This window comes from Humulus lupulus, chromosome 2 (genome assembly GCF_963169125.1).
Source record: "Humulus lupulus chromosome 2, drHumLupu1.1, whole genome shotgun sequence".
In the NCBI taxonomy this organism is placed as follows: Eukaryota; Viridiplantae; Streptophyta; class Magnoliopsida; order Rosales; family Cannabaceae; genus Humulus; species Humulus lupulus.
Genome location: NC_084794.1, coordinates 237,799,286 through 237,871,374, shown reverse-complemented (window position 1 = coordinate 237,871,374; position 72,089 = coordinate 237,799,286). Strand labels below are relative to the sequence as shown.

The 72,089-nt window shown below is 42.6% G+C and overlaps 1 protein-coding gene, 1 long non-coding RNA gene and 1 other non-coding gene across 3 annotated transcripts; all 3 read left to right on the top strand.

Annotated features, from left to right (window-relative positions):
- Positions 1-19,943: 19,943 nt before the first annotated feature.
- Positions 19,944-51,656, top strand: LOC133815281 (uncharacterized). Its single transcript, XM_062248137.1, has 5 exons — positions 19,944-20,234; positions 21,518-21,967; positions 22,022-22,166; positions 22,269-23,097; positions 51,371-51,656. Exons 1-5 carry the CDS (start codon positions 19,944-19,946, stop codon positions 51,654-51,656), a joined length of 2,001 nt encoding a protein of 666 aa, XP_062104121.1.
- On the top strand, positions 43,475-43,581 carry LOC133820209 (small nucleolar RNA R71). The gene has a single exon (XR_009886635.1). It is a non-coding gene; the product is annotated as a small nucleolar RNA R71 (small nucleolar RNA).
- A 5,920-nt stretch (positions 51,657-57,576) lies between the features above and the next one.
- On the top strand, positions 57,577-59,926 carry LOC133816589 (uncharacterized). The gene is made up of 2 exons (XR_009885353.1): positions 57,577-57,735; positions 59,569-59,926. It is a non-coding gene; the product is annotated as an uncharacterized LOC133816589 (long non-coding RNA).
- The last annotated feature ends 12,163 nt before the right edge of the window (positions 59,927-72,089 follow it).

Below are 72,089 nucleotides of genomic sequence, written 5' to 3'. Positions count from 1 at the left end.
TGAGAATTATTACTTAACTAGAAAACATAACCGCGCTTCGCGCAGTCTTTTGTAATTATTACAAAATATACATATTTTAAAATACTTTTAGGAGATTGTTACGATATGGATTTTTTTTCACCCTACTCGTACAACATGTTCTTTATATGGACACGTGAGGGCATATTGACCACAATTTTTTTTCATAATGGTGTCCATTGTATATCAAACCTCTTGCAAGTTTTTGAAAAATTCTGAATAATTAAAATACCGAAAACAAAGTTCAAAAAATTTGTTGTACATGTGCTTTTATTTTTTTTTATTATTATTATACGCTTTATGTAATTTTTTTTATAAACAATCTAAATTATGTATATGGAAATTTATGTTTTGTATAAGACTTATTTTGGGTAATTACCCGTTTGAACCCTTTAGTTTTAAAAATTAACTTTTAGAACTCGTGTTTTGTCAAAATGTTAAATATAGGATTGGATATATCGATTATTTGAACATTGTATTTTGGCCGATTACCCGTTTTGACCCTTTATTTTTATAATTTAACATTTGGACCATATATTTATTCAAAAGGTTAAAAATTATTTATAAAAATTAAATTATATATAATTTATGTTTTTTGTAAGGGTTCACATCATTTTGAACCTTGTATTTTAGCCGATTACCCGTTAGGACTTTTATTTTTAAAAATTAACTTGTGGACCTCAAGTTTTGTCAAAATGTTAAAAATAGGAATAGATAGATCGGTTATCTGAACACAATATTTTGGCCGATTACTCGTTTTAACTCTTTATTTTTAAAAATTAACCTTTGGACTATGTATTTATTCAAAGTGTTAAAAATTCTTTATAGAAAGTAAATTATATAAATATATATAATTTATGTTTTACTTAAGGGTTCACGCCATTTTGAACTTTGTATTTTAGCCGATTACCCGTTTAGACCCTTTATTTTTTAAAATTAACTCGTAGACCTTGTGTTTACTCGTTTGGATAATTTATTGTTAAAAATTGACATTTGGATCTCGTATTTTGTCAACAGGTTATAAATAAAAATAGATAGATTATTTATTTATTTATTATTATATATAGATATAAATATTATAATTTGAATTTATACATTTTGTAATTCAACTATATATATTTAACGTAATTTTATATTTGTTTATATGATATATACATAAACTAACAATTTTAGATATACAATTTATATATATACACATATATTCATATATATATAGAGAGAGAGAGTGAGAGAGAGATTGAATACCTTGAAACTTGAATTATTGATTATTGCTCACTTGACTAATTGAGAGCCAAATCATGAAGCTAAATAAATTCTTAAGCAAATTAATATTATGTTTATATGTATTGATATTTTTAATTGTTTAGATATTTTGGTTTTGAATTTGAAATTTGTTACGTTTTAACAGCTCTTTAAATAAAATTTTAATCAAATTAATATCATGTGTATATATATTGATGTGTATATTTATTGATATTTTTAATTGTTAATATATTTTGGTTTGGAATTTGAAATTTTACCTTTTTGTTTTTTATTTTTTTAAAAAATTAGATATTTAAGTATTAATTAATAGCTCTTTATGTTTTTTTTTTCTCTATAGATATATGCTATTTTTAAACTACATTTTTTAAAACACATATATCTAAAATAAAACAATATTTACGTAAAATACATTACTTCATTAATTTATAAAATATATTTTTTTGAATGTATTAATTTATATATAGGCGTAGTTAGTAGTTACGTTTTTTTTATTACTATATTTTTTAAATGTGTAAAGGAGAAAATAAATAGAGTGCTTTGGAGCAATTTTAGTATTTTAAACGATTAAAATATATAGAGTAAACAGTAATATCTTGTAAAATTTTACACTCCCACATTATCTCATTGAAGTTCTCCATTATATAATATACAAGTAATGTTAGATATACATTCTAATTGCACACGCTTTTTGATGTATATTCAATTTTAGCCATAGATATTCTTAAGTGGGGACGCATCACTTTTGATTATGTGGTTGAGATTAAATACATATCATTGTGTGTAAAAATTGTGTGCAATTTAAGTGTGTTCCAATCATTACTCATAATATATAGATATAGATTAACATAATAGAGTGTCTATGTTTTTTCCAAACTAACTATATATCACCACACCATATGATTTTTTATATACTGCTTCAAATTTTTTATTTTATTAGTATATTATGTAGTTTTTTTATTATTTTAATTTTTGTTAGTTTATGTTGATGCTCAAAATCTCATCAAGGGAAAACACGCAGTTTACAAGGTGTGGATGCTAAGATGTCATAGCCTTGCACGGCCCCGCTCAGGTGCTTAGGCGCGAGGCGACATGGCCTCGCTTGGCCTCGCGAGTTGCCTAGGCCAAACCTCCCAAGTGGCCTCGCGAGAAGGTCTCGGCCACACCACCAAAGTGGCCTCGCGAGAAGCCTAGGCCACGCCACCCAAAGGGCCTCGCGAGATGCCTAGGCCACACCTCCCAAGTGGCCTCGCGAGATGCCTAGGCCACGCCACCCAAAGGGCCTCGCGAGATGCCTAGGCCACACCTCCCAAGTGGCCTCGCGAGATGCGTCCATAGTTTCGCCCATGACCCCGCCCCTGGCCTCTCCCATGGCTTCGCCCACGGCCTCGCCAACGGCCTCGCCCACGGCCTCGCCCACGGCCTCGCCCAAGGCCTCGTCCATGGCCCATGGCCTCGTCCATGGCCTCGCCCATGGCCTCGTCCATGGCCTCGTCCATGGCCTCGCCCATGGCCTCGTCCACGGCCTCGCCCACGGCCTCGCCCACGGCCTCGCCCACGGCCTCGCCCACGGCCTCGCCCACGGCCTCGCCCACGGCCTCGCCCACGGCCTCGCCCACGGCCTCGCCCACGGCCTCGCCCACGGCCTCGCCCACGGCCTCGCCCACGGCCTCGCCCACGGCCTCGCCCACGGCCTCGCCCACGGCCTCGCCCACGGCCTCGTCCATGGCCCATGGACTCGCCCATGGCCTTGCCCAAGGCCTCGTCCGTGGCCCATGGCCTCGTCCATGGCCTCGCCCACGGCCTCGTCCATGGCCTCGCCCACGGCCTCGCCCACGGCCTCGCCCACGGCCTCGCCCACGGCCTCGCCCACGGCCTCGCCCACGGCCTCGCCCACGGCCTCGCCCACGGCCTCGCCCACGGCCTCGCCCACGGCCTCGCCCACGGCCTCGCTCACAGCCTCGCCCACGGCCGCGCCCACGGCCTCGCCCACGGCCTCGTCCTTGGCCTCGCCCATGGCCTCGTCCATGGCCTCGCCCTTGGACTCGCCCATGGCCTCGCCCATGCCCTCGCCCAAGGCCTCGTCCATGGCCTCGTCCATGGCCCATGGCCTCGCCCATGGCCTCGTCCATGGCCTCTCCCATGGCCCATGGCCTCGCCCATGGCCTCGTCCATGGCCCATGGCCTCGTCCATGGCCCATGGCCTCGCCCATGGCCTCTCCCATGGCCTCGCCCATGGCCTCGTCCATGGCTTCGTCCATGGCCTCGCCCATGGCCTCGCCCATGGCCTCGTCCATGGCCTCGTCCATGGCCTCGTCCATGGCCTCGCCCATGGCCTCGCCCATGGCCTCGCCCATGGCCTCGTCCATGGCCCATGGCCTCGCCCATGGCCTCATCCATGGCCTCGTCCATGGCCTCGCCCATGGCCTCGCCCATGGCCTCGCCCATGGCCTCGTCCAAGGCCTCGTCCATGGCCCATGGCCTCGCCCATGGCCTCGTCCATGGCCCATGGCCTCGTCCATGGCTTCGTCCTTGGCCTCGCCCATGGCCTCGTCCATGGCTTCGTCCATGGCCTCGTCCATAGCCTCGTCCATGGCCCATGGCCTCGCCCATGGCCTCGCCCATGGCCTCGCACATGGCCTCGCCCATGGCCTCGCCCATGGCCTCGCCCATGGCCTCGTCCATGGCCCATGGCCTCGCGCATGGCCTCGTCCATGGCCTCGTCTATGGCCTCGCCAATGGCCTCGCGAGATGCCTAGGCCACACCTCCCAAGTGGCCTCGCGAGATGCCTAGGCCACGCCACCCAAAGGGCCTCGCGAGATGCCTAGGCCACACCTCCCAAGTGGCCTCGCGAGATGCGTCCATAGTTTCGCCCATGACCCCGCCCCTGGCCTCTCCCATGGCTTCGCCCACGGCCTCGCCAACGGCCTCGCCCACGGCCTCGCCCACGGCCTCGCCCAAGGCCTCGTCCATGGCCCATGGCCTCGTCCATGGCCTCGCCCATGGCCTCGTCCATGGCCTCGTCCATGGCCTCGCCCATGGCCTCGTCCATGGCCTCGTCCGTGGCCTCGTCCACGGCCTCGCCCACGGCCTCGCCCACGGCCTCGCCCACGGCCTCGCCCACGGCCTCGCCCACGGCCTCGCCCACGGCCTCGCCCACGGCCTCGCCCACGGCCTCGCCCACGGCCTCGCCCACGGCCTCGCCCACGGCCTCGCCCACGGCCTCGCCCACGGCCTCGCCCACGGCCTCGCCCACGGCCTCGCCCACGGCCTCGCCCACGGCCTCGCCCACGGCCTCGCCCACGGCCTCGCCCACGGCCTCGCCCACGGCCTCGCCCACGGCCTCGTCCATGGCCCATGGACTCGCCCATGGCCTCGCCCAAGGCCTCGTCCGTGGCCCATGGCCTCGTCCATGGCCTCGCCCACGGCCTCGTCCATGGCCTCGCCCACGGCCTCGCCCACGGCCTCGCCCATGGCCTCGCCCACGGCCTCGCCCACGGCCTCGCCCACGGCCTCGCCCACGGCCTCGCCCACGGCCTCGCCCACGGCCTCGCCCACGGCCTCGCCCACGGCCTCGCTCACAGCCTCGCCCACGGCCGCGCCCACGGCCTCGCCCACGGCCTCGTCCTTGGCCTCGCCCATGGCCTCGTCCATGGCCTCGCCCTTGGACTCGCCCATGGCCTCGCCCATGCCCTCGCCCAAGGCCTCGTCCATGGCCTCGTCCATGGCCCATGGCCTCGCCCATGGCCTCGTCCATGGCCTCTCCCATGGCCCATGGCCTCGCCCATGGCCTCGTCCATGGCCCATGGCCTCGTCCATGGCCCATGGCCTCGCCCATGGCCTCTCCCATGGCCTCGCCCATGGCCTCGTCCATGGCTTCGTCCATGGCCTCGCCCATGGCCTCGCCCATGGCCTCGTCCATGGCCTCGCCCATGGCCTCGTCCATGGCTTCGTCCATGGCGTCGCCCATGGCCTCGCCCATGGCCTCGTCCATGGCCTCGCCCATGGCCTCGCCCATGGCCTCGCCCATGGCCTCGCCCATGGCCTCGCCCATGGCCTCGCCCATGGCCTCGCCCATGGCCTCGCCCATGGCCTCGCCCATGGCCTCGCCCATGGCCTCGCCCATGGCCTCGCCCATGGCCTCGTCCATGGCCCATGGCCTCGCCCATGGCCTCATCCATGGCCTCGTCCATGGCCTCGCCCATGGCCTCGCCCATGGCCTCGTCCATGGCCCATGGCCTCGTCCATGGCTTCGTCCTTGGCCTCGCCCATGGCCTCGCCCATGGCCTCGCCCATGGCCTCGCCCATGGCCTCGCCCATGGCCTCGTCCAAGGCCTCGTCCATGGCCCATGGCCTCGCCCATGGCCTCGTCCATGGCCCATGGCCTCGCCCATGGCCTCGTCCATGGCTTCGTCCTTGGCCTCGCCCATGGCCTCGTCCATGGCTTCGTCCATGGCCTCGTCCATAGCCTCGTCCATGGCCCATGGCCAATGGCCTTGCCCATGGCCTCGCCCATGGCCTCGCCCATGGCCTCGCCCATGGCCTCGCCCATGGCCTCGCCCATGGCCTCGCCCATGGCCTCGCCCATGGCCTCGCCCATGGCCTCGTCCATGGCCCATGGCCTCGCGCATGGCCTCGACCATGGCCTCGTCCATGGCCTCGCCCTTGGCCTCCCCCATGGCCTCGCCCATGGCCTCGTCCAAGGCCTCGTTTATGGCCCATGGCCTCGTCCATGGTCTCGTCCATGGCCTCGCCCATGGCCTCGCCCATGGCCTCGTCCATGGCCTCGTCCATGGCTTCGTCCATGGCCTCGTCCATGGCTTCGTCCATGGCCTCGCCCATGGCCTCGTCCATGGCCTCGTCCATGGCTTCGTCCATGGCCTCGCCCATGGCCTCGTCCTTGGCTTCGTCCATGGCCTCGCCCATGGCCTCGCCCATGGCCTCGCCCATGGCCTCGCCCATGGCCTCGTCCATGGCCTCGCCCATGGCCTTGCCCATGGCCTCGTCCATGGCCTCGCCCATGGCCTTGTCCATGGCTTCGTCCATGGCCTCGCCCATGGCCTCGTCCATGGCTTCGCCCATGGCCTCGTCCATGGCCTCGTCCATGGCCTCGTCCATGGCCCATGGCCTCGCCCACGGCCTCGGCCATGGCCCATGGCCTCGCCCATGGCCTCGTCCATGGCTTCGTTCATGGCCTCGCCCATGGCCTCGTCCATGGCCTCGCCCATGGCCTCGCCCATGGCCTCGTCCGTGGCCTCGTCCATGGCCCATGGCCTCGCCCATGGCCTCGTCCATGGCCCATGGCCTCGCCCATGGGCTTGTCCATGGCTTCGTCCATGGCCTCGCCAATGGCCTCGCCCATGGCCTCGTCCATGGCCCATGGCCTCGTCCATGGCCTCGTCCATGGCCTCGCCCATGGCCTCGCCCATGGCCTCGCCCATGGCCTCGCCGATGGCCTCGCCCATGCCCTCGCCCAATGCCTCGTCCATGGCCTCGTCCATGGCCCATGGCCTCGCCCATGGCCTCTCCCATGGCCTCACCCATGGCCTCGTCCATGGCTTCGTCCATGGCCTCGCCCATGGCCTCGCCCATGGCCTCGTCCATGGCCTCGCCCATGGCCTCGCCCATGGCCTCGCCCATGGCCTCGCCCATGGCCTCGCCCATGGCCTCGCCCATGGCCTCGCCCATGGCCTCGCCCATGGCCTCGTCCATGGCCCATGGCCTCGCCCATGGCCTCATCCATGGCCTCGTCCATGGCCTCGCCCATGGCCTCGCCCATGGCCTCGCCCATGGCCTCGCCCATGGCCTCGCCCATGGCCTCGTCCAAGGCCTCGTCCATGGCCCATGGCCTCGCCCATGGCCTCGTCCATGGCCCATGGCCTCGCCCATGGCCTCGTCCATGGCCCATGGCCTCGTCCATGGCTTCGTCCTTGGCCTCGCCCATGGCCTCGTCCATGGCTTCGTCCATGGCCTCGTCCATAGCCTCGTCCATGGCCCATGGCCTCGCCCACGGCCTCGGCCATGGCCCATGGCCTCGCCCATGGCCTCGTCCATGGCTTCGTTCATGGCCTCGCCCATGGCCTCGTCCATGGCCTCGCCCATGGCCTCGCCCATGGCCTCGTCCGTGGCCTCGTCCATGGCCCATGGCCTCGCCCATGGCCTCTTCCTCGTCCATGGCCTCGCCCATGGGCTTGTCCATGGCTTCGTCCATGGCCTCGCCCATGGCCTCGCCCATGGCCTCGTCCATGGCCCATGGCCTCGTCCATGGCCTCGTCCATGGCCTCGCCCATGGCCTCGCCGATGGCCTCGCCCATGCCCTCGCCCAAGGCCTCGTCCATGGCCTCGTCCATGGCCCATGGCCTCGCCCATGGCCTCGTCCATGGCCTCGCCCATGGCCCATGGCCTCGCCCATGGCCTCGTCCATGGCCCATGGCCTCGCCCATGGCCTCTCCCATGGCCTCACCCGTGGCCTCGCCCATGGCCTCGCCCATGGCCTCGTCCATGGCCCATGGCCTCGCCCATGGCCTCATCCATGGCCTCGTCCATGGCCTCGCCCATGGCCTCGCCCATGGCCTCGCCCATGGCCTCGCCCATGGCCTCGTCCAAGGCCTCGTCCATGGCCCATGGCCTCGCCCATGGCATCGTCCATGGCCCATGGCCTCGCCCATGGCCTCGTCCATGGCCCATGGCCTCGTCCATGGCTTCGTCCTTGGCCTCGCCCATGGCCTCGTCCATGGCTTCGTCCATGGCCTCGTCCATAGCCTCGTCCATGGCCCATGGCCCATGGCCTCGCCCATGGCCTCGTCCATGGCCCATGGCCTCGCGCATGGCCTCGTCCATGGCCTCGTCCATGGCCTCGCCCATGGCCTCCCCCATGGCCTCGCCCATGGCCTCGTCCAAGGCCTCGTTTATGGCCCATGGCCTCGTCCATGGCCTCGTCCATGGCCTCGCCCATGGCCTCGCCCATGGCCTCGTCCATGGCCCATGGCCTCGCCCATGGCCTCGCCCATGGCCTTGCCCATGGCCTCGCCCATGGCCTCGCCCATGGCCTCGCCCATGGCCTCGCCCATGGCCTCGCCCATGGCCTCGTCCATGGCCTTGCCCATGGCCTCGCCCATGGCCTTGCCCATGGCCTCGTCCATGGCCTCGCCCATGGCCTCGTCCATGGCTACGTCCATGGCCTCGTCCAAGGCCTCGTTTATGGCCCATGGCCTCGTCCATGGCCTCGTCCATGGCCTCGCCCATGGCCTCGCCCATGGCCTCGTCCATGGCCTCGTCCATGGCTTCGTCCATGAACTCGCCCATGGCCTCGTCCATGGCCTCGTCCATGGCTTCGTCCATGGCCTCGCCCATGGCCTCGTCCATGGCCTCGTCCATGGCTTCGTCCATGGCCTCGCCCATGGCCTCGTCCTTGGCTTCGTCCATGGCCTCGCCCATGGCCTCGCCCATGGCCTCGTCCATGGCTTCGTCCATGGCCTCGTCCATAGCCTCGTCCATGGCCCATGGCCTCGCCCACGGCCTCGGCCATGGCCCATGGCCTCGCCCATGGCCTCGTCCATGGCTTCGTTCATGGCCTCGCCCATGGCCTCGTCCATGGCCTCGCCCATGGCCTCGCCCATGGCCTCGTCCGTGGCCTCGTCCATGGCCCATGGCCTCGCCCATGGCCTCTTCCTCGTCCATGGCCTCGCCCATGGGCTTGTCCATGGCTTCGTCCATGGCCTCGCCCATGGCCTCGCCCATGGCCTCGTCCATGGCCCATGGCCTCGTCCATGGCCTCGTCCATGGCCTCGCCCATGGCCTCGCCGATGGCCTCGCCCATGCCCTCGCCCAAGGCCTCGTCCATGGCCTCGTCCATGGCCCATGGCCTCGCCCATGGCCTCGTCCATGGCCTCGCCCATGGCCCATGGCCTCGCCCATGGCCTCGTCCATGGCCCATGGCCTCGCCCATGGCCTCTCCCATGGCCTCACCCGTGGCCTCGCCCATGGCCTCGCCCATGGCCTCGTCCATGGCCCATGGCCTCGCCCATGGCCTCATCCATGGCCTCGTCCATGGCCTCGCCCATGGCCTCGCCCATGGCCTCGCCCATGGCCTCGCCCATGGCCTCGTCCAAGGCCTCGTCCATGGCCCATGGCCTCGCCCATGGCATCGTCCATGGCCCATGGCCTCGCCCATGGCCTCGTCCATGGCCCATGGCCTCGTCCATGGCTTCGTCCTTGGCCTCGCCCATGGCCTCGTCCATGGCTTCGTCCATGGCCTCGTCCATAGCCTCGTCCATGGCCCATGGCCCATGGCCTCGCCCATGGCCTCGTCCATGGCCCATGGCCTCGCGCATGGCCTCGTCCATGGCCTCGTCCATGGCCTCGCCCATGGCCTCCCCCATGGCCTCGCCCATGGCCTCGTCCAAGGCCTCGTTTATGGCCCATGGCCTCGTCCATGGCCTCGTCCATGGCCTCGCCCATGGCCTCGCCCATGGCCTCGTCCATGGCCCATGGCCTCGCCCATGGCCTCGCCCATGGCCTTGCCCATGGCCTCGCCCATGGCCTCGCCCATGGCCTCGCCCATGGCCTCGCCCATGGCCTCGCCCATGGCCTCGTCCATGGCCTTGCCCATGGCCTCGCCCATGGCCTTGCCCATGGCCTCGTCCATGGCCTCGCCCATGGCCTCGTCCATGGCTACGTCCATGGCCTCGTCCAAGGCCTCGTTTATGGCCCATGGCCTCGTCCATGGCCTCGTCCATGGCCTCGCCCATGGCCTCGCCCATGGCCTCGTCCATGGCCTCGTCCATGGCTTCGTCCATGAACTCGCCCATGGCCTCGTCCATGGCCTCGTCCATGGCTTCGTCCATGGCCTCGCCCATGGCCTCGTCCATGGCCTCGTCCATGGCTTCGTCCATGGCCTCGCCCATGGCCTCGTCCTTGGCTTCGTCCATGGCCTCGCCCATGGCCTCGCCCATGGCCTCGCCCATGGCCTCGCCCATGGCCTCGTCCATGGCCTCGCCCATGGCCTTGCCCATGGCCTCGTCCATGGCCTCGCCCATGGCCTTGTCCATGGCTTCGTCCATGGCCTCGCCCATGGCCTCGTCCATGGCTTCGCCCATGGCCTCGTCCATGGCCTCGTCCATGGCCTCGTCCATGGCCCATGGCCTCGCCCACGGCCTCGGCCATGGCCCATGGCCTCGCCCATGGCCTCGTCCATGGCTTCGTTCATGGCCTCGCCCATGGCCTCGTCCATGGCCTCGCCCATGGCCTCGCCAATGGCCTCGTCCGTGGCCTCGTCCATGGCCCATGGCCTCGCCCATGGCCTCTTCCTCGTCCATGGCCTCGCCCATGGGCTTGTCCATGGCTTCGTCCATGGCCTCGCCCATGGCCTCGCCCATGGCCTCGTCCATGGCCCATGGCCTCGTCCATGGCCTCGTCCATGGCCTCGCCCATGGCCTCGCCCATGGCCTCGCCCATGGCCTCGCCGATGGCCTCGCCCATGCCCTCGCCCAAGGCCTCGTCCATGGCCTCGTCCATGGCCCATGGCCTCGCCCATGGCCTCGTCCATGGCCTCGCCCATGGCCCATGGCCTCGCCCATGGCCTCGTCCATGGCCCATGGCCTCGCCCATGGCCTCTCCCATGGCCTCACCCATGGCCTCACCCATGGCCTCGTCCATGGCCTCGCCCATGGCCTCGCCCATGGCCTCGTCCATGGCCTCTCCCATGGCCTCTCCCATGGCCTCGCCCATGGCCTCGTCCATGGCCTCGCCCATGGCCTCGTCCATGGCCTCGCCCATGGCCTCGCCCATGGCCTCGCCCATGGCCTCGCCCATGGCCTCGCCCATGGCCTCGCCCATGGCCTCATCCATGGCCTCGCCCATGGCCTCGCCCATGGCCTCGCCCATGGCCTCGCCCATGGCCTCGCCCATGGCCTCGTCCAAGGCCTCGTCCATGGCCCATGGCCTCGCCCATGGCCTCGTCCATGGCCCATGGCCTCGCCCATGGCCTCGTCCATGGCCCATGGCCTCGTCCATGGCTTCGTCCTTGGCCTCGCCCATGGCCTCGTCCATGGCTTCGTCCATGGCCTCGTCCATAGCCTCGTCCATGGCCCATGGCCCATGGCCTCGCCCATGGCCTCGTCCATGGCCCATGGCCTCGCGCATGGCCTCGTCCATGGCCTCGTCCATGGCCTCGCCCATGGCCTCCCCCATGGCCTCGCCCATGGCCTCGTCCAAGGCCTCGTTTATGGCCCATGGCCTCGTCCATGGCCTCGTCCATGGCCTCGCCCATGGCCTCGCCCATGGCCTCGTCCATGGCCCATGGCCTCGCCCATGGCCTCGCCCATGGCCTCGCCCATGGCCTCGCCCATGGCCTCGCCCATGGCCTCGTCTATGGCCTTGCCCATGGCCTCGCCCATGGCCTCGTCCATGGCCTCGTCCATGGCCTCGTCCATGGCTTCGTCCATGGCCTCGCCCATGGCCTCGTCCTTGGCTTCGTCCATGGCCTCGCCCATGGCCTCGCCCATGGCCTCGCCCATGGCCTCGCCCATGGCCTCGCCCATGGCCTCGCCCATGGCCTCGTCCATGGCCTCGCCCATGGCCTTGCCCATGGCCTCGTCCATGGCCTCGCCCATGGCCTTGTCCATGGCTTCGTCCATGGCCTTGCCCATGGCCTCGTCCATGGCTTCGTTCATGGCCTCGCCCATGGCCTCGTCCATGGCCTCGCCCATGGCCTCGCCCATGGCCTCGTCCGTGGCCTCGTCCATGGCCCATGGCCTCGCCCATGGCCTCGTCCATGGCCCATGGCCTTGCCCATGGCCTCGTCCATGGCTTCGTTCATGGCCTCGCCCATGGCCTCGTCCATGGCCTCGCCCATGGCCTCGCCCATGGCCTCGTCCGTGGCCTCGTCCATGGCCCATGGCCTCGCCCATGGCCTCGTCCATGGCCCATGGCCTCGCCCATGGGCTTGTCCATGGCTTCGTCCATGGCCTCGCCCATGGCCTCGCCCATGGCCTCGTCCATGGCCTCGTCCATGGCCTCGCCCATGGCCTCGTCCATGCCCTCGTCCAAGGCCTCGTCCATGGCCCATGGCCTCGCCCATGGCCTCGTCCATGGCCTCATCCATGGCCTCGCCCATGGCCTCGCCCATGGCCTCGCCCATGGCCTCGTCCATGGCCTCGTCCATGGCCCATGGCCTCGCCCACGGCCTCGTCCATGGCTTCATCCATGGCCTCGCCCATGGCCTCGCCCATGGCCTCGCCCATGGCCTCGTCCGTGGCCTCGTCCATGGCCCATGGCCTCGTCCATGGCCCATGGCCTCGCGCATGGGCTTGTCCATGGCTTCGCCCATGGCCTCGTCCATGGCCCATGGCCTCGCCCATGGCCTCGCCCATGGCCTCGCCCATGGCCTCGCCCATGGCCTCGTCCATGGCCCATGGCCTCGCCCATGGCCTCGTCCATGGCCTCGTCCATGGCCTCGCCCATGGCCTCGCCCAAGCCCTCGTCCAAGGCCTCGTCCATGGCCCATGGCCTCGCCCATGGCCTCGTCCATGGCCTCATCCATGGCCTCGCCCATGGCCTCGCCCATGGCCTCGCCCATGGCCTCGCCCATGGCCTCGCCCATGGCCTCGTCCATGGCTTCGTCCATGGCTTCGCCCATGGCCTCGTCCATGGCCTCGTCCATGGCCTTGTCCATGGCCCATGGCCTCGTCCATGGCTTCGTCCATGGCCTCGCCCATGGCCTCGCCCATGGCCTCGCCCATGGCCTCGCCCATGGCCTCGCCCATGGCCTCGTCCATGGCTTCGTTCATGGCCTCGCCCATGGCCTCGTCCATGGCCTCGCCCATGGCCTGGCCCATGGCCTCGCCCATGGCCTCGTCCGTGGCCTCGTCCATGGCCCATGGCCTCGCCCATGGCCTCGTCCATGGCCCATGGCCTCGTCCATGGCCTCGTCCATGGCTTCGTCCATGGCCTCGCCCATGGCCTCGCCCATGGCCTCGCCCATGGCCTCGTCCGTGGCCTCGTCCATGGCCCATGGCCTCATCCATGGCCTCGCCCATGGCCTCGCCCATGGCCTCGTCCATGGCCCATGGCCTCGCCCATGGCCTCGCCCATGGCCTCGTCCGTGGCCTCGTCCATGGCCCATGGCCTCGTCCATGGCCCATGGCCTCGCCCATGGCCTCGTCCATGGCTTCGTCCATGGCCTCGCCCATGGCCTCACCCATGGCCTCGCCCATGGCCCATGGCCTCGCCCTTGGCCTCGTCCATGGCCCATGGCCTCATCCATGGCCTCGTCCATGGCTTCGTCCATGGCCTCGCCCATGGCCTCGCCCATGGCCTCGCCCATGGCCTCGTCCATGGCCTCGTCCATGGCCCATGGCCTCGCCCACGGCCTCGTCCATGGCCCATGGCCTCGCCCACGGCCTCGTCCATGGCTTCGTCCATGGCCTCGCCCATGGCCTCGCCCATGGCCTCGCCCATGGCCTCGTCCGTGGCCTCGTCCATGGCCCATGGCCTCGCCCATGGCCTCGCCCATGGGCTTGTCCATGGCCCATGGCCTCGCCCACGGCCTCGTCCATGGCTTCGTCCATGGCCTCGCCCATGGCCTCGCCCATGGCCTCGCCCATGGCCTCGTCCGTGGCCTCGTCCATGGCCCATGGCCTCGCCCATGGCCTCGCCCATGGGCTTGTCCATGGCTTCGTCCATGGCCTCGCCCATGGCCTCGCCCATGGCCTCGTCCATGGGCCATGGCCTCGTCCATGGCCCATGGCCTCGCCCATGGCCTCGCCCATGGCCTCGCCGATGGCCTCGCCCATGGCCTCGTCCATGGCCCATGGCCTCGCCCATGGCCTCGTCCATGGCCTCGTCCATGGCCTCGCCCATGGCCTCGCCCATGCCCTCGTCCAAGGCCTCGTCCATGGCCCATGGCCTCGCCCATGGCCTCGTCCATGGCCTCGCCCATGGCCTCGCCCATGGCCTCGCCCATGGCCTCGCCCATGGCCTCGTCCGTGGCCTCGTCCATGGCCCATGGCCTCGCCCATGGCCTCGTCCATGGCCCATGGCCTCGTCCATGGCCTCGTCTATGGCTTCGTCCATGGCCTCGCCCATGGCCTCGCCCATGGCCTCGTCCATGGTCCATGGCCTCGCCCATGGCCTCGCCCATGGCCTCGCCCATGGCCTCGCCCATGGCCTCGTCCGTGGCCTCGTCCATGGCCCATGGCCTCATCCATGGCCTCGCCCATGGCCTCGCCCATGGCCTCGTCCATGGCCCATGGCCTCGCCCATGGCCTCGCCCATGGCCTCGTCCGTGGCCTCGTCCATGGCCCATGGCCTCGTCCATGGCCCATGGCCTCGTCCATGGCTTCGTCCATGGCCTCGCCCATGGCCTCGCCCATGGCCTCGCCCATGGCCTCGCCCATGGCCTCGCCCATGGCCTCGCCAATGGCCCATGGCCTCGTCCTTGGCCTCGTCCATGGCCCATGGCCTCATCCATGGCCTCGTCCATGGCCCATGGCCTCGTCCATGGCCTCGCCCATGGCCTCGCCCATGGCCTCGCCCATGGCCTCGTCGATGGCCTCGTCCATGGCCCATGGCCTCGCCCATGGCCTCGTCCATGGCCCATGGCCTCGCCCATGGGCTCGTCCATGGCCCATGGCCTCGCCCATGGGCTCGTCCATGGCTTCGTTCGCTTTCCACTTCTGTCTGGAAGTAGTCCAACATACCACTCGTGAACTTGAAGGGGGCTTGTCCACACCATTCTTGTATTCTGTGCTTGAAGAACTTACCTGTGTTGCTGAAGCTTGAACCAGTTTAGAACCCTTTTTACCAATTTCCTCACACCCTACTCAGTACAAGTAGCAATTCCTTAAATGTTTCTTTCCTTGATCACCAGCTGGTTATAACGATATCATAGATCCATTCCTGGAGACATTGTCCCGTCTTGTACCCAACATTAAAACTTTTCATTCTTAACCGACGATACCAACAAGTCCCGCAATACAATGCTCCATCTGATTCAAGATCAAACTTCTTCGACTGCTTAAGTAATTCTTCCTGTCAAGTTATTACCATCTTCCATAATGTTTCTAATATCAAACTTGTTTGTAGTCCAGTCCTGTAGTATACCCATTCCTTCTTTGTACCCATCTGAATGCCTACTGGTCGCCTTTGCTTCCACTCAGTCAAACTAATATTTTCCAGGTGATATCCCCTACAATCCATGGTTATCTCTTAACAGATTAACTCTCTCACTCTAACTCATGTTGAAGCTTCCGTACAACGAGCTTTATTGTTCTCACTACAAATCTCTTGATTACTTGTATCCCAAATCCTCTGCCAGAAGTTTCCAATTCCTCCTCAGTAAAATACTACTTTCTTCAGCCTCCCGCGTCATACCCTTGAGGCACACTCTCTCTATGTCTGAATCTTTCTTGAAAGATACTCAACACTGAACTCCTCCAACTTGTTGTGTAGCCAAAATCACAAACCATCCAACCAACTGATTGATTCCGTGGAGCTAGCCCTGAGCTTCAGATGTAACCAGACATTCCAGTCTTCCGTTTCCTTCACCATGGAAAATCCATCCCAACATATTAAATTATTTCATGTAGAGGTCATGCCCTCTCCTGACATCCTCTCAGGTGGCATCCTCTGCCTCAGGTGCATACCAAATAACCTCACTGGTTCCCGTCACCATTTTGAAAACTACCTTTGCAATCAGAACCCCTTTTTCAATCACAAACTAGGTGCCCAAGCACTATCTGGGGTCCTTCTACCTCAATAATCGAGAATCTGTCCTTACTGAATTCTACCAATAGAAGTACAATCTTCTGCATCCCTTGCTCTGCAACATTCATGCTCTATATCTCATTCCACAGATCTCAAATAACATGGCCCTCTCTACTACTTAAATGCAACCGAAGATCTAAAACATTGGAGCGACCCTGACACCCTAGACCATTCCATAATTTAACCTTTACATGGGCCATTATTCCCAACTACCACCGCTTGTATAAATGTCCAAAATGAAGTATCCAACTCTTAACACTCATTAACACATGTTGTCTCTGTCTTATCATTTCAAATCAAGCTCATAGATTTATTAATCTCCGCAGCTCATACTGTGTCCTTATAACTTCTTTTATCGAATCCCCACTTAGGTTCTTTCCAACCCATCATGCCAATATCTCAATCTGAACATCATTTCCTAGCATCCTCCTGCCACAAGTACTTAGCACAATCCCCTAGTTATGACCTCTCACCTTTATATAACCAAGAATAAAATTAGCTTTGCCCATCCACTAAGTAATTCTTAAGCAAACCCAAACCTTCCTCTTCAAACCAGAGGATAACGCCTTTTAGGCCTTCCGTTTAATATCCTTTATCCGTCTGTATCCCTATACTGAACCAACACCATTATTCATACACTAACAAACATCTCTGCAACTTTCAGGGTAGATGGAGGTTTCCAACCCTAGTCATCATCTGCAACCCTCCTGTATTACGATGCCAAGTCTACTAAACCATCCTGAATGCAAACAATCTGAGTTCATCCGCCACTGCTGACTAAACTTCTCAACCCTGAGGTTCACACTCCGAACCAAACCACATCCAGGTCCAGGTAATCACAATATTCACACACACATAGAACATAATAGACATTAATTCACATTTCTATGCACTTAGCTACCAAACTTATTGCTGCCACGTTTATTCACACCTTCTCATGCTTCCTATAAATCAATAGACAAGCATAGCATATAAATTCAGCTTGGGCAATCACCCACAAGCAACCAAGATGCAATCCCTCATTCCAATATTCATTCACATGCAACAGCAATGCTAATTAGCACGCCTCCATCACATCATGCAATAGTCAAGGGCCAGACCCTATCAGTTCTCATGCTCCCTATAGTCATACAGCATAATACATTCATATTTTAATCAAAAGCTTAAGCATATAGTCTTAAATATTCAATCAAAGAACCCTGAGTCGAGCTTGTCTTCAGCGGCAAGTGTACATGTCCAGCCTATCTCCAGGAACCCTTAAACCTAGGACGCTCTGATACCAAGTTGTAACGCCCTGGATAACCAAGACCGTTACACCGTGTGTTTGGAATAGTGCAAGACTTGCTAATCAAGTCATTTAACTCAAAATGTGTTTCTAATGACACAAGCAGATTAGGTTTCAAAGAATTTTGGTTATAAATGATTAAACTTTATTAAAAATAGATGTTTAAGACATGGGATCCCAAATTAGGGTTTAATAACGTAAATACAAAATTCTTAATTACAAGTAGATAACCGAGCCACTCTAATGGAAAAATAGACATTTTAGGTTCCCGTTCCTGTACAAATCCTCGACCGTGGTGGCCAAGCAGTTGACAATGTACACCTCGCCCCCAGAGCTCTCCAACCCATGGTCAACTTGACTTACCTGGACCATGTAGCACCCATGAGCCGAGGCCGAGCAAGAAAACATAACATCATAATATAACAGTTGTAGCAGCTAAACAATTTGTTGGGCATAATCCAAATAATCACAAGGTACTAATCAGTTACCAGCACACCATAAAATACATTCAAGGCAGCACACTGGCCAATAACCAATAATTCAACTCCAGGTACTCATCAAGTCATACACCATAATCAATAATAGAACCTATACCAAGCAATATCTAGGGTTAACGACCGCAGGCCGCACCCTCTGTTTAATTCACTGTCTTTGGATCGCTTAGGCCAATCTCAGTGATATACCCACTGACTCCGGCCAGCTTAACCGAGCTCAGTGATTAATAAGCTGTCCTCGGATACCAGTGTCCGAGCCGCGCCATGTGCGCAAATATTGATTTCGGCACCCTTAGGCCGCTTATCTCTTGTCCCCGTGGCATGATACCACCTCATGACATTTATACAATTATAGGGAACTCTTAGTCCCAACATATTCACATAACAATACATTCAAATATAGGGAACACATAGTCCCATCCTATCCACCTACACAGGTGCAGTTTTCTTACCTTTAGTCTGTGCAGTTATTGAATTACGAGCAACGCCTCTCAAGCACGATCCGTTCCCGAGCCTAAGCCTTTATCACCTAGTCACAGCCAAAGTATAGGGTTCCATTAATACTCCAATATAGGTTTCTAGTTGCAAAACTAACTCCCGGGATACCAAATTCCACCAAGCATGGTGGTGAAACCAAACCCGAGCACACTAGACCACTTTCCCGTGCCTAAAACCCTAAAAAAATCATGTGTCCAACCAAGGGCTGCGGCCCCCGAAGCCTAGCCGTGACCCTAACCTCAAAACAGAACCACATCCATGCTGAACCACACATGCGCCGTGGCCCTTGCTTTGGGCGCCGCGGCGCCCTCCCTTGGCCGAGACTTCTTGGCCTTTTTACATCTTAGGGTCGCAGCGCTCTAGAACAGAGCTGCGGCCCTTCCCTTCGAGCCCAGAATTTCCACCTTTCACAACCTCTAAACCTTACCCAAAATCACCCCAAAGCTCTCTATTTCATTATCAATCATTCCCAACACTCTTAGCATAATTTAAACAACACAATTCAACAGAATTATAGCCCAACAACCTACTAGAACCCCATCTCCAACTTCTGAAACTCAAGAACCTCAAACACTCAAACTAACCATTCAAACTCAGATTAAAACCACTAAACCATGAATTGAAACTTACCTCTTCTGCTGAACCACTTCACCAAGCCAAAACCAAGCTAATTTCCAAGCTTTCCTCCTTAATTCTGTCTTTAAACATCAAAACCATGTTTACCTCAAAACCAAACCAAAACCCAGAATTTATAATCACAGAAAAGAAGATTCAATGCTTACCTTAGTGTTGATTCTATTCCTTGGATGATTCTTGATCTAAGCCCCAAAGATCCAGCCTCAATTTCCAGAAATTCTCAGCTTGTTTCCCTTTAGATTTCTGTGTTTTCCAATTGTTTTGCTTAAGAGAGAATAGAGAGATAAGGCTGAGAAAATAAGGTCATTTTATGTTTTCTAAAGACTTCCTTATGTCTATCTTACTCGTTAGGTTAATCCCGAGGCTCGAGGTGCCGGAACCGTCCCCGAGGCCAAAATGGTAAAATCCCCCAATATTCCTGCCTAGACATCCTAACCTCAAATATATCTCCACATATTTATTTTCATGACCCGATAGTCCAAATCGCTACCCGCTATCTAAAAATACCCCCGACTTATCCAAAGTCATATCTTAAGTCCCCGTTGTGACTTCTCCCGCTATCTGACCCTAGAATCGTCTCGAGTCGTGCTCCGCGAACTTGTCCACATAATAATGTGGTTCTCACATATATCACATATTTATTCCATATCACGTTACCACATAATATCATCAATTATCATATAAACATTACTAAACATATAATTACTCATTTAAATCATAATTATTTCATTAATGCCCTCCTGGCACACTAATCAAGGCCCCTAAGCCTTATTAGTGATTTTGGGTCGTTACAGGTTCTTTATTGTCAGAAGTTGGGAAAAACCCACAATTCACTCAGTTATATATGTATGATACAAAAAATGAGATAGGAAATAGATTGTATGTAGTGCGCAAACTGGGGAGGAAGACAGAAATAGAACATGAAATTGTTCAGGAATTATAAAAAATGTTGGATCAACATAATAATTTGGTCAAATCATTTAGAATGGCAAGGGATAAATTCAAAGCACAACCAGACTCCTCCTTTCGTTTACAACTCCTAAGTACCAGGACAACAGATGGTCGTCAATACAATATCCCAACAGTTTATGAAGTAGCATGCTTAATAGTTGGCGATTTCAGTGAAGGGAACTTTGAATGCGATGTTATTGTAGAACACCAAACAAAAGGGCTTCAGAGAATCATAGATTTGCATCCAAGTTTCATGCCTATGACGTACCCATTACTACACCCTTATGGTGAAGATGGATATAGACTGGGTATACCTTTGAGAAACGTAAGTGAGTCTCCTTCTAAAAGAAAAAACTTGACAATGAGGCAACACTATTGCTTTAGATTGCAACAAAGATTAAGTGAGGGACACACTCTTCTTCAAGGTGGTAGACTACTACAACAGTATATAGTTGATTGTTACATGGAAATTGAAGAAGAAAGATTTCGCTAGATACGAAATAATAAAAAAAAAGCTTAGATCTGTCCTTTTCTCTGGTTTAGTGGATGTTGTTCATCGAGTCGATTCTGATTCTTCAAAAGTGGGAAAATCAATTATTTTGCCTTCATCACACAATGGGGGCCCACGATATAGAGTGCAAAATTATCAAGATGCTATGACCATTTGTAAATGGGCAGGATATCCTGATTTGTTTCTTAGTTTGACTAGCAACCCAAAATGGTCAGAAATAAATGGCATGCTCCATTTAATTGGCTGAAAAGATGATAGCAATCGGGTTGATATCATATGCAGAGTCTTAGATTAACTTATTTCAACTAATGCAAGATTTGAAAAAAGAACAACCATTTGGAAAAATAATTGCATGTAAGTTCTCTTCCCATTTGTATCGACATTCAAATTCAGCCTATTTGTTAGTTAAAATTGTTGGCAACAATAATTATTTCACAATTCATGCCAAAATTTCCACATATTAAATTCACTTTCTGTTGTCGCAGGTCTATATACAATTGAGTTCCAAAAAAGAGGCTTGCCACATGCACGCATACTACTTTTCTTACACTCGACAATGAAAAATCCTTCAGCAAATCACATTGATAAATATAATAAGTGCAGAGATCCTAGATTTAAACATTGATCCTGACGGTTATAATGTAGTCAACAAATTCATGATTCACGGACCGTGTGGAAAACTCAATCCAAATTCTCCATGTATGATACAAGATAGGTGCACAAAACATTTTCCTAAAAAAATCAATGCTCAAACGACAGTCGACACAAAGGGCTTTCCAATTTATGAAAGGAGAAATACAACCATTCATCTCGAAAAGAAAGGTGTCCCCTTAGATAATCGTTATGTGGTCCCTTATAATAGGAATTTGATTGTCAAGTTTTATGCACATATCAATGTTGAGATTTGCAATTACTCAAGATCAGTCAAATATCTATTCAAGTATGTTCATAAAGGGTCTGATAGAGCAACTGTAACAATGGAATCTATTGATACTGTCGAAGAAAGAGACGAGATCAAAACATATTTGGACTACAGATATATATCAACGACTGAAGCTTTTTGGAGAATCTTCCAATTTGACATCCATTATAGATAGCCAGCGGTTGAAAGATTGTTGTTCCATTTACCCGGAGAACATACAGTAATATTCGAAGAAAACAAGTCTGTTGAAAATGCACTTTGCATACAAGGAGTGGACAAAACAAAGTTCACTGAATGGTTGGAGGCAAATAAGAATTATGAGTGTGCACGGGAGCTAACTTATAATGATTTCCCTACTTGTTGGGTTTGGAATTCAAAAGACAAAACATGGACTACGAGAAAAAATGACATATCAATTGGAAGAATTTACTTCGCACATCCTTCAACTGGAGAACGCTTCTATATGAGAATGTTGCTTAATTTTGTGATAGGAAGCACTTCCTTTCAAAGTATAAGAACGATAAATGGAGTAACATATCCTACTTTCAAAACTGCATGCTATGCTTTGGGATTATTAGACGATGATAAAGAGTGGATCGATTGCTTGACTGAAGCTGCAATATGGGCAACTGGAAAAGAATTAAGAAATCTTTTTGTGACGATACTCATTCATTGTTAGGTTTCTGATGCAACCCAACTTTGGAAATGTAATTATACTACATTGTCTGAAGATATAACTACATTGCAAAAGAAAAAATTCAAAAACAAGGATCTTCACTTAACGGAACAACAAGTTGAAGCATACACATTATTTGAAATTGAAAGTATCATGCTAAAGATGGGAAAACGTTTGAGAGACATAGAGGGAATGCCCCTGCCTAATTCTTCTTTGATAAGAGATTAAAGTAATAGATTGATCAATGAAGAGCTTGATTATGACCATGATCAATTAAAGCCATTGCATGATAAATCTTTCGCTGCTCTAAATCCTTGCCAGAAATCAACTTATGAAGCAATAGTACATTCTGTTGAGAATGAAGAAGGCAATTTGTTTTTTATTAATGGACATGGTGGTGCTAGTAAAACATTTTTGTGGAATACAATTATTTCAAAACTAAGATCAGAATCCAAAATTGTCTTGCCTGTTGCAACTTCAGGCATGGCGGCTTTGTTATTGCCTAATGGGAGGACAACTCATTCACGATTTCATATTCCCTTGGATGTTACAGCAGAGTCAACTTGTGAAATCCGACAAGACACCCTATTAGCTGGGCTTCTTATGAAAACTTCTTTGATCATTTGGGAAGAAGCACCTATGGCAAACAAGTTCTGCTTTGAAGCTTTGGATAAGACATTAAGAGATATTCTAAGAACAAGGTATGAAAAAAACGTTAACAAACCTTTTGGAGGACTTACAATAGTTTGTGGCGGGGATTTTCGTCAAATATTGCCAGTTGTACCAAAGGGTAGAAGAGCTGACATTGTTGATGCTTCTTTGAACTCATCCTACTTGTGGCCATTTTTTAAAATATATGAGCTCGATCAAAATATGAGGCTCTATAATGGAAGCGTGAGTGGTGTCGATGCTACTAAAATAACTTCTTTTGATAAATGGTTGTTGCAAATTGGAGATGGTTCATTCTATGATGATATTGATGAAGAATTAATAAAAATTCCTCATGATATCTCAAAATACCCATCTGAAGACCCAATGAAATCTATTGTCCAAGCTATCTCCCCATCACTTTTGCATAAGTAACATGATCCTGTGTATTTGAAAGAAAGTGCAATATTAACACCAAAAAATGAAATGGTGCATGAATTGAACGAGATGATTATGAATATAGTACCTGGTGAAGGGAGAACTTATTTCAGCTCGGATAGTATATGAAAAGCAAGTGCAAAGACAAATGATGAAGATCTTTTGTATCCAACTGAATTTTTACATAGTTTGAAATTTAATGGCATTCCTAATCATGACATACGACTTAAAGAAGGTGCTCCCGTAATGCTCCTCAGAAATATAAATCAGACAAAAGGTCTATGCAATGGTACAGATTGATTGTCACACGTCTTGGTAAATGGTCCATTAGAGGTGACATCATCTCCGTCACAAATATTGGTCAAAACGTCACATTTCCAAGAATAATCATGTCTCCGAATGAATCAAGACAACCATTCAAGCTTAATAGACGACAACTTCCTTTGGCACCATGTTTTTCCATGACAATCAATAAAAGCCAAGGAGAATCACTTAAACATGTCGGGTTGTATCTCCCGAAGTAAGTATTCACCCATGGTCAATTATATGTCGTTGTGTCTTGAGTTACTACGAGAGAAGAATTGACCATACTAAACGCTGATGACGAGGTGGAAAACCAATCCTTCATAAAAAATATTGTCTACAAAGAAGTATTTCAGAACATTCATTCAACACTACCCTACACAAACTAGGTATCACATTTTCAGATTAATTTCTAAACTTATAATAATACATTGCAACCTCATTCTAAAATGATGATTTCCATTATGCATTTCACTCATTCAACAGGAAAATCAATAAATCAAACAACCTGATTATTTTGGATTGTGATCGTCTGCTCAATCATGTTCTCACTCCTCATTCTTATTTCATAAGGTACAAGTTTTACAATCCCACAATTTATTAATAACAAATTCTTAGTTATCACTATCGAATAGAGATTAATTCCATTTCTAACAAATTCATCCAATATTTTCTTGCAGATTGCATTTGTTTATGTTGTATAAGTCTACCATGCATGTCAAGGTTTTTGGGCTTCTTTTTTATTTTTTTTAAAGAATCCTACCATGTCAAGTTGGCTACAAAAATATAGTATTAAATACAAAAATGAGGAATCTTTCATAGTTTCAACCTTATTTCTTAACCTATTTGTTTTCTTATGCATCAAATACATAATTTAAGTGGTCAACTCATATATGTATGTATATATATAGAGAATTTAAAGAAAAATCACATCATTAAACAAAAATATAGGAATTCAAAATGCATATTTTCTTCACTAAAATTATTATTTTTAAAAAAAAAATCACAAAACAAATAAAAACACAAAATTTCTTTAAACATATGTAATTTTTTATTATTACATAACCGCGCGAAGCGCGACTACATTTCCTAGTTATTAAATTAAAACAAGTAAACTCAAATTTTAACTAGTATTTAAACTAGTAACTTTCTTATCAATAAGTTAAACTACTAAAATTTCATTTACTAAACCATAATTACAAAATTAGTGATAAGTTAATAATAAATTCAGATTCCTATAATAATTAACAAAAATTAACTTATAAAGTCTTTTAAAAATTAATATATGTTTCAATAATAAAAAACACACTCATAATCAATATTAACAATATTAAAAAACATATACATCGTGCAAATAATATAAAAAATACAAAAAATCTGAAATATTGAAAAAACAAAGTCAAGTTAAAGTGATCTTTACTAGTTTTGAAGGTTGAAAATGTCTTCTAATCCTCCACAAACATTCAAAAAATGTAAAAAATCAACCTATAAAACATATATTAAAACTCATTAAACCCTGCTACAATCTTTTAATTTTTGCCCTAAAACTTTAAAATGAATCAATTCTATAAACATATACATGATTTAAAGCAATAATAGTGGAAGAAAATAAAAAATAAAAAGACACAAAAATGGTGGAAATAACACTTACAGTCGTTGGGGAAGAAGGCTTCACATGGAAGCAAAAATGGGAAATGAGGGATGTGTGTGGGTCATGGAAATGAGGGGTATGTGTGGGTCATGAAAAATGTTATATGGACCTTTTCTCAGCTGTTTTTTTACAAAAACCGCAGTGGAAAAGCTGGACCTTTAGTTTTTGTGAAAAAAACGCAGAGAAAAATGATTTTCTCATATTTGAGAGTCACTCAAACCTTTTCTCTGCACTTTTTATTTAATGTTGAAAAAAACCTGGAGAAAGCCTATATTTGTAGTAGTGATATTCTTCTTAAAATTGAATTTGATTTTTTTATGCTTGGGCATTTTGACGTTGAATGATCCATATTTTAATGGAATGCATAATATCTATTTTTATCCATGTTCTTAATGGGAGAAGTCATTTTAAATTGTTCCCTCTATATTGGTTTGTCCATGTTTTCGTTGTAGTATATTGTCTCGGTATAGACAGTCAATTCAAATAAGGGACACCTAAATGAACAAGTTTCCCCCCTAGGCTTTCTTCCTTTTCCAGTCTTAGTTATGCTACCCCTTGGCTCCTCATTTTATCCATGCTATTATGATTTTACAAGGTAGGCTCTATTGGAACTATGGTTAGGACCATTTTCTTATGTAGCTTCTCCCTGCTTTCCAAGACCCAAAACATCATTTTGCCCTCATTTGTATTTCATTTATATCAAAATGTGATGTGATGGTTAGGTTTTCGTGCAACATCAAACCTTCTTGCATACGCCTCAGAAACAACGAAGTAACTACTGTGGAGTCCACACCATGGATTTGATTAACTATCTCCATAAATCATGTGGAATATTGTCTAGGGGACTCGACGTCTCTTTACCCAATGTTATTTAGTTCATCCACTGCCTTCTGTATCCTTTAGTGGGTTCCATACTAGTGGATAAATGATATGCAAAACTCCTAAAATCCATTAATGGACTTGGCAGGTAGTTGTCCAAACCATATTGATGTTGGTTTGGAAAAGATTGTGGAGAACACCTTGAGAGGATAGCTTCGTCCTTGGTCTTCTAGTCCATACATTGTTGAAACTAGTAAATGTGATTCATGAGATCAGTCTAGCCACCGTGTACTGCCAAGGTCGAAGTTACAGTCCTTTGTTTTGGGTTCTTCTTTAATCCAATCTTTAAAGGGAGATTGTACTTCTTTAATGGCCATTGCAAGTAGGTTGACAAGGTCTATAAGTGATTCTTTGACACCTTCTTCAACACCCCCTACATCATCTGTTCTTTCCAATCTTAAGGAATTTTGACGTTCAGGCTTTTTTCTTGAATGAGTGGGAATTTCTTTGTCACAGACTTCTCTGCCTGGCTCATCTTGTTCGTCTCTTCTTTTTGCATTGGGTATTTTTTTGTCCTTTCTTTGAGGTCGAACTCTAGAGTTTCTTTGCCTTTTTTTTCTAACTTTTTTGTTGTTGGGCGTAATGAGACACTTCTTTAGCTCTGCATTTTCATTTCACAAAGTCTCTAATTCTTTGGCCTTCTTTTCCTGATTGGCCAACAACATGGTCATCTAGTCTTAGAGCGATTCAGAGACATTTTAATGAATAGGGGCATCCTATCAAACTTCTCTTCTCATACAACATTGTAGTTAGGGGCTGACTATCCTCTCCCTCAACTACATTGTTAGAGAATATATTATTCAATGGAAATAAAAAAAAAACAAACTACAATTCTATGCAAAAAATACAATAAACATGGTAATAAATTAAAGAAATGTTACAACTCAATTGCAAAAAATACAAATAAATTGAAAGATGTAGAAGAAGCAGATTACAAACTCAAAACAATGGTAATACAAGTAAAATAAGACCAAGAAGAGAAAAAGAATGAAATAGGAACAATAGAAAGAACACAAACTCTCACACAACCAAAGGGTAGAGTCATGAGGATCACCAACTTGAATAAGTTTCAAGACCTTTGCCCAAAAACTTATTTCCCCCTATTCTCTAAGCACTAAGGAATCTCACAAGGAAATAGTAATCTGGAATTATCAAGCCTCTTTGGTGTATTTTGCAGCAAGTGCTTTGTGGATGAAAATGATATGTCTTACAAGTGAGCAGTATACTTCTATTTATAGAGTTTTGAGACCTTTTGAATGTTAAATTTCACCAACCCCCTTGGTTGTTACTACTGTTTCATTTGATGTTTATGGAATTAAAATGAATATTTGGGGAGTTACTTGGGATGTTAAAACCGTTCAAATTGGAAAAATGAGAATTGGCTATCAGCAGTTGCGGCTAGGGACATTAACAACCGCTAGTCCGCCTCCCAGGCCGCGACCTGGGATATTAACGGCCGTGGCCAATGGCCGTTCCAACCTCCCAATTTTCAGTATTTTCCAAAACGTCCCAAACTCTTTCCCACTTGATTTTGTAACCTCCATACACATAATGAGAGTTAAAAATCACATCTTCAACAATCATATCACATTATGGTTTTGTGAAATTTAATCTCAAATGTGTAACTCTCAATCTACACATTATTGGGTAATATTTGGGAGTTACAAATTTGTAACTCCAAAATATGTTACGTTTGGACACACATGTGTCTAATTTTGTAACTCTCAATATTATGTTACAAGGTGTGACAAATCACATTTTATCACATTATTTAATATAAGATACATTTCTCTAAGTTACATTCTTAGGTGCCATATATTTTGTTCTACATGTTTCTTAAAATCCTACTCATCCAAATCTACAAAAAGACAAAAACAACTAAGAAAAAAAATTAATTTCCACAAATGATACTAACTGTTAGATTAGGTTTTTTACTCTTGATTACTTAATTGGTAATGGCAGATATGAAAAGTAAACAAGATTGATTATGCTGATTGTCAAGATGAATCGATTGAATGAATGTTATGGTCACTGATGATGACCTGTCGAATGATTGAAGAACCCTCGATGGTTACTTGCAAAAAGGCTCTTTAATGCTTAAGTTTAGGATGGTTACTTGCTTCAACAATTCAATAGTACAACAATACAAAGCCCCTTTTCCAAGAGATCAATGTGTATAGAGATTCTAAGAATTAGACATTTTGAATACAACTTATCTAATTTTCCACGTCATCATTATGACTTTCGTAGTTAGAATGGATTAGTTATTTGCTTACTACGTTATGCTTTGGTTCTATTTTTGAATCTCACAAGCATCGTAGAGGGTCTCTTGAATTTCTGGTCTGTTATTTAAAAATGCATTGGCAGGATCTAGAAAATAGACATAATAGTGTGTGGGAATAATAAAAATTACATCTAATGCTCGCTAAGAAAAATAAGTGTTAAAATATTTTCAATTGAAATATTGTTTTTTTAAAAAAAGAATAAAAGAAATTCAATTTAAAATTATCCATGGTCTCAAAGCACAACTAGAAATTGATTTTGAGTTGGGCATTGAAGCAACCTGCTACAAAAAGCGCCAACAAAGTCTTCTAGGTGAGTAACTCTAGTTTATACAATATTCAAAATCATTAATAGGAATAGATTTTGTCATTGATTGGCGACAAGTGAACAATACAAAATCCTAACAAAAAACAATAATATAATTAATAAATTGAATTACCTTATGCATTTATAATGAGAAATGCAAATAAATTATGTCTCACTATACCAATTACCATATGCAGACAACCATGGAAGATTGCCCGACCATCTCTAGTATGAGGAGATAGCTAAGGCATCACATATCCAGATACGAGTATAGAGGTGTTTTCTTCTTTTACCCATCTATCAATGAATAGCCGTGAAGTCGACAATCCAAATTCGTAAACCTGGAAACAAAGTTTTACAAAACTGAAGTATTTCATCTCTGAACATAAGAGCATGGTCATAACAATGACCAAAGACATCGTACTCAATGCTCATATTGACGAAGACATCATTGTTGGGCCAAGAATTGATGATTGCATATACTTTTCCCAAAGCACTTGGTAATCGAAGCGGTTGTTGCAATTCTTGTGTCAATGGTTACTTGGGTTGCTGCTTCCCAGCTACTTATTTTTGGGTAAGTGCTAATTGTTGAGAAGTCATTAATTAATTAAGAAATTAATAAATGCATACCAAAATTTTATACAAGTAAATAAATGCATCACTTGTGGTATTATGGCCCTTAAAAATTGTCGTATTGTGTAAATTTTGTTACGATTGATTAAATACATAGCGAATTTGGTTAGGCATAAAGAAGTGCAAAAATCATAGCGATTTCACTAAAGTCAACATCAGCAGGATGACTTTTGGTATATGCATCTATAAATTATATTTTTGGGTCCAAAGTATTTCTTTGGAGTGTATAAGAGTACCCAAAAGTTTGGAGGCATTTGGAGACGTTTTGGGGTGAGTTTGGGGGTTAAGTCAGTGGTACCTGCATTGCGTCGCTTGTAGGAGGGGACACATCGCTTCGGAGACAAACCCCCAGACAGGCAATGCATAGCCTGGGCGGCCCATACGGGATCGTACAGTTACATAATTTTGGCTCCAAAACTTTGTTTAAAATGCTCTAATCTCATTGGTTGAGACTAATGGGGATTCTCATACTATTTAAAGGATTCATTTGAGAGTATGGTGAATTGATCACTCACCACTCTCTCTCTCTCTCCCTCTCTCTCTAAAACTATCACCCACTCTCTAACTCGCAAGATTACTAGTTTTCTCCAAGTTTTTCATCAAGAAAGCTTGACTTGCATGAAGATTAAAGACTTGTAAATCCCAATCTCATTCCAACTTGTAGTACATTCAAGCAATCTCTAAGGGGAGGCTAGAAATATAGATTTTTGAAAAATAAGTTTAATTTGTGTCAAGCCTTTGTCATCTCCATTGATTCATATAAAATCATAGTTTTATGATTTTATGTAACTAAGGGTTTCGATCTCCAAAGGTCTATTCTATCACTTGTTCTTATTTGTGTTATTCCTCTATTGTGAACTTGGTTTTCTTGGGTTTGTTTATTTGAATTGTAACAGTCAAAGTTGTGTGTATAGCCATATCCCAAAAATAAAAAATATCTACCCCAAACCCTAGTTTTATCTTCCAAAATTGTTTATCTCTAAGGTTCTTATACTAACCAAATCTATGGAGGAAAGTTCATCAATCTTATCCCTCAAATTCATGTCCCAAGATCTAGTGAGACTAGATTGATTCGATGGCTGTAACTTTGTGCGATGAGAAGACAAGATCAAGCTCCATCTTACAACCATGAAGGTTCATTACATACTTTACAAAGATTTAAAGACTTTAGGTGCTCCAAAGGAATGACTCTCAAGAAGTGATTAAGGAAAGGAAGAAGTGGGAAGAAGATGAGCTCATATGTCGAGGCCACATTCTCAGCACTCTTTCAGATCGCCTCTATGATCTTTACAAAAACACTACATCGACAAAGGATATTTGGGATGCACTTGAGAAGAAGTACAAAAACGAAGAAGAAGGTACCAAGAAATTCCTCATAACTCAATATATGGAATTTAGATTTTTCGATGGAAAACCCTTACTCCCCTAAGTACATGAATTGCAAGTAATTGTGAATAAGTTATCTAGTCTTAAGATAACATTGTCAGATTTCTTCATTGTGGTTGGTATAATAGCTAAGTTGCCTCCATCTTAGAGGGGCTATAGAAAGAGGATTCTCCATAAGAATGAGGATATATATTTGGAAGAAATCCGACAATGTTATTGTTATCCCTAAAAAATCCAGAGATGACGCGGTGAATGAGAAAGTGGCAAGCAACATCACAAATTAGCAAAAAATGATGAAGTATTGAAAAAAGATCAATGAGCAAAAAAGATAGGTCCAAGACCTATAGAGAAGTCGACCATGCCAAAACCCCCTAGAGGTGGTCGGCCTGGCCTTAACCCTTATGGGTGGTCGGGGTTAGGGCCCAAGCATGCCCAAGAACCCCTTGGGGTACTCGGCTCACCCTATCCTTCATAGGGTGGTCGGCCTACACTACCAAAGACACTTCACTAGGAAAACTCACACTCGTTCAAACTGAGATCAACAAGCCTAGCACCTAGAAGATCAACAGGCCCAGCACCCAGAAGATCATAGGCCTAGCACCCAGAGGACCAACGGGTCTAGCACCCAAGATCTACATGGTTGTCGAGCCTAGCACCTAAGTCTCATAAATCAATCAAGACTTAGAGGTCTCAATCGTGCATTATTGACCACGTTCCACAAAAGACAACGGGAAGACCCACGATCTCATAATCATGGGAGGGTGGACACATATCTCCACTCCCAATGATCGTGTACTAAACCACGATCCCCATTCTTACTTATCATGTAACAGCCCCTGGGTACTTAAATAAAGGACCCAGGGCTTCATTTCAAAGGATCTCTTTTTCTGGACTTTTTGGATCGATCTTTTGGACGAACTTGTGAAGAGTGAACTCTGAGTTGATCTTTGTAATTGTCTATCGAGCAATTCAATACTAAAGACTAAGTGGATTAGGTTATTACTGTTCAGAAGAACAAGGCTGAACCACTATAAATTCCTGTGTGTTTTTGTTTAGATTTTCGTACTTTTCGTATATTCCATTCATTCCGTTCAAAAGGTGTTGTATATTGTACATACAACCATTGGCCAATTTCACATGTCAACATTTTGGTGCTTTCGTTGAGAGTACGAAATCAAGAAGTACACTTTCATCAGTTTTAAGATGCCTCCAAAATCCAGTCAGACAAAGAAGACGCCTCCCAGGGATTCCACCACTCAGGATCCCATCGATCCTGTTAACGAACCTCAGGTGGAGGTTGGAGATCAACCTGATGTGGAAGATCCACAGGATGCTCACTAGGAGGAGATGACGCAATTTTTGGCGAGGCAGGAGGCCTTTGCTGCTGTTTAACGCACAAAATGTGACAACCACTAAGTGGTAGTTGTAGTAAAATCACGCGATCGATCCACAAGAAGGTAACCTAAAACCAAAAGATTAGTAAAAAATAACACAAAAAGTTAGTAATATGAAATAAATAAAAATGGAAATGAAAAGAGATAAGAGATTTTGGTGTTGTCTTTTTGATGAAATGATAAAATGAGACAAGTGAAATAAAAGTAGGGTGTAATCAAGAGTTTGAGAAATAGATTGGTTTCAAGAATCATCCATATGCTTGTTTGGTTACTTAGTTACTTGATTTACAAAAATACACAAGTAAAGAGTTCACATCCCAACATTTACTTGGAAAATCTAACATTAAAGTCCATATTCTTTTATAACAAAAGTCCATTTGAGTTATAAAGTTCTTTACTTTAAGAGCACAATGTCAATCTTATGAAAAATCTAAAAATGACAAAATACCCAAGGGCAATAATGCAATAGAAGATTAGACATAAAATTATGTATCAATATTACTTTTACTAATTAGAAGCACGTAGAAAGAGCATGACTAATCCTATATACCATGAGCACAAGTAAATAGATATAACAAAATAGAGATGAGGATGAAAGAACATAAATAACTCAAATACATTATATTAAGAACATAGTGAATCAAAGTAACAAAATAACATCACTAGCATATAGAATCATCCCTAACCTTCTTAGGAAGATTAGGTCATTATGCTCATGATTCTCACAAAATTCTAAGACGAAAATACGAGAAGAAAGTGAGTAGAATTTTTTCTATAATTTCTTTACTCTCAAAATTACATATCAAATGTGAAAGAAGAATCCCTATTTATTGAAGGAGAAAATGACTAAAAATAAATTAAATTACAAATGTGGTCTACAAAATAAATCTGAAATATTAATAATAAAATATGGTTTGAAAAATCAAATCTTATTATTAATATTAACCTAGCTATTTTAGTGAATGATCATTTTGCACTTTTTTTAAAACACCACAAAATATGAGCTTAAGAGCTCAAAATGGAAAGGTGCAAGGCCAAAAACCCACAAAATTGGGCTGAAAGGTGGCTGAAAGTGTTGACCAAGTGCAGCCAATATAGGCGTGCCACATGTCTAGGTGGTGGCAAGCTTGGGCTTGGGATTGTTTGGGCTCATTTTGGGCCTAATTCCCTTAAAAAATGCCACTTTTTCAACTCTTTTTTTTTTTCCAGTTTTGATTCTTTCTTTCTTCTTTCTTTTTATTTATGCCAAAATGCAACTTTAATTCCTACAAAATAACAATAAATTAAATCATAATCAAATATTTTCATTTATAAAATAATTATATTAATCCCATGAAAATATTAATTAAACTTAATTTATTTTGACCATTAAAATCAATAAATATGCATTTTTCACCACTAATCACAACCCCCAACCAGCTTATTGCTAGTCCCTAGCAATTCAACCGAAAAAGAAAAGTGTCAAGTTGAATAATCAAGTCAAACCAACGCAAAATCATACAAACATTTTCAAAGTATCAGCAAGAAGTCAGAGATTACTATCGAAGCTACTTCAGTTGCAATTCCAGAGTTGTGTATGTGTGCACAAAACCATATTCTTTTTATTGCAAGTCATAACATAAATAGTATCGAATAATCTCAAAAGTTTTAGGTCTCAACTCCAAATTTCTCACGGGTATTGAAAGTATTTTTAATGGGAAGGATACCACTCTTGGAGTTGGAAATGTAACACTTTACGCTCAAATGAGAAAAGATAAACTTTTTAGGAGAAGCAATTTGAATAAGTATTGATCACAAGAGAGGCATATCAACTTATTGGAATTCAAATGACAAACAACCCTTGGGATTTACATGACAAAGCTCAAAAATAAAATGACAACTAACTAGAAATGATAAATAAGAAAAGGAAGCTATTGATACTAATATATATATATATATTATTATTATTTCTATACAATTACACAAAACAAAAATAGTAATAGAAAGTGTTGATCCTTGATTTGGTCAACGACACGGAGTCAAATAAAGTGATAGAAATTAGATGAATTCCAGTCAAGAAGATAAATGACACAAGGATTTATGGTAGTTCGACCCCAAGTGATGGTAATGACCTACGTCCACTTAGTGTTCTTACTAATGTAATGAAAACTTGTGATCAGTAAACAAGGGTTTACTAAGTTTCACAAGCTCAACAAAAGATACAAAGTATTGTGTAAAAACAATAATTCTCTCTCTATCTCCCTTTCTCAAAGATCATTCTCATGAGCCCTTTGAGTCTTATTTATAGGCTCAAGGATCTCCTTATGGGTCGATAGGCCCTGATTATATTTAATACAAACGTATCTGGATAATAATGGAAATTATAATTCTTACATAAATACAAGAGCAAATATCTTTAGAAAATATTTGATATACTATGACCAGTCCTAGTTGCCTACGAAATATGCCTTCTACCATACGAATGCTCCTCTGGTCGATGGTCAACCAGAACGTAACCATTTAAATAGTCACGCATATCCCATGTGCATACTAATCTTGCCACATCATCAAGTGAATCTTTTTTGGGTAAAAATTTGCCCCCCAAGTTTATTTTACTGTGACCAACATTTAATAAACTTACTTGACCAGCTATTTGTCTGACCTGTTACATCTATCAACCCCTTTCGAGAAAGTAAGCAATCATGAATTTTACAGTTTCCCAAAAATATTTCGACGGTTATTATGATTTCCCATACATCGAAATCCCACTACCATCATTACCTTTTCAACTGCACCACGATTAGTATAAATATACCACCTTTCCAGTTTTCACTTTTTACTGAAGCTTTCTCTCTCTTCAAGAACTCAGAAAAAATTCTCAAGAAAAAATCCAAAAAAACCTTTTATCCGAGACGCCTTCAACTTTACTTCGAGCAACAATCCTCGTGATTCCTTTGCAAACCGTAATAAAAGTAAGTTTCGAACTCACCTTCTCTTTTATGCACTCTAGAATAAATTTCATGAGTTTTTCTGATTGTGTCTCCATTGTTCTTGATAAAAAGCTTCTCGGGTAATCGGGTTCATACAAAGATGTATAGACACATGCTAGAATAGATATTTTAGGTACTATAAAACACTAGACGATGTTTAGAAGTTAGTGTGGGACATAAGAGTACTGATTTAGGGCCCGAAATCGAAGTGAAAATTCGATTTTTCTGTTTTTAGAAAAACTAGGTTTTTCCTACCTGTTTTCAGAGTAAAAAAGTTTTCTTGAAAAAAAATTTCACCTTCACTTTTTGATTTGTTTTTTCAAACTGCTCGCATGTTTGTAGTGTTTATATTAGGATACTGCTGGTCATATAAAAGCTTAACTTTTATACATGAGCAACGTTATCCTTATATTTCTCTTCTTTTATCTATTGGTCGCATTTTCTCACTTCCCCTTTACTCTTCTCAAGTATTCATGCACGATCCTTGGGGAGGTGAGAGACCAATAGATGACGATCTTCTCGCGTTGTTGTTCGAGGATCAAGAATAGCCTTCCGTTCCTTTCCTTGAACCTCCATTTTCATATTACAATCCCACGACCAGTCCTTCAGACTATCAGCCACACATGGGTCGTGTCAAATACACAGCTCGTAAGAAAAAGAAATCCACCAATTCTCCTCCTAACCAACCAGCAACCAATACTGAGGGTCCATAAAATGACCACCAACCTCTAAATTTCTCACCACCAGACATTCAGTCAAATGCCCGTCCTCACAATGGTCGTTGAGCAGAAATAGACTGGTATGTTGCCCCTCCTAATGTCATATCGACTAGGACGGTGGCTAAGTATTCCAAGAAGTATGGGCTTCCTGGAGTTACCTTACACAAACCACACCCGACCAAAGGGCAAACGTTCCTGGAGGTGCCTTTAGCGCCTGGTTGAGGTTTCACATTAAGGCAGGGACAATCTTGCCCTTGCACAAATTTTTCCAAGGGGTGGCCAATTATTTCGAGGTCTCCCTTTTTCAAATAACACCTAATGGATAAAGAGTACTATCAACACTCTATATCCTTTATAACCACAAAAAATGGCATGTGCCTACACCGCACGAGATCACGCGTATCCCATCTGCGTACTAATCTTGCCACGTCATCAAGTGAATCTTTTTCGGGTAAACAAAAAAAAAATTTTTACAACTACAAAATAGTGAAAGAAAAGGTGTTGCTCTTGCTCTTCTTTTTTTTCATTTTTTTTGTACTATGTTTTTCTTTTCCTTTTTTTTTTGTCTTATTTTTTTTCATTTATATATATATATATTTTTTTTTTTGACAAGGGGAAACACAAAAATAAAAGGAAATTACAAACAAAATAAAATAAATTGAACACAAATTTGAAAGTTATTACAAAGACTCATTCTTAAATGAAAAATATCCCTCTAGTAAATTTCATGTTTTAATTTCTAAAGATGTGACTTTACCAGCTCAAATGATCAATAAAAGTTCAAAAAGTTGTTTTCTCAACTCTCACAACTCACTAAGAAATGAAAAACTTTAAACTTGAAATTTCTCTCAACTATTTGTGTTAACAACCAATTTATCACATGTTTGGAAAATGCACAAAAGAACTCTGAAAATCACTTCTTAATAGCTAAACATAGTAAAAACTGACTCAAACCAACAAGTTGTACCAACAAATCAACTCGACAATAAGATTTTCCAAATGAATGTTAATGAATGCTCACCACCCCCAACCAAAAATCAGACAGTGGCCTCAATGTCAAAATGAATAATCAATGAAAAAGGTAGGGAAAGAGAACACCTGGAGGATGACCATGTCCATGAGGCGAGGGCAAAAATAGCCTGATAATAATACCCCAAAACAAACAACATACAAAAATAAAAAACAAAAAGACAGAAAAATAAAAAAAGAAAACAAACAAACCGTTCAGAACTTCAGAGTGTATAAATTGGGTCCTTAAGAAGGAGCTCTTCAACATGACTCACACTCTCAATGTAATATTTCAGTCTTTGTCCATTGACTCAAAAAATTCTTTTATCGGTTGGATCCTCGACCTCAACAAAACTGTTGGGAAATACTTGTTTCACTACAAATGGACCAGTCCATCACGGTCGCAGTTTACCTAGGTGCAAGTGCAAGCGAGAATCATACAGATGTACTTTCTGATTTGGCTCAAAGTATTTTCGCAGGATTTATTTATCGTGAGCGATTTTCAATTTTTCGTTATAAATCTTAGAATTGTCATATGCATCGTTTCTCAACTCCTCAATTTCGGACAATTGGAGTTTGCAATTGATACCTGCAGCATTTAGATCAAAGTTTAAGGCTTTGATTGCCCAATAAGCTTTATGCTCGAGCTCGACAGGTAAATGACAAGCTTTTCCAAAGACAAGCCGATAGGGAGACATCCAAAGAGGGGATTTGAAAGCAATGTGGTATGCCCAAAGAGCGTCTAGAAGACGTGTAGACCAATATTTGTGGTCGGGATTTACCGTCTTCTTTAGAATGTGTTTTATCTCCCTATTGGCTAACTTAGCTTGACCATTAGTCTGTGGATGATGGGCATTTGAAACTTTATGAAGTACATCATACTTGCGCATAAGAGCTTCAAAAGATCTGTTGCAAAAATGAGTGCATTGATCACTGATGATAACACGAGGAATATCGAACCTTGATAACACATTTTCTTTCAAGAACTTGACAATTGTAGCGTTATCATTGGTTCGACTTGGTACAGCCTCGACCCACTTGGAAGCATAATCCACAGCGAGAATAATATAAAGGTAGTCAAAATAAGGTCGAAATGGTCTCATAAAGTCTATCGCCCAACAATCAAATATTTCGATAACAAGAATTGGGTTCAAGGGCATCATGTGCCGATGGGATAAGGAACCTAAATTTTGGCACCTTATATAAGAACGACAGAAATCATTGGTGTCTTTGAACAAAGTGGGCCAGTAAAGACCGCATTGTAAGATTTTTGCAGCGGTTGTCTTCACAGAAAAGTGACCACCACAAACATCATTGTGACAAAAATTCAACACACTAGACACCTCATCGTCGTGGATGCATCTTCACATGATTTGGTCGGGCCAGTACTAGAATAAGTATGGGTCATACCAAAAGAAATTGCGCACCTCGACCAAAAATTTGTGTTTGTCTTGTGAACTCCATTCAGATGGGAGTTCACTTGTTACTAAGTAGTTCACAATGTGAGCATACCACGGTAACTTAGTAACAGAAAGCAACTATTCATCTGGGAAATTGTCATGAATAGGTGGACCATCAGCGGGAACGTTGAATTCAAGTCGGTACAAATGGTCCGCGATGACATTTTCAACACCTTTCTTGTCTTTGATTGTTATGTAAAATTCTTGCAAAAGAAGGATCCACCGTATTAATCTCACCTTAGCATCCTTTTTGGAAAGGAGATACTTAAGGGCAGAGTGATCTGTGAAGATCGTAATAGGTGATCCAATCAAATAAGATCGGAATTTGTCAAGGGTAAAGACGACGGCAAGCAACTCTTTTTTAGTAGTGTAATAGTTCATTTGAGCACTATTGAGAGTTCGACTTTCATAATAGACAACAAAGGGTTTCCCCTCCCTTCGTTGTCCTAGCACAGCTCCCACAACAAAGTTACTAGCATCACACATCATCTCGAAAGGAAGACTCCAATCGGGTGACTGAATGATGGGAGCAGAAGTGAGTGAATTGACAAGCGTTCGAAATGATTCCTCACACTTAGGTGTCCATTCAAAAGTGACATCTTTGGCTAGGAGGTTGCTTAGCGAACGAGAAATCATTTAAAAAAATTTTATGAACCTCCTATAGAAACCAGCATGACCAAGGAATGACCTAATGTCTTTGACAGTCTTAGGAGTAGGCAAGTTGGAGATAAGGTCGACTTTGGATTGATCAACTTCAATTCCTCTTTTAGAAACAATGTGGCCTAAGACTATGCCAGAATATACCATGAAGTGACATTTCTCCCAATTGAGCACAAGTCCTTTCTCAATACACCGTTTTAAAACAGCTTCAAGATGAAGAAGACATGTGTCAAAGGAGTTCCCGAAAATGGTTAGCTCATCCATGAATACTTCCATTGATTTTTCAATCATGTCACTAAAGATGCTCATCATGCATCTTTGGAAAGTAGTTGGTGCATTACACAAGCCAAATGGCATACACCGGAAAGCAAAAGTACCATAGGGACAAGTGAAAGTGGTCTCATCTTGATCCTTTAATGCAATCTCAATTTGATAATAGTCAGAATAGCCATCAAGAAAGCAATAGAATGGATGACCAGCTACACGTTTAAAGATTTGATCAATGACTAGGAGTGGAAAATGATCTTTGCGGGAGGCGGCATTTAATTTTCTATAATCAATGCACATGTGCCACCCTGCCACAGTTTTTGTGGGACAAGGACCCCTTTTTCGTTTTGGATCACAGTGACACTAGATTTCTTGGGCATGACTTGAGTTGGACTGACCCATTTTCTATCAACTACTGGGTAAATAATGCTGGTTTTTATTGATCAAATCAGAGATTATGCGCAGCGGAACAACAATCAAATTGTCAAATTAATCCCATAAGATTTCTAGATCTACTTCTTCACACTCATATATATATATTGAATCAAGGACAAGAATAGAAAAATTACCTCAGGTCCTTCCTTGCTTCTATCTTTTCGTATGGCTGAATCCTTAAGATCTCACACCAAGATCTTCCAAAATGTTCTTAGGCACACAAAGAACGAGTGTGGGCTCGCTATACAAATAATAGGCAATAACTATTTATCAGATGTTCTCAACACATGAGATCTGATAAAGTTTTGGGCCTAGGTTTTTTGAAGAACAATAACCTTTGTTTTTGTCACTGTTCTCTTTTCTCTGAGAGAATCCTAGATATTTTTCTATCCCTGAAAAATTACTTTCTGTGAAAACTGATATCCAATATTTAATAATATCCAATATATTAAAATATTTGTTATTTTAAAAAAATTCAAAATAACTGATCAGTTATCAGATTTTTGTTTAAATAATAATATTTTAATCATATTAAAATATCTCATTATTTATTTAATATTTAAATAACTAAAATTGTGGAATCAAGAGACTAAGTCCATCTCTTATGCGTGTAGCATGGTGCCTGTGCATTGTGCCACACGTGTACCACATGCCTGTGCAGGCATGTGATTTTTCCCAAATTTTATTATTATTTAAATACCAAAAATCCCAAAAAAAATTAATTATATTTTTGATAAATCAAATAATTAATTAATTACACATAATTAAACAATAATTATGTTTGATACATAAAAAAATATTTTACTTATCACATAAGTCCTTTCTGCCCATTTTTTGTATTTGTCTTTGATAGTGATTGTTTGAGCCATTTCGGGGACCATGGACCTATAACATTAACCTCCAATAAATTGAAACTAAATAATTAAACTCTTTAATTATAATAGTTAATTTATTAATTCTGATATTACTCCACTATAAATTCAGAATTGCACTCTTTATGTTATAGATATACTTTTACAGAAATCTTTTTCTTAAGTCGTCCATTGATATAACCATCTTACAATAGTTCAACCCTCTAATTAATTAGTTCATAAATTAGAATGGGAGAATTACCATTTAACCTTTCTAATTTACTTCGTATTCCTTAAGTACCATTAATTCACTAGTGAATAATTAATCTATAATCTAATTATAGATTTGAGCTCAAAATCATTCAGTTCCAGAATTAACCCTCAAGGGAACTAATATACGATCCGTTAGGAAAGATTAGATTCCGTATTGTTGATACATGTTCCCAGCCATCCATGATATTAAATCTCCAAAACAAAAGTCATTAGCCTCATTCTTTGAAGAGACCTTAACGAATGAATCAAAAGATTTAATAAACATGAACAGGAGTTCATGAACACTCAGGATTTACGTTGATCTATAAATGATCATCTGTTATGATATGAATTACAAGTCTTTATTGTTAAATGGTTTTTGGATAAAGACTTTAATTCATAGCGGTCCATGTCATATATAATCATATTATATAAAGCACCTTTACCGAGATGTCTTTCCACATCAATAATCTGAATCTAGATTATTTGTATCATTATGATACTCAGTAAACCGTACTTACAACTCCAATTAAAGAATTTCATAACTTTAATTTGTTGTTGTTGACTATTTTTATTCATTCATGTGACCTTAATTCTTTCGTACTAATACAAGATCACATCCTCAATAATGAATATGGAATTTTTCTGATATTTACAAAATTATTCAAACAATAATTTAACAATCTAAATATGACAATAATAATAAACCATTGTATTTATTTATTCATAGAAAAAACAAATATCTTTACATGTTTTGAGGACACACTCCTAACAAATAATACCAGCGTCTAGCAATTTCAAAACTTCATTTTTTTACAACTTCTTTCATTGTGGGGTTCAGTCGCCTTTGAGGGTCTCTTCAAGGGATAGCCTCGTCCTCCAGATTGATTCGATGGGAGCAAATTAAAGGGCTAATACCTTTGATATCAGCAAGCGTCCAACCTATTGCAGATTTATGCGTTCGCAGTAGCTCGAGTAACTTCAATTCTTGAGAATTTTGAAGCTTGGAGGAGATGATAACAGGAAAGGTTTCACTATCTCCCAAGAAGACATGTTTCAAACCCTCAAGAAGTTGGGTCAATTGAACAATTGGAACCTCTTCGGCTGAATTTTTCGGCTATGCCCTCTCACGAGGTAGCTCTTCAAAGTGAGGTTGCCAAAACTGAGTCCTTCTATTGTGTGAGTCTATGTGATCTGATATTGCAAGAGTAGACTCCATAGAATCAGGACTTTCATTTTGAGATAAAAGGAGGAGTTCATCAAGATTATCGAAGTTACTTCACAATTGAACCTCCTAGAGAATTAAAGTGCCAATCATGAATGTTTGATAACATTCATCATCTTCTCAAGTTTGTTTCCCGATGTGGAAGATATTGACTTCAAGAGTCATGTTTCCAAACGATATATTCATTAGGCCATTCTGACAATTGATCAAAGCATTTGCAGTAGAAGGGAATGGTCTTTCGAGGATAATAGGAATTTTTGACTCCATGTTTACCACAGATTGGGTATCAAGAATAAGAAAGTCCACGGGGTAATAGAATTTATCAATTTGAACTAAAACATCCTCAACAATACCCCTAGGCTTTTTGGTGGAACGGTTAACAAGTTGTAGCACAACAAATGTTGGCTTCATTTCTCCAAGACCGAGTTGCGAGTATACAGAGTAAGGCATGAGATTTATACTCGCGCCAAGATCAAGTAAGGCTTGGCTAATTTCATGGGTCCCAATTTTGCAAGAAATGGTGGGACAACCGGGATCTTTGTATTTCGGCGGTGTCTTTTGTTCAATCACTGCACTCACTTGCTCAGTCAAGAAAGCAGTCTTCTTGACATGGTGCTTCCTTTTTGCAGTGCATATATCCTTGATGATTTTGGCATAAGCCGACACTTGTTTTATGATGTGAAGCAAATGAAGATTAATCTTCACTTATGTCAAGTGCTCAAGGATTTCATCTTGATTATCAGGAAGTTTCCCAACAGGTTTCAAAGCCTGGGGAAATGGTACTTTTGGAGAGGCATTGAGTGGTGGATTTTAGAGAATAACTTTTGGAGTACTGGGAGAGTTGGATTTTATGGGCGGATCTTGCAAAAGTTTTACCACTTCTAGTTGTGATGGCATTTACTTCCTTAACATTTTGATCATTAGAATTTGAAGATTTGTCCATGTGTTGGCCGTGCACATTGAATTTTGGTTGGGAATGAAGTTTGCATTTTTCTGGAATGGCCAAGGATTCAATCAATTTTGAGAATTGACATTTCATTTCCTTGATTTCTTCCATCATTTGGGGATTTAGTTTGGATTGTTCCTCTATGAATGCATGAAGGGTATTCTCGAGAGAATTTTTTTGTGGATGAGCATTGTATTAGGGTGCATAATACTCCATTGGCTTCCAGACGATTGAGCTTGGTTAGAATCTCTCCAACTGAAATTTGGGTGGTTTCTCCAATCAGGGTTGTACGTATGGGAGAATGGCTTGTTATATGTCCCTAAGGCATTGCATTGCTCCTCATAAACCCCCTCATTTCATTAAAAACTAAGCAGTCCTTAGCTAAATGCTCCGTCCCTCCACAAACAAAGCAAGGTTCTTGCGATTCCGCTTGAGCAATCATGTGTGGTTTTTGGTCATTTTTCATCATTAAGACCTCAAACTGCTTTTTCAAAGCTTCGAGTTGGGCCTTAGCACTATCCTTTTCTCGAAGTTGATAGATCCTAGATGGTTTGTGTCGGTTGGTGCTAGCAATAGCACTTGGACCAATCCTGGTGTGAGATTTTTTTGCGATTTCTTTGAGATACTTAAGAGCATTCTCTGGCTCTTTTTTTAGGAATTCGCCATTGCATAGCATTTCTACAAAATGGCACTCACGACTCGTGAGGTCTTCATAGAAGTAACTAACTAAACGCCAGTTCTCATAGCCATGGTGCGGGCACTAATTCAATAGAACCTTGAATCTTTCCCAAACTTGATAGAACGTTTCATTGTCCTTTTAGGAAAATGTGGAAAATTTTCATTTTAGACTGTTGGTCTTATGGCTGGGAAAGTGTTTCAGAAAGAAAGATTTGGTCATTTCCTCCCATGTTCCAATAGACCTAGGTCTCAAAAAGTATAACCAACATTTGGCTTTGTCCTTCAAGGAGAAAAGGAAGAACTTTAGTAACACAGAATCAACATTTTTTGTAACGCCCTGGTTACTCCAAGACCATTATTATGAACTTTGAACCATGCTTAACTAGCTAATCGAGTCATTTGGTTATAAACGTGCATCTAGGTGTTATTAATAGGCTAAGGTGAAAAAATTTCGATCAAAAGGAAAAGATATATTTTATTTAAAACATAAAACTGTACATGGGCCCATAAAAGCGTTTACAAGTTGTTTACAATTCAAACCGGTCATTATAGTGTAAAAATTTCAACTCGCCGACCTAAGCGACAAAAATAAGGTTAACCCCTAGTTCCTCTGAGAAACACCTTGGCCGTGATGGTCAAGAGGTCGCATATGTACATATCGCCACCTGGGTGAGCTTTTCTTTCCCTTTAATTGCACCACATAGCACTCATGAGCCAAGGCTCAGCAAGAAAACTCATTACTGCATGTATATAATATCAAATGATGATCATGATAATCATACAGGACTTATAGCCCTAAACAGATGAGTGAACATCACTTCAAGGTTTTGGTAACCTTGTTGGGGCTTGTAGCCCTAATCAGATGAGTGACTGATGAGTAAGTCACTAGCTTAAATAGATGAGTGACTGATAAGTAAGTCACTAGCTTGAAATAAGATGAGTGACCAATGAGTGAGTCACTAACTTGGGCTTCGCACCCTAGCCATGTGACGATGCAGTCACCTGGGTCTTTTGACCCTGGCTCTAAGTGACTAGTCATGAGACTAGACAAACGCTTTTAGTTTTCATCGAACTTGAGGTCGGTCCAGCATTAATGCTCATGATGAGTCATTCAATGCTGATGCAATTAGATCTAATCTTTTCAGCATGTGCTAAACACGCTAAAACCATTCTTTACTCTTAAGCCAATACCATACGACCAGTGTTCAGTACTACTGCCGAACTTGACTAGTAAGTCACAGCTTCACAGTTAATAATGACACCATTGCCGATTCTAATTAATAAGTCAGTGCCATTCACAAGTAAGGAAGATTTTCTAAGAATTTGATATGCAATCAATGTCCACATCTAAACACTCAACATGCCTCGTGAATAACCAAGCATGTCACATATGGGGTGCAGTTTTCTTACCTATGGTTGGAGCGAGAAATAGTAAAAGAAAGACCCTTGAGAATGATCCACCATTTGATTCCTTAGCGGTCACCTAGTCATAACCAAATATAACCTCCATTAATGAAAATCAACCATAAAAGGTTCTTGACCTAAACCTCACTCCCGGGACCTCGTATTGTACCCAAAGGGTGAGTAGATTCGATCCTGAGCCTTAGGAATTGAAACCCCGAGCCAAAAACCCTCAAAAGTGCCCAAAACAAAAATCTGGAAAAGCACAGTAGCGTTGTAGCGCTGCCCTTCTAGTGCCCCAGCGCTATAGGCATAATGAAACACCCCCTGGCTAGCGCAGTAGAGCCCATAAAAGGGCACTGTAGCGCTAAAACCAGGGTTTTCAACCCTGGTTTTTCCCTACTTTGACACCACCATTTCCAGCCTGAACAACAAGCTTCCAAACCTCATTTAAACTCCCAAATGAACCCAAAAACCATATACACAAGTCCTATACATCATAACCCAAGTAACCCTTGCCAAAAACTCCCATCAATTCCCATCATCCAACTCAAAAATCCAGTTGAAAACCAAATGAAAAACAGGTGAAGAACCAGAGTTTTAATGGCTAGAACCTTACCTCAAGCTCAGTTTAGAACCCTCTTCAATGGTGGAACACAACTCTAAGCCCTCAAGGTCCACTTCCTTAGCTTGGATCCTTAAATTAAGCTAAAAAAACTCAAAGAGAAAAGGTGGAGAAATGGTGTACGGGAGAGAAAGAAGCTTACTCTATTTTGGAAGGTTTCTACAGCCTTCAATGGTTTAAACATATCCTTAGGGAGAAAAGACTATATTTCCCCTAAGCTTAATTATAACCCTAAACAGGCTCCAAGGGCAAAATCGTCATTTCCCGCCTATCTCGTTAATCATAATTAACGCTCTCCAATTCCCGTGATTTCCATTATTCTCAAATACCAATAAATCATATCCCTTTACCCTTTTATTCCTGGTAATGATCTAATCACCAAATTACCCTGAGACTCACCCCGAACCCCGAACTTAATCCCGTTATGACCAAACTACTAACTTGCACTCAAAGATCGTCTCATGCCGAATGGCTCGAACAAATCCACATTATAATGTCGCCTCAACAATAATTCACCAACATGCATGAAAATATACAATTACGCCCACAACGGTCCAAATTACCAAAATGTCTCTATGATGGAATGTGGACCCACATGCATGCATTTAACATCATATTATAATATAATTCACATAAACATGCACATAATCATTTAATGGCATAATAAATCAATTATGGCCCTCCCGGCCTACTTCTCCAACCATTAAACCGCATTAGGGATTTTGGGGCATTACAACTATCCCCTCCTTACAGAAATTTTGTCCTCAAAATGTACCTGAACAGCTCAGGATATTGATTCTGCATGTTTGACTCCAGCTCCAAGGTCGTTTTCTCAACCTTGTTCTTCCACAATACATAACCAAAGGTATTGTCTTATTCCTGAGGACCTTGTCCTTTCTGTCAAGTATCTGGACTGGCTGTTCCTCATAGGAGATATCTGCCTCAAGCTCCAGATCTTCATAACTGAAAACATGGGTCACATCTGATACATACCTCTGAAGAGCTGAAACATGAAACATGTTATGCACGGCTGACAACGCCGGTGGTAATGCCAACCTGTAAGCCACCTAACCAATCCTTTCCAGGATCTCAAATGGACCTACAAATCTAGGGCTCAACTTGCCCTTCTTCCCAAATCTTCTCACCCCTTTCCATGGTGAGACTCTAAGGAAGACATAGTCTCCCACTTGGAACTCCACGTTCATGCGCTTGGGATCTGCATAACTTTTTAGTCTACTCTGAAAAGCAAGCATCCGAGCTCTAATCTTCTCAATGGCCTCACTGGTGTTCTGAACTGCCTCAGGACCCAAGTATCTCCTTTCTCTTGTCTCATCCCAATGAATGGGAGATCTGCATTTCCTACCATACAACATCTCATAAGGTGCAACCCCAAAGGTAGACTGATAACTATTGTTGTAGAAAAACTCTAGCAAAGGTAGATACTTACTCCAGGATCCACCAAAGTCCAGCACACATGCTTGCAACATGTCTGCTAATATCTAGACCGTCCTCTCAGATTGTCCATCTATCTGAGGATGATAAGCAGTACTGAACTTCAACTGTGTTCCCATGGTCTTCTGTAAACTCCTCTAAAACTTAGAAGTAAAAGTGGGGTCTCGATCAGACACATTCGACCTCAGTGCTCCATGGAGGTGCACGATCTCTTTCACATAGAGATCTGCGTACTGGTCAACTATATATGTAGTCCTCATTGGTAAGAAGTGAGCTAACTTGGTGTAGCGATCCACAATAACCCATACTGAATCATGTTGACCAACATTCCTGGGTAACCCCACCACGAAATCCATCGTGATATCCTCCCATTTCCACTTTGGGATATCCAGAGGCTGCAATAACCCTGCCGACCTTTGATGCTCAGCCTTGACCTGTTGACATGTCAAGCACTTAGCCACATACTCCACTACTTCCGTCTTCATCTCTGGCCACCAATACAGCGATCTCACATCCTGATACATCTTCGTGGTGCCTGGATGCAAAGAATAAGGAGTAGTATGAGATTCATCTAGAATCTCCTGTCTCAATGCAGTGTCTAACGGAACACATATCCAACCCTTTTATCTCAGAAAGCCCAAATCATACACTGTATAATCTCTGGATGCTCCAACCAAAACATCCTCTCTGATCTTGATCAGTTGTGGATCACCCAACTGACCCTCTTTGATTCTTTCCAACAGTGTAGACTGTAGCGTAATATTGGCCAACTGACCCACCAGCAACTTTATACCAGCTCTGGTCATATCATCTGCTTACTCTCTGGCTATCAGCCTTGTACTATAAATCTGTCCCGGACCCTTCTGGCAGCTACCACGTTGGCCTTTCTTAGATGATATAGAATCTCACAATCATAATCTTTTACTAACTCTAGCCAATGCCTTTGTCGCATATTCAAGTCTTTCTGCGTGAAGAAGTATTTCAGGCTCTTGTGGTCAGTGTAGATCTCATACTTCTCCCCATAAAGGTAATTCCCCCATTCCTTTAAAGCAAAGACCACAGCCGATAACTCTAAATCATGAGTGGGATATCTCTGTTCATACTCCTTTAGCTGACACGAAGCATAAGCAATTACCTTCCCTGACTGCATCAGAACACAGCCCAAATCTTGATGTGAAGCTTCGCAGTAAATCACAAACTTCTCTTGATCTATTGGGAGACTCAAAACCAGAGCTGTAATCAATCTCTGCTTCAGTTCCTGGAAGCTGTTCTAACACCTGTCTGACCACACAAACTTCTGATTCTTGTGTGTCAGCTCTATCAATGATGTAGCAATCATAGAGAACCCTTCCACAAAACGTCTGCAATAGCCTTCCAATCCAAGGAAACTTGTAACCTCAGAAGCATTCTTTGGCCTTGGCCAATCTGACCGCCACAATCTTGGATGGATCTACCTTAATCCCCTCCTTACTGACAATGTGCCCAAGGAAAGATACCTGAGATAACCATAACTCACATTTCTTGAACTTTGCAAACAATCTATGTTCCCTCAGTCTCTGTAGAACCAATCTCAGATGTTGCTCATGTTTTGACTTTGACTGAGAATAAACCAGAATATCATCGATGAAGATGATCACAAACTGGTTTAAATAATCCTTTAACACTCTGTTCATCAAATCCATAAAAGCATTTGGGGCATTAGTCAATCCAAAGGACTTGACTAAGAACTCATAAGGCCCATATCTAGTGCGAAAAGCAGTCTTCGATATGTCTCCCTCCTTGACCCTCAACTAATGATAACCAGAATGAAGGTCTATCTTCGAGAATACCCTTTTTCCTTGCAACTGATCAAACAGATCATCTATCCTTGGCAAAGGATACTTATTCTTAATTGTTAACTTATTCAGTTCTTTGTAATCAATGCACATCCTCAGAGAACCGTCCTTCTTCTTTACAAAAAAAACTGGCGCACCCCAAGGTGAGAAACTAGGTCTGATAAAACAAAAATCCAACTACTCTTGTAACTGTACTTTCAATTCTTTTAACTCAGCTGGGGCCATTCTGTAAGGTGCTCTAGACACTGGCTTCATCCCTGGTTCCAGTTCTATCATAAACTCAATCTCTCTGTGTGGTGGCAACCCTGGTAAATCTCTTGGAAACACGTCCAGGAATTCACAGACTAGTCTGGTCTCTTCTGGTCTCACTGGCATGACTTGAGTGATGTCAACCACACTGGCTAAGAATCCTATGCAACCTCCTTGCAATAGGTCTCTAGCCCTCAAAACAAAAATCATAGGTATGCGAGGTTCGTGCACAGTACCAACAAACACAAAAGGATCCTCACCTTTAGGCTCAAAGGTGACCATCTTCCTTCTGCAATCAATGGTTTCCCTATACTTCCCTAACCATTCCATACCCAGAATCATGTCAAATTCAGTCATAACTAACTCTATCAAATCTACTGACAACTCTATGCCCTCCATTGTCACTGGCAAAGATCTGACCCATCTCCTGGATACCACCAATTCTCCAGTGGGTAATAAGGTCCCGAACCCCACAGCATAATAATCACATGGTCTACATAGTCTATCAATAATTCGACTAGCAACAAAAGAATGTGTAGCACCAGAATCAATCAAAACAGTATAAGGGGTTCTAGCACTAAGAAGTTGACCTGTAACTAGTGAGGGTGAAGCCTCAGCTTCTGCTTGTGTCAATTTGAACACTCGAGCTAGGGCTGAGCTGTCCGCTTTCCTAGGTTCTTCCTTTCTTGCTTTAAGGAAATCTTCCTTGAGATGACCCACTACCCGACATAAGAAGCAAGTATTTTCCCTACACTCTCCCAAATGATGCCTCTTGCACCTAGGGCACACATGATAAGTCTTCTAGGCCTCACTGCCACCCTGATGACCAATTGAAATACCACGGGGTCGCCTGTCAGGGCCTGGAGCTGGGAAAGTATCAGGAACCTTCCTCTTCTGATCACTAGGGCCTCCACCCCTACCAGAACCCACAAATGGAGAACCTGTCCTCCTAAACTCTTTATGGTTGCATTGTCCCGCCAGAACTTGTTCTCTGTGCTCTCAGTTGTGAGCGCCTTCTCCACCACCTGTGCATAAGTAATAACTCCTGCCGCAATGGTTATACGAACATCTCAGTCTAATCTAGGCTGTAGCCCCTGGAGAAACCTCTCCCTTCTAGTCCCATCAGTGGGCACCAGCTCCATGGAAAACTTTGCAAATCTATCAAACTTCAAGGCATACTCAGTCACTGATAAACTCCCTTGACGCAATCTGAATTTTTTTTTCAGCTTTAGCAGCTCTGATGGCATCATTATAATACTTCTCATTACACAGAGTCTGTAACTCTTCCCAACTCAGGGCATTGATGTTTCTAGTCTGGGATATAACTTCCCACCAAATTTGGGCATCCTCCCGAAACATGTACGTGGCACAGGCCAGCCTCTCATTACCAGACACCCTCATAAAGTCAAGTGTGGTGGTAATCATGCTCATCCATTGCTCTGCCTGTTCATGATCGGCATTGCCCTCAAATACTGGAGGTTGCTGCCTCCTGAACCTTTCATAAAGAGGCTCATATTTGCTACCAACCTTAGGCAGCTGCTCAACTATTGGCACCGATATAGGTGGTGCCTCAGGTACACTGGTTCCTGTAGGGACCTGCTGTTGTCTCAGGAGGCAGAGTTCTTCTTCCTGCCTCAATACTCTGGCCTGCAGGTCATTGAACAACTGCTGCCAGTTATTAGGAGCTGGCTGTGGAATCTGACTCTGGTCATTCTCTTGACCCTGCCTGTTCTTCTGGCCTTGATCTTCCTGGCCAGCTGATGAATCTGTCTAACTTGGAATCATTCTTACAACTTACATTATGCTGGAACAATCAATACGCCTAGTCAGTCAGTGATAACTAAACCTCTTTCTTCCTCACGATCCAAGATCAATAGATAATCACCCATATTCCACAATTATACAGATATACAAATGGATACATGATTATAGCATTTAGCATTTAACACGTATCAATTGATAATTCACAATGAACAATACTAGTAAGCATGTTCTAGGAATATCAATACTAATAAGCATGTTCATGTTGATGATGCAGTAGTCAAGGCACAGCCTTATCAAGGTATCTCATGTAGATAGGTAAAGCATTTATGCTATATTTAAGCAGTTAAATATATAACTACATAAATAGTTACCAAACCATGAGTCGAGCTTGACTTCAGCGACGAGTGTACATGCCCACACTGCACCAAATGCCCCTTTCCATAACATATGAATATAATAGTATTGAAAAAGTATTATAATACATCAAATAATAAAATAACATGTGGGAAAAAAATTGGCGGTACCAAAATTTTGGAGCCAAATTATCTTCTACTTTTTACTTTTTTATTTGCCTATACTTTTTTATTTCCAAAGCTCTAAATAGTTTTCTAACACACTTCTGACCATCCCTCAAGCGATACCCAGTTAGGGTTTCAGTATCAGCCACCGTCTTCCTCTTCTTCTTCTAATAACAATGGTGATCCCGATCCTGAAACTTCTAATCTCAGTCATGGGGCGGTCGAGAAGGAGAAGGAAGAGGAGGTAAGCGGAGCTTCTATTAATCAGGAGCTTGCAAGGTTGGAATTGAAGGAGAACGAGGAAAAGCCGCTTCTGAAACTGGATTTGGAGGAGAAGAAAGAAGAAAAAGAAGAAGAGAAGGATGAGGAAAAGGTTGTTGACAGGTATTTGAGTGGAGAATAAATGGGGAGATGGAATGGAAGTGACGATGGAAATGAGAATGTGAATGAGGATGGATATGGGAATGGGAGTGAGAACGAGAATGAAAATGAGGATGAGGATGAAGATGAGGATAGGAAGAGAGAAGTGGAAGAGAACGATAATGAAGATGGTGGAGTGGGAGAGAATAAGAGTGGAAATGAGACTAAAAATGGCAGTGAAGTAAATAATGGTAGCGGTGAGATGGATAAGAAGCTCTGATTATCTCTGCAAGTCTCCTATCGTAAAAGAGAAACAAAGTGACTCTGGCCGAACTTGATGCTGGGCTTCTTCTCGGTGGATTGCCATTATCCTTTTCTAGGTATGCTTCTCTCTTTACTTTAATTGTTATGATGTGTTTTAATCTTTTCTTTTCTGGAATTACTGAGCTTGTTTTTTTTTTCTTTTTTGTTTCTTGCTGTTTCCAGTTTTATGGTGCAACAACATTTTTCATTCATAGATCAGACTTCCGTGTCTCCTTGGTTATGCTTTATATGAAGGTAAGAGCTTAATGGCTCTTTATTTGGAAATAAATTTTAGTACTTGAAATTTTTGTTGGTACTTTCTTTAAAATTACTAAAGAGATGTCAAATGAAAATATGAAATGAATAGTGTGGCACTAGAATATTGAAGTGCTAGTGTGGTAGTGAACAACTAGCAGAACATGTTTAACTACTTGCTCTGTACTTGTTTTCAAGTAACACTCTCCATTAGTACCAAGGCACTCAAAGTACTAAGTCATTTGCTCTAGAATGTTTAATTGCTCTGTTCTCATTTTGAAAAGATACATAATCTACCAAGGAAAAGTATAAGATATAGAAACATGGGACAATTTTGAATATTGAGATGAACCAATAGAGGGAAATTTAAAATCTGAACTTTTCATCAGTCTGATGCATTTGCATGATTCTGTGAACATTTTGCCCCATATTGATAACAAAAAATTAAAATAGAAATCTAAATTATGTGGAGGTCATGTCAAGTTAGATAATGTCTACTAGCAAATCTTAGCTAGTTTGGTATGGTCTCATTCCATGGCAACTAATTTCCAAAACCAAAATGATGAAAGTATAATAAATTATTTAATGGCTACAAAATAGAGAGAATGGAGGATTACACTCTTATATTTTTTTTAGTGGACAAATCTTAATGAATAGAAATCTAAATTTACAATTATATGCTTCACTTTTGTCCCACTACTTGAAAATTAGTTAAAAACGTGTACTTTGAAGACTGAATATCTTTATTCACCTTTAATAAATCAAAATTTAATAAACGTCTCTTTTTGAGCTATTTTTTCTTGTTGGTTTCAGTTCTTTCAATAAAATTTTCTAACTTTTGACTTGTGTTAAGGGTGAGAGGGTTGTGGTATGGCTTTTTTAGTGCAACATAATTGAAATTTATGAGTTTCGCACTGTTTCTATTATTCAGTTGTTTTAAATTTAAGAAAAAAATAATGGCTAACCTTAGTATCTAATTAATTAATAAGCATGGATCTTATTATTGTAATTGGGATTCAAAATAAATTTGGGCATCTCTATTATTTGGACCATATTTGTAATTTATTTACATACTAGAGCAAATTAATTGGATAGTTGACTTGTTGAGGTTAATTGTCCAAATAATTTTATTGATCAATGTTTTTTTAAGATCTTTTTTTTATTCATTCTTTAGTTTACTATATATATAATTTTCTTTATGATACGTACTAATCGGAGTACACATGATTTATATCTATATATATAGCTATATGAATATATAATAGATCGCAATGCTTTCTTTAAGGTGAAAGGAACCAGAAAAATCTTTTGATTAAAAATATTCTGCCTTTACATACTAAAAGTAAAGAATAATATGACAGTAAACAACTATTCTTACTGACCATTCAAAAAATGACACAAACTACTAACACACTAATATTTATAATGGCTGAAATACTTTCTAACCACCGCTAGAAGATTAATTCTTATGCATGTATATTAACACTTGACTAGGCCAACATTCAATAACTTGACAACTAGCTCACCACATCACTTCTTCTCTTGCCAAGTGGTCTACTAGCATGCACTTACTTCTTGCCAATTATGTTGCTTGACTAAAATTTTCTTTCCACTAACAAGCATTTATTCAATATTTTCATGTAGACTTTGGAAAAGATTAGCCAGCAACTAGAAGCTTAAAGCTTGGTCAGAGGATTCTTGAATTTTTAACTATGTAAGGTAATTGAACAAGTGGTGATTGTTACTTTTATATTTATGTTGTATATTCAATTAAATTTTATATAATATGACCAACTGGATAAGAATAGAGAGGGATAAGTGAAAAGTGAAGTGATCTTTGTTAGTCTTTATTAGTATACTTATTTTTAGTATCAAATAGTTAAAGAGCAACTGTGGAATTCGGTGAATAGTACATGTGTACAAATAGTTAAAGATCTTTGTTAGTCTTGAACCGCAATTTATAACCTCATAGCCCCACCACCAATTACCACCACTTGATTATATGTACACATAGACCCACTACTTTAGTGGAGGTTTGTCTTGCTCACTGTGGTAGAGCATAATTTTTCTGTTAATAATGCTTATTATCATCATTTTTAATCTCATTAAAATAAACCTTTATGATAACTCATTGATGCCAAAGTATGTCTAGGTTGACTTTGCTCTGTTTTCTTGTATATTTTAGGGGCTATCGAAATTTTTAAAGTTTCTATGTTTTTTAAGCTTAGTTTTGATCCAATTCATGCCAGCCATCTAGGGGACTTGGGAACAAAATTAATCAATAAAAGAAGTTATAAAATCAGCTTACACGTTAAAATGGGTTCAATTGTGCCCTGTTTCATTGTGTGTAGCAAAGGACATGGTTTAAAAAGTTAACATGTGTTGTTAAACATGCTTTTATCTATTATCTACATGTTTGGTTCTTTTACTGTAATGCTATTAGATAATTCTTAGTCCTTACCTTCCTAGTGACACATTTCTATTTATGCTATTGGTACTGCTTGTTGCATGGGTAGAGAGGTGTTTGTAATTCTAATTTTAGTAGATTAATATTTTTTTTCTCTTTAATTTGTATATTTAATGATATATCTTATGTTTTATATATTAACTATTTCTTATGTGAAATATATGGCATTACAGGTGAGTTAGGTATAGATCGCCTTGATATGATCAAAGGGATTCCTCAGAAGATATTGGCCTTCGAAAAATTCCTCGAGGAAAACCCTGATTGGCATGACAAAGTAGTTTTGTTGCAAATTGCTCTGCCAACTAGAACAGATGTTCTAGAGTGTATACTTCTGTCTAAATTTGCATTGCTTCTTCTTGTGTTTGCCTGATTTGCAAATAGTTTTTATTCTTTATGTTTCATGATTTCTTTTTGTTTCCTTGATTAATTCAATCCCTGGTAGAAGGACTAGCGTCTGTTGCATTTTAGAAATTCTTCTTCTTTAGTAAGGAGAGAAAAACTCATTAGAATGTCTAAATTTAAGTTGAATTCCTTGTGCTACATCCTTTAGTAGTTTAATGTGATTCTATGTCTGAATTTGAGCTATAAGCTTTATGCTTTGAGTTCTAGGTTACTTCTGATTGTAGCTTGGGGTTGATGCAGAATAGTGTTCTATTTTGTCTCTCCATCTTATTACTGTCATTGTTTTAAAATAATTTACTTAGTCAACAATGGTTAAGATATTTTTTTTTCGGAGTTAAACAACTTACCTTGTTTGAGGAAGTACACTTCAATTCTAAGTGCATTTTGTTTGCTTTGTTGCTAAAATTCAATTAATACACTGTTTCATATCGCATTTTTATAGATCAAAAACTCACAAGCCAGGTCCATGAAATTGTTGGACGAATTACGGTAGATTTGGAACATTGACAGCTGTTCCAATACATCACTTGGTTCATTTATGCCCATCTTAGTCAGTAATTACTATATGAATGGACAATTTATATCTCACTATATTCTTTTTGGGCTATTTGATATTTGGACATATGTTTTAAGTGTTGTTGATAGTTGTGTATACTGAACCGTATCTTATCATTGTTAGATTAAGCAATCACTCTTTTAGACACAATGGTTCTATATTTCAAATGGTATAGGCTTACCTAGTATGATTAAAATAGGAACTTGAGAGTGTTAAGCTTGGTGTAGATCACATCAGTGACCCATCTATGTGGTATCATGATGAGTAGGTCACATTATTGTGCCCCATCTTTGTTTTTTTTCTTGAATTGAACCTCAGTTTCTAATGCCAGTGCGTCAACTAAATGTCTAAACATAAAAGATAATAAGCTATATGTATTTTCATTCATATGATATTTGTACACTCCAATTTTGCTATGATTATTTCTCACATGTCAGATGTAACTTTCTAGTTCCTAAGGAGTAACGACTATGTACTCTTTCTGATCCTATCTTTCTTTCTTTACAGGATGGCTCTCTTGATTTCCATGCTTTATGTGCTCTATATGTTGTCACAGGTACAATTTTTTGTTCTCCTTTTTAATCTACTCTCGGATTATTTTTACTCCGCAATGATGCATTCCAATTTTTTTACTTAATTTATTTCTGCGCATACCTTTTTTCTCTTGATTTCCTTATTGTAAACTTACCTGCCCCCCTCTCTTTCCCTACTTCCTTTGGGGTTTGAAAAAGCTATCTTAAAAGTCATCTTTTACATCATATTAGCTATCTGTTTCTTTGGATATAAAAAATATCTCTGAATATTGTTACTAAGAAACTCTGAGAATGAAAGACAGAGTGCTACTATAACTGAAATTAATGCTTCTTTTTTAGTAAGCCTAATCACATGTTTGCCTTGCACACATATAATATGAGTGTCATCTAGATTCTAGGCCATTGGATCTTATATATATCTTACATCATGCAGCTATGTTTATATGCACACAAGCATATGTAGTGCTCTTTATTGCTTCTTACATTATGCTATTATATTTATATGCACAGAATCATATGTTTATGATTCCACTGCTCTTAAGACCATTGAGATTCATTCAAAGAGTGAATTTATAATAATTTAGGATCAAAATATTGTATTATTCTATGATTCTTTTTGGTGTGTTTCATTTTGTTGTCTGAGTAATGGCCCTTGAGCTTATGTTGTGTTATATTCTACTTTGTTTTAATGAATTAAGTGTGTGGCCTCTGTCTAGGAAAATACCATTTTAAATTAAAAAAAATCCAACACAGCTGTTTGAAAAGTGCACTAATCTATCAAGTCCATGTGCCTAAGATGATGCCATTTATAAGTTTCTTCTCTTTTTCCACTTGCTGCCCCTGTTTTGCATTATGAGTGAAATCTGAAGAAAAAAAAAAGGGGGGGTTTATTCAAGCAAATGATGGTAGAGATATCTGAAGAAAAAAAATAAGGGGTTTTATTTAAGAAAAAGATGGTAGAGCTATCCTTATGAATTTATATATGTATATATATATATATTGTCTTTAGATATTTGCTTGCTTGTTGAATTATTGACTTCACACAGCTAGTGTTTAAGTTTATAGCATCGATTAAGTCATTAAACTATACTCAAAGTTTTGTTGCATCTATTTATTGATTTATACTTATGTCATTGATGCATCATTCTTGAATATATTTCATGCATTATAAAGCTAAACCAAGTAATTTTAGAACAAAGTCTTCTCTTTTTTCAATGCCATACCTTATTATGACTTTCTTGCTTTTGATATATGATAAATTTAATTTTTTATTATGCAGATTTGTGTACTTATAGTTATAGTAGCAATAGTGAGACCTACTTTAACTTTCACTCTCCAATTTTATTTCGTGGTTATATTATTTTTTGTTGAACTAGGTTTTCACTTATTTTTATCTTCATTCATTTCCTCTTCAATAACTGTAGGGAAATTTCTCTTCTATGATTGGTCCAATATCGAGAGTTGGCACTGACAGCTCGTCTCTTGTTCGAGATGGAAGGGTCTGCACTAGCAGCCCTCTTGCTACTTCTAGATTGGCTCGATCCTTTGGCATCGACTCCTTTTGGATTGGCCCGATCGTCGTCATGGCTTGATATGAATGGAGGAGGTATTTTTTCTGCCAATTATATGCCAGGACAATCTAATTTGTTGGAATACAGGTTTCTTGTTATATTTGCGTAATTACTTATTAAATGAACTATTATGAACAGGCCATGCATTAAATAAGCTTTTAATGGTCTTGCTTGCTTATTGACTATTTTTTTTTCTTTCTACTTAAGTGGTGCTTATTCTTATTTCAATACTTTTTTGTTGTGTTGTTTGGCCTCCTGAGGCACGTTAAAAAGAAGACTATAAACTCATTAAATTATGTACTAAGGAGTGTTGGGAGTAATGATTTGTAATTCTTGTTATTCTCTATATATGTGTAAATAGAATTTTGTTACTGTAAATAAAATTCTGCTACACTTGATTAATTTATTCTATTTTCTAATAAAATATTTTATTTGACAAATTCTACAATTGGAAATCAAGAGAAGGTTTGATTATGCTAGTCTAGTGTCTTCATTAATCACTTATTTTCACTAAATTTAATATTTTCCAAATATACATGCTTCTGTTTCACCATATTTAATATGTTCTAATTAATAATTATACATGCTGGAGGTCATTTAAACAATACTTTTTGTTAATAGCTATTAGTTAGATGGATGTCAGTTAAACAATACTCTCTCTCTCTCTCTCTCTCTCTTTCTCTCTCTCACACACAGAGTCTATCAACTCTCTCCATAGGGATGGCTTGTACTAGTTGGCTAAAAGCTAATTTAATCATAGTTATGCCCAGCTAGCTGTTAGTTACCAATTCTCTCTTTGATTTTGTTTATGTTTTTCTATATGTTTGTGTGAATATAGTGGTTTGATCTGAAAGATTTTTTGTCTTATTTTGTGTTTGATTTTTAGTATCTAGCTTTTGAATATTCTTAGTTTGATTTTGACTTTGGTTCTGCTTTCTTTGTACGGAGTTTAAAAGGCTTTTAGAGCTCATTTAGAGCATTTACTAGTACTGAGGGGACTTATTTTATGCTTATACCACTTCTTTTGAGTGATTAAAAATATCTAGAAATGCATCACTCTTAAAAAGTAAGTAGTGTGAGTACAATATGTAAGCAAGGAAAATGTTCTCTGTTGGTCTTCTGGAGGAAAAGTGTAGAGAAATGTTATAATATGAGGTATTATTGCTAAATAATGAGATATGCTCTATGAAGGTTGATCAATGTGATGTGTTAACAGTGTCTGGTCCATTCAGGTGGAAATTATATTAAATGGTTAATTGGTCCTGTTAAAGCTCTGTTACATTATTGTGATGAAGCTTTTGATGAATTATATTATTTTTATGTCTGGCCACCTGACTTCAGAAAGTTTCACTCACATTTCACTGAATTTTACTTCTACAAGAGCTGTTGCTGTTCTTTTACTTTTAGCTGTTGCTCTTCTTTGTGTGTACGAACTTTGTGCTGTGTATGTTACAGCTGGTTCAGCAATTGCGTATCAGCAATTGCCTTAGCAATTAACCTGCTCTTTATATGTAGAATAATGTTTAATGGTACATGCAATTCTCTTGTCTGGAGTTTTAGTCATTTGTTTCTATGTTTTCTGCTTTTGCAGTAGCAATTGATTCTTGCTGCTCAATGCTTTTTATGTGTTGATAATTTGAGACAAAGTTATAATTTTTTTTTTCTCAAGTTTCTCAATGAGATTAAATTATCCTATTGTAGTTGGATTAATTAGGTTTTCAGATTCAAACTTTTCTAAATTATCCTGTTGATAACTACTACTATTACTCTATGACTCACTCATGTCTTAACTTTGAATTTCAACTAACTAAATCAGACTTAGTTTATCAATTTAACATTGAATGTTGTTGTATTATGTTGCGTTGCAGTCTGCAATGAAGACACGGAGTGTGTTGGTTTTACTAGAATTGGAAGTGAAGATCAGATCATTGTGGCTGGTACAATGAAGCAACTTTAATTGCATGTATTTTTCCTGTCAAATAGTACTGTAGGAGTGTGCAACTACTCAAATTTTGACGTGTTATTATGTAAAAAATTAAACTCTTCAATATTTTGTGCTGAAAGTAGTAACTTTTCAATATGTTGAATATTTAAGACTACTTGAATACTTAAAGAACATTTTGTTGTTGATGACAGTGTTGAATGTTTTAAACTAATTTGTGGATTGTTAATACAATGTTGAATGTTTTTACTTTTTGTTATTTGAAAATCAAGTTCATTTGATAATGCTAGTATATATTAGAAAGTTAATTTTAATTATATAAATAAAAAATAAAAATATAATACAATAAATTAGTGTTCTATAAATGAATATATAATGAGAATTTAAACTTATCTAAATATAAAAATAATACGAAAAATGTGTTATAATATCTATTACAATAACACTTTTTATAAGTAAAGAATTTTGTTACGCAAACTTCATTATATAACACAAAAAATGTGTTAATCTAAAGTGTAGTATAACACAAATTTATAAGTATTGAAATGTGTTATATAATCAACTATAAATAATATAATTAAACACTTGTCTATTTATTAAAATAACACAGAAAGTGTGTTGTCGTTGACAGTATAATAACACAAATGTATAACAATGATAAAGTGTTATGTAAAGTACCCTGACCTACAATAACATAATTGGTCTTAACACATCAAAAAGTGTTATGGTATGTTTTGATAACACATTTTTGGTGTTATTAAAAGAATTTTTTCTTGTAGTGCCAGCCAGTCTACAGGAACCCTAAACCTTGGCACGCTCTGATAGCAAGTTGTAACGCCCTAGTTACTCCAAGACCGTTACTATGAACTTTGAACCGTGCTTAACTAGCTAATCGAGTCATTTGGTTATAAACGTGCATCTAGGTGTTATTAATAGGCTAAGGTGAAAAAATTTCGATCAAAAGGAAAATATATATTTTATTTAAAACATAAAACTGTACATGGGCCCATAAAAGTGTTTACAATTCAAAACGGTCATTACAGTGTAAAAATTTCAACTCGCCGACCTAAGCGACAAAATAAGGGTTAACCCCTAGTTCCTCTGAGAAACACCTTGGCCGTGGTGGTCAAGCGGCCGCATATGTACACATCACCACCTAAGCTCTCCACTTAAGGCTGGGTGAGCTTTTCTTTCCCTTTACCTAGACCACATAGCACCCGTGAGCCAAGGCTTAGCAAGAAAAGTCATTACTACATGTATATAATATCAAATGATGATCATGATAATCATACATGACTTATAGCCCTAAACAGATGAGTGAGTATCACTTCAAGGTTTTGGTAACCTTGCTGGGGCTTGTAGCCCTAATCAGATGAGTGACTGATGAGTAAGTCACTAGCTTAAACAAACGAGTTACTGATGAGTAAGTCACTAGCTTGAAATAAGATGCGTGACCAATGAGTGAGTCACTAACTTGGGCTCCGCACCCTAGCCATGTGACGATGCAGTCACCTGGGTCTTCTGACCCTGGCTCTAAGTGACTAGTAATGAGACTAGACAAGCGCTTTTAGTTTTCATCGAAATTGAGGTTGGTCTAGCATTAATGCTCATGATGAGTCATTCAATGCTGATGTCAATTATACCTAATATTTTCGGCTTGTGCTAAACACGCTAAAACTATATTTGACTCTTAAGCCAATACCATACGACCAGTGTTCAGTACTACTGCCGAACTTGACTAGTAAGTCACAGCGTCACAATTAATATTGACACCATTGCCGATTCTGATTAATAAGTCAGTGTCATTCACAAGTAAGCAAGATTTGCTAAGCATTTGATATGCAATCAATGTCCACATTTAAACACTCAACATGCCTCATGAATAACCATGCATGTCACATATGGGGTGCAGTTTTCTTACCTCTGGTTCAAGTGAGAAATAGTAAAAGAACGACCCTTGAGAATGATCGACCCTTTGATTCCTTAGCGGTCACCTAGTCATAACCAAATATAAGCTCCATTAATTAAAATCAACAATAAAAGGTTCTTGATCTAAGCCTCACTCCCAGGACCCCGAATTGTACCCAAACGATGAGTAGATTCGATCCCGAGCCTTAGGAATTGAAACCCCGAGCCAAAAACCCTCAAAAGTGCCCAAAAAAGAAATTTGGAATAGCATGGTAGTGTTGTAGTGCTACCCCCCTAGCGCCCCAACGCTATAGGCAGAATGAAACACCCCCTAGCTAGCGCTGTAGTGCTACAACCAAGGTTTTCAACCTTGGTTTTTCCCTCCTTCGACACCACCATTTCCAACCTGAACAAAAAGCTTTCAAACCTCATCTAAACTCCCAAATGAATCTGAAAACCATATATACAAGTCCTAGACATCATAACCCAAGTAACCCTTGCCAAAAACTCCCATCAATTCCCATTATCCAACTCAAAAATCCAACTGAAAACCAAATGAAAAACAGGGCAAGAACTAGAGTTTTAATGGCTAGAACCTTACCTCAAGCTCAGTTTAGAACCCTCGTCAATGGTGGAACGCCACTCTAAGCCCTCAAGGTCCACTTCCTTAGCTTGGATCCTCAAATTAAGCTCAAAAACTCAAAGAGAAAAGGTGGAGAAATGGTGTACGGGAGAGAAAGAAGCTTACTCTATTTTGGAAGGTTTCTACAGCCTTCAATGGTTTAAATATATCCTTAGGGTGAAAATACTTTATTGCCCCTAAGCTTAATTATAACCCTAAACAGCCTCCAAGGGAAAAATCATCATTTACTGTCTATCTCGTTAATCATAATTAACGCTATCCAATTCCCATTATTTCCATTATTCTCAAATACCAATAAACTATATCCCATTACCCTTTTATTCCTGATAATGATCTAATCACCAAATTACCCCGAAACTCACCCTGATCCCCGAACTTAATCCCGTTATGACCAAAACGCTAACTTTCACTCAAAGATCGTCTCTTGCTGAATGACTCGAACAAATCTACATTATAATGTGGCCTCAACAATAGTTCTCCAACATGCATGAAAATATACAATTATGCCCTCAACGGGCCAAATGACCAAAATGACCCTATGATGAAATGTTGACCCACATGCATGCATTTAACATCATATTATAATATAATTCACATAAACATGCACATAACCATTTAATGGCATAATAAATCAATTATGGCCCTCCTGGCCTACTTATCTAACCATTAAACTACATTAGGGATTTTGAGGCATTAAATTTTTGGCTCGATTATAGAACATGGCTACTACCTCCTCGAATTCTCTAATATGCACGTATGGGCTTTCATTTTCCATTCCATGAAATGTGGGCAAGAGTTGAATCATTATAGGTTTAAAGTCTAATGCGGGGATATTAGGAGGGAAAATAATGCATGAAGGCGTGGAAGTGCGAGTAGGATGGATTTCATCATGGCGAGCCATTGCGAATGGATTATTATCAGCTAAGGTTTGTGGAGAAGCAGGATTGGTGGAAGGAGTTCCAGAAGGAGTGGCAGATGAATTGGAAGAAGTGTCACTAGAGGTTTCGTGATGATTCATCCACTCTCGGAAATTTGAATTAGATTTATTTTATGGTTTTATTTTTATTTTACTTTTTAATTTTTTTGATCTCCAACGCCTTACTAGTACTCTCCGAGGTTACTGAGTAAGTATGGCGGATCACAAGTTCAACATTTTCGACCAAACAACCTTTAAGCAGAGTGAATTTGCTTATTTTGATAGAACAAGCTTGGTTTTCTTATAGTAATAAGTTCAACAATGTAATAGTGCAAACGTATATGCTCGAAATGTTCCCAGTATGATTGGGAAGGTTTCCAAGGTACCTGTTGATGCTCAAAATCTCATCAAGGGAAAATATGAGGCCAAGGCAAGGCCCTTGAGCCGCCATCGTCTCGGGAAGCCATCATAACGCCACGTCGCGAGTCGGGATCCATGCCTCATGGGATCGGTGCCACATGGCACGCGTTTTGCAAGGCATAGATGCCAAGACGCCATGGCCTCGCACCGCCCCGCTCGGATGCCTAGGCGCGAGGCGACATGGCCTCACTTGGCCTCGCCTGCCCACGCCCCATGCGCACAGCACACCGCCTCGCTCGGCCCCAACGCCAAGTGGCCTCGCATGGCCACGCCCCATGCGTGCGGCACGCCGCCTCGCTCGGCCCCAACGCCAAGTGGCCTCGCATGGTCACGCCCACTTGGCCTCACCTGGCCACGCCCCATGCGCACGGCCACACCACCCGAAGGGCCTCGCGAGAGGTTTCGGCTACACCACCCAAAGGGCCTCGCGAGACGTCTCGGCCACACCACCCGGAGCCTCGCGAGATGTCTTGGCCACGCCACCCGAAGGGCCTCGCAAGAGATCTCGGCCGCACCACGCGAAGGGCCTCGCGAGATGTCTCGGCCGCACCACCCGAAGGGCCTCGCGGGATAACTCGGCCGCGCCACCCGAATTGCCTCTCAAAGGGGCTTGGGAAAGGCCACGCGAAGGAAGCCTCACAACGGGGCATCGAGGGCAGCTTGAGGGAGGCCACGCAAATGAGGCCTCATGAAGGGGCTCGTGAGGGAGACATCTCGCCTCACACTCATAGACATCTGGCGAGGCCACGTGCCTATCACCCATGCTTGTGGGTGGCTTCAGAGTGCTTCGGACACCTCATGCCAAGGGCCCGAGAGCCTCGCCTCACGTCCCAACCATTATGTGCACCAAGGGTCCCATTCCTTACACGTTGAGACCCCTATGCTTAGAGGCTCCAATACAAGTCGAAGGGAACATACTTGTACGATCTAGTAATGGGTACGGACACCAGTACCAGTGGGACTGCTGGGAGAAGAGTCATGGTTCGTACGTCTACGGCCAAAGGTTAGAGCCGACCCCACTACCTCCTGCGCCACCATGCCTGCCACCACTCATCAGACATGGGTACAGACAAGTAGTGGAGGCATTCTCCTGACACCTGTTCCTGTACTGGATGTACGACCACAACCTCTGAAGCCACTCCCCTGACATAGTACTTAGGTACCCCTTGGTCTCCTGGACCACCATGTACCTAAGGCCATTAGAGCCTGCTATAAAATGAACTCTAACACCACCTGAAGGGGGGTTGGAAATTTTACTGTAGCAAAGGCTTGAGTGTGAATGAAAGACTGAATTCTCCATTATTTTTCTATCATTGTTCTCGAGTGATTGTTTAAGTTTCTACAGCTTTTCCATTAGTGATCGTGACTTGATAATTTTTCCAACTCAACTTAGTTGACGAGTTCTCACCGTCAACAGTACCGCTTTTGACCCACACTTTCCTAGACAGAACTTCCCAAGGTTCTCAGGTAAGTGTGGGGGGTAACGCTATCACAAACCATATTTAACAACCAATCTTTCTAGACAGAACAATATCGATTTCTACCATTTGTAATATTCCACAATTGTTCCCAATACTAAGCGTTTTATGATCGAAATTTTATGAACAGTTTTATGCAATTCTATGTTGTTGTTTTTTTTTTGGAAAACCTAAATTATAAGGAAAACTAAGGCAAAGAAAAAGAAAAGCCTAAACTAAGGAACCTAAAGCAACAAAATAATAAATACAAAAATAAAATAAAGAAAAGAAAATTGAAGTGAAGATAAAATAACAAGCTTAATCTTTTTTTTTCAATATTTATTAAACTAAAAAATAGAAAAGAAATTAAGAAAGAGAAATATAATAAGAATTCACTAAAAGAAAAAAAATTATATATATTTATATAATTCTCTTTTTGTAACCAAAAGAAAAAAAGAAAGGAAAAGAATAAAAAAAATATTTATATTTTTACTTTTTTTTTTCTCTACTCTTTTTTTATATAGATATATATATGTGTGAGTATTTATATATATATATAATTTTTTTTTTGTTTTATTGAAAAATAAAAGGAAGAAAGAAAAAGAAATATATATATATAAATAACTAAAAAAAATTTGTTTTGATTTTTTTTAATAATAATCAAATTGACTAAAAATTAGTAAATAAAAAGAATACAAGAACACTATGCTTAGACAATATTCATACTAACAAAAATACAAATAAAGTTACAAACATTTTGACAACATTTTACTAAACCTTTCGAAAACTACCTCCCCAGCAATGGCGCCAAAATTTGTTTAACGCCCAAAATGTGACAACCACTAAGCGGTAGTTGTAGTAAAATCGAGCGGTCGATCCACAAGGAGGTAACCTAAAACCAAAAGATTAGTAGAAAACAACACAAAAAGTTAGTGACATGAAATAAATAAAAATGGAAATGAAAAGAGATTAGAGATTAGAGATTTTGGTGTTGTCTTTTTGATGAAATGATAAAATGAGACAAGTTAAATAAAAGTAGGATGTAATCAAGAGTTTGAGAAATAGAATGGTTTCAAGAATCATCCATATGCTTGTTTGGTTACTTAGTTACTTGATTTACAAAAATATAAAAGTAAATAGTTCACATCCCAATATTTACTTTGAAAATCTAACATTAAAGTCCATATTCTTTTCTAACAAAAGTCTATTTGAGTTATAAAGTTCTTTACTTTAAGAGCACAATATTAATCTTATGAAAAATCTAAAAATGACAAAATACCCAAGGGCAATAATGCAATAGAAGATTAGACATAAAATTATGTATCAATATTACTTTTATTAATTAAAAGCACATAGAATAAGCATGACTAATCCTATATACCATTAGCACAAGTAAATAGAGATAAAAAAATAGAGATGAGGATGAAAGAACATAAATAACTCAAATACATTATATTAAGAACATAGTAAATCAAAATAGCAAAATAACATCACTAGAGTATGGAATCATCCCTAACCTTCCTAGGAAGATTAGGCCATTATGCTCATGATTCTCACAAAATTCTAAGAAGAAAATATGAGAAGAAAGTGAATAGAAATTTTGATACAGTTTCTTTACTCTCAAAATTACATACCAAATGTGAAAGAAGAGTTTCTAATTATAGAAGGAGAAAATGACTAAAAAGAAATTAAATTACAAATGTGATCTACAAAATAAATCAGAAATATTAATAATAAAATATGATTTTGCAAAATCAAATTTTATTATAATATTAACCTAGCTATTTTATTGAATGGTTATTTTGCCTTTCTTTTTCTAAAACACCACAAAATATGAGCTTAAGAGCTCAAAATGGAAAGGTGCAAGGCCCAAAACCCACAAAAATTGGGCTGAAAGTGACCAAGTGCAGCCAATAGAGGCGCACCACGTGTCCAGGTGGTGGCAAGCTTGGGCCTGGGCTTGTTTGGGCTCATTTTGGGCCTAATTCCCTTAAAAATGCCACTTTTTCAACTCTTTTTTTTTTTCAGTTTTGATTCTTTCTTTCTTCTTTCTTTTTCTTTATGCCAAAATATAACTTTAATTCCTATAAAATAACAATAAATTAAATTATAATAAAATATTTTCATTTATAAAATAAATTATATTAATTCCATGAAAATATTAATTAAACTTAATTTATTTTTACCATTAAAATCAATAAATATGCATTTTCACCACTAATCAGCTGCAGAAATTGCCCTCTAAAGGGTGACTATGGAACGAAAACAGCGGGAGATAGATGAGCAGGTCCAGAGGATGATCGAGAGAGAGCAGAAAGTTGATCGGGGGCACCAGGAGGTTACTGTGGCCCTGGAGGCGACTACCCAGTTAGCCCAAGCTAACGCTGAAGCTGTTGCTCAGGCGGTAAGGGGGGCTCAAGTGAAAGCATCATGGATGTGAGACAATAGTAACATGGAGTCCCAGGGGAGGAGTCAAACCCCAAGGATGCTCTCAGAGCCACTTTCCCATAGACAGGATGAAGAGGCGCAATCCAAGACTGCCTCCTCCATGACTAAGAAGAATAACACTTCATATCTAAGTAAGAGTGTTACCAACCCGAAGGCCCCTCCCAGGGGGACAAACGAAACGGCATAGGAGAGGAAGGTCAAACATCTGAGAGGCGTGATAGGAATGGAAATGGCCGCTCAAAGTCTCAAAGTCATGTAGGAGGAGAGGCTCAAGGGCAAGGTCGCACTGGCAAGGGCAAGGCAGACCTACCAACCCTACACCCTCACTTTCACAAAGGAAAGGAAACGATTAACAACACCAATACCGTCTTAGATAAACTCAGGAAAGATGCACAACCTCAGAATCTAAGGGAGGTCATCAACAGGAAGACTAGCGCTCAGGATAGTGTACCATGGAAGTCTACCCCACATGGAGCAGTGATCCCACCAGCAATACAGGCTCAAATAGATGTACTCGTCATGGTTGTTTAGGGTCTGTTAAAGAAACCTTCCAATATCGAGCTGGCTCATAGAAGTGGGAGTCCCTCCAGTGCCATGATCGAAGCTGCTCACCCACCATTGAAATAAAAGACCCCAAAACTTCCAACATACACTGGGAAGGAGGACCCAGTACGACACATTGTAAAGTTCAAGGATTAGATGGAGTTACTCGGTGTGCAACTTAATTATAGTTGCACAGTATTCCCTGCCACCTAGATCCATCACTTCCTGAAAGTAGTTCAGGAAGGAATTTTGCAAAGTCTTCAGTGCCAGATGGACTCAACGAGTTTATGTCAATCAGCTAGCTGACATCAAGCAAGGGAAGGATGAATCCCTAAAGGACTACATCCAAAGATTCATGGGAGAGGCAAACCGAGCGTTCACAGTAGGAGATGAGGGGAAGTTCATTGCCATCTCGGCAGGAATAATTTATCGTAGTCCCTTGTGGGATAGCATAATTTATCGTACACAGGAACCCCATCAACACCTTGCAGGAGTTCCTGGACCGAGCAGACAAATACATGAAGCTAGATGAGACTATCATGAAGGAATAAAAATAAATAAATCATCCAACCACTACCAAGACAGACAAGAATGGTGCAAACCCTCAGGGTGGCAATGGGGGAAACGGTAAAAAAGGAGTACCTCAGGGGCCGAACAGGGTGGAGAAAAGACAGCTAAGTCAGCACCAGCCGAAAAATAGCCTAAGCATCAGCCCGACCAACCCGGGTTCCCCAATTATACCATCCTGACTACATCAAGGGCTGAGATTTACTTGGAAACATACCAAGATGTACCATACCGAAAGCCACCACCCTTGCGTTCAGAAGGAAAGAGGAACAAGAATAAGTTTTGTCGTTTCCACAATGATTATGGGCACGACACAAACGAATGCAAACAGTTGAAGAATGAGACAGAGTTTCTCCTGAGATCAGGAAAAATCTCAAAGTCCCAAGTCAAGATCGAAACCCCGAGCAGGAATTTAGAGTTTCAAAGGCGAAGGAGTACACCACTGGAGCCAACGGTCGTGGACTTCATATTGGATACCATATGTGGGGGGGCCCACATAGCAGGCAACTGTAACAATGCTCGTGAGCGATATGCAAGGACCCTAAGACATGAGTTAGGGGAGTCTTCCCAGTGCATGGCAGTCGAGGAGCGGTCTCCAAAGAATCCAAAGTATGAAAGTGAAACTCACTTTTTTATGGAGGATGTCGCCAGGCACGTGAGGTACCCCCACAATGACCCTCTGGTCCTTACCATTCAAATCGCCAATGCCCGAGTGAAGAGATGCTTGGTGGATACGGGAAGCTCAGTTGATATCATCTACAAATCATCCCTCAAGAAGATGAAGCTCACGGTCAAGGACCCGACACCGTGTTCCCAAGTGATATATGGGTTCACAGGAGAATGCCTAGCACCATCACAAACTATCAGACTACTAGTCACGGTGGGGGATGCCCTCAGGCATGAGACTGTGATGACAGAGTTCCCGGTGGTAGATTGCTCATCGGATTACAATGTAGTGCTCGGGAGACCCCTCCTGATGGCATTGCACGCAACAGTGTCTATCTGGCATCTATCTTTGAAGTTCCCCACAAGTGCAGGGAAAGGATACGTACAGGGTAACAAAAGGGAGGCACGAGAATGCTATAATGCGTCAGTGGTCAAGGCAAAGAAAGGACCATGCATAAACAACATGGTAGTAACCTACAGCGAAGGGAATGAAGGAACCAATGAAGTTGTCAACATGGAAGTTGACGTTGAAAGAAACACTCTACTGGAGCCAGGGGCTCCTTTTAACGATGATTTGTTATTATAGCAAGTTTCCCAAAGCGAGGGAAACGACATCGATCCTCGCTTTGGGGATGACATCATGGGGGTAGGACTAGTCGAAGATCTTGACAAAGTCCTACTAGATGAGGAGGACCTGACTCGAGTAATTAAAGTCGGGAATAAGCTAAATGTGGAAATTAAGGCACGATTGGTAGAATTTTTGAAGAAGAACCAGGACGTCTTTGCCTGGTCACATAAGGACATGGTTGGAATTTCTCCATCTGTGATAATCCATGTCATCAATGTGGACAAGATCTACCCACTGGTGCAACAAAAGAGGAGACTGCTTGACAAAGACCAATCTCAAGCCCTGAAGGAGGAGGTCAAGCAGCTCAAGGAAAATAGTTTTATAAGGGAGTCTTACTACCCATAATGGGTATCAAACCTCGTGTTGGTCCCAAAGCCAAATGGGAAGTGGAGAACATGCATGGACTTCACAGATCTGAACAAGGCCTGCCCCAAATACTGCTTCCCACTACCCAAAATAGATCAACTGGTCGATGCAACTGCAGGACATGAAATACTCTCATTCATGGATGTGTATTCTAGGTATAAGAAACTAAGTATGCACCATCCCGACGAATAACATACCATCTTCCGGACAGACAAGGGATTGTACTAGTATAGGGTGATGTCATTCGACTTGAAGAATGCAGGATCCACCTACCAACGTTTAGTGAATGGCATGTATCGATACTTGATCGACAAAAATATGGAGGTATACGTTGATGACATGTTGGTCAAGTCCAAAGAAGTTTGAGGGCATGTTTGAGACTTAGAGGAATGCTTTGCAATACTTAGAAAGTATAACATGAAGTTAAACCCTCTCAAGTGCTCGTTTGGAGTTGGTTTTGGTAAGCTTCTCGGATACACAGTCAATTCACGTGGAATCGAGGCTAACCCCAAGAAGATCAAAGCATTGATCGACATGAAGTCACCTACCACAATCAAAGAAGTGCAAAGCTTAACAGGGAGAGTAGCTGCACTAAGTAGGTTCATATCGAAGTCAACGGACAAGTGTGTCCCCTTCTTTAACCTACTAAAGGGCAGCAAGAATATCCAATGGACCGAGGAGTGCGAGAAATCTTTCAAAGCCTTGAAGGAGCATCTCACTCAACCTCTTATCCTAGTGAAGCCAATATATGGTGAAATACTATTCATCTATTTGGCAATCACCGAGCATGCAATCAGCACTGCTTTGGTAAAATAAGAGAACATGGTACAACACCTTGTGTACTATATCAGTAAAAGGCTAGTAGGTGCGGAGTCTAGGTATCCCCTTCTTGAAAAGCTAGCCTACTGTTTAGTAATCGCCTCTCAAAAGCAGCGTCCATACTTCCAAGCTCAATCGATTTGAGTCCTAACTGATCAATCGCTAAGACAAGTTCTTAAGAAACCAGAGGTCGCGGGATGGTTACTCAAGTGGGCAGTGGAACTAGGACAGTTTGATATCACTTATCATTCAAGGATGGCGATAAAAGGACAAGCATTGGCAGGCTTCATAGTTGAAGGCACCAACCTTGAAGAACCTTCTTACCAATCGGAGAATGGAGATACCGAGAAGGAAGGATATACTCCTGTATGGAAGCTATATGTTGATAGAGCATCCAATGAACACAACTCAGGCGTAGGAATCATACTGATCACTCTGGAGAATCACCGAATCCATTGCGCTCTCATATTTTGATTCAACACTTCAAACAATGAGGCTGAGTACAAGGCATTATTAGCAGGATTACGCTTGTCTTGGGACGTGCATGCACAATCCCTAGAGATATTCAGCGATTCCTAGCTAGTGGTGTACCAGGTACTGGGGAAGTATCAAGCCAAGGGACTTAGGATGGTGCGGTACATGAACAAGGTGAAGGACTTATTGACACATTTCAAGAAATACTCAATTATACAAGTCCCGAGGGAGAAGAATGCCAATGCTGATGCCTTAGCCAAGCTTGCCAGTGCCAAAGGTGTGGACACCCTGAATGTCATTCCCATCGAATACTTGGCGGAAAGAAGCATAACCGAGTAGGAGGCACTACCTATTGAGTTAGGAGATACATGGATGACCTCTATTATTAACCTTCTCAACCAAGGGGTAGTACCCAATAATCAGAACAAAGCAAGGAAATTGGTGAGACAAGCTACACGATATATGATAGTCGAAGGGGTCCTATACTAACAAGGGTACTCCCTACCACTGCTAAGGTGTGTTACACCCAACCAGTCAAAGTTGTTAATGATCGAGGTACACGAGGGGTTTTGTGGAGATCACGCTGGGGGGC

What these genes read in the sequence shown, in the direction of transcription:
- LOC133815281 (XM_062248137.1), top strand. Translation starts at nt 19,944, where the DNA reads ATGGCAAGGGATAAATTCAAAGCACAACCAGACTCCTCCTTTCGTTTA. An exon ending in TGGGTATACCTTTGAGAAAC is followed by an intron (nt 20,235 to 21,517) that starts GTAAGTGAGTCT and finishes CATTATAGATAG; the next exon opens with CCAGCGGTTGAAAGATTGTT. An exon ending in TCCCCATCACTTTTGCATAA is followed by an intron (nt 23,098 to 51,370) that starts GTAACATGATCC and finishes CCATCCCTCAAG; the next exon opens with CGATACCCAGTTAGGGTTTC.